The 72,089-nt window shown below is 48.1% G+C and overlaps 1 protein-coding gene and 2 long non-coding RNA genes across 3 annotated transcripts; all 3 read left to right on the forward strand.

The window, feature by feature from the left end:
* Positions 1-33,669: 33,669 nt before the first annotated feature.
* LOC141022357 (uncharacterized) lies at positions 33,670-37,426 on the forward strand. Its single transcript, XR_012183645.1, has 3 exons — positions 33,670-33,987; positions 35,477-35,545; positions 37,160-37,426. It is a non-coding gene; the product is annotated as an uncharacterized lncRNA (long non-coding RNA).
* A 3,947-nt stretch (positions 37,427-41,373) lies between these two features.
* LOC141022358 (uncharacterized) lies at positions 41,374-45,036 on the forward strand. Its single transcript, XR_012183646.1, has 3 exons — positions 41,374-41,658; positions 43,108-43,176; positions 44,778-45,036. It is a non-coding gene; the product is annotated as an uncharacterized lncRNA (long non-coding RNA).
* Positions 45,037-61,582: 16,546 nt separating this feature from the next.
* On the forward strand, positions 61,583-64,899 carry LOC109758888 (protein STRICTOSIDINE SYNTHASE-LIKE 10). The gene is made up of 3 exons (XM_020317747.4): positions 61,583-62,257; positions 63,453-63,719; positions 63,978-64,899. Exons 1-3 carry the CDS (start codon positions 61,833-61,835, stop codon positions 64,552-64,554), a joined length of 1,269 nt encoding a protein of 422 aa, XP_020173336.2. The 5' UTR covers positions 61,583-61,832; the 3' UTR covers positions 64,555-64,899.
* The last annotated feature ends 7,190 nt before the right edge of the window (positions 64,900-72,089 follow it).

A 72,089-nucleotide genomic window follows, 5' to 3' on the forward strand; every position in this document is an offset into this window, starting at 1 on the left:
CTGAATGTTACAGACCCGTTGACTAAAACCTCTTTCACAAACATAACATGATCAAACCCCAGAACTCATTGAGTGTTAATCACATGGTGATGTGAACTAGATTATTAACTCTAGTAAACTCTTTGGGTGTTAGTCACATGGCGATGTGAACTATGAGTGTTAATCACATGGCGATGTGAACTAGATTATTGACTCTAGTGCAAGTGGGAGACTGTTGGAAATATGCCCTAGAGTCAATAATAAATTGGTTATTATCATATTTCCCTGTTCATAATGATCATTTAGTATCCATGCTATAATTGTATTGATTGGAAACTCAAATACATGTGTGGGTACATAGACAACAACATGTCCCTAGTGAGCCTCTACCGGACTAGCTCGTTGATCAAAGATGGCTATGGTTTCCTAGTCATAGACATGAGGGTTCATTTGCTGACGGGATCACATCATTAGGAGAATGATGTGATGGACAAGACCCAAACTATGAACATAGCATATGATCGTGTCAAGTTTATTGCTATCGTTTTCTGCATGTCAAGTATATATTCCTATGACCATGAGATCATGCAACTCACTGACACCGGAGGAGTACCTTGTGTGTACCAAACATCGCAACGTAACTGGGTGACTATAAAGGTTCTCTACAGGTATCTCCGAGGGTGTCTGTTAAGTTGGCATGGATCAAGACTGGGATTTGTCACTCCGTATGACGGAGAGGTATCTCAGGGCCCACTCGGTAATACAGTATCACAATGAGCTTGCAAGCAATGTGACTAATGAGTTAGCCACCGGATCTTGTATTACGAAACGAGTAAAGAGACTTGCCGGTAATAAGATTGAACTAGGTATGGAGATAACGATGATCGAATCTCGGGCAAGTAACATATCGATAGACAAAGGGAACTGCATACGGGATTAGCTAAATCCTTGACATCGAGGTTCGACCGATAAGATCTTCGTACAATATGTAGGAACCAATATGGGCATCCAGGTCCCGCTATTGGTTATTTACCGTAGAGGTGTCTCAGTCATGTCTGCATAGTTCTCGAACCCGCAGGGTCTACACACTTAACGTTTGGTGACGATATATGTATAGTTGAGTCATTATGGTGGTTACCGAAGGTTGTTCGGAGTCCCGGATGAGATCCCGGAAGTGACGAGGAACTCCAGAATGGTACGGAGGTGAAGATCGATATATTAGACGAAGGGTATTGGAGTCCAGAATTGTTCTGGGGGAACCGGGTGATGACCAACGTCACCGAAAGGGGTTTCGGGGGGCCCGGCAAGTGTTTGGGGGCCCCATGGGCCAAGGGGAGGGGGCAAACCAGCCCACTAAGTGGTTGGGTGCTCCCCTCACCCCATCTCATGTAACCAGGAGGGTTGGGGCCATTCCCCTAGGGCTTCCCACCTCCCGGCTTGGGGGGCAAGTCACCCTAGGGGAGATCCCATCTGCCCTAGCCGCTGCCCCCTAGGGGTAACCCTAGGGGCGCCACTCCCTCCTCCCTTCCCCTATATATAGAGAGATAGAGAGAGGTCAATCGCATCTTCTTCCAATATTTTTCATTAATTCCAAAATAATTCTCCGTAAAATTTTATGTCATTTGGATCTCTGGAGAATATCTATCTCTGATGTAGCCTTTTCGGGTCCAAAATTCCAGCTGTCGGTAATCTCCCTCTTCATGTGAAACTTGCAAAAGAAGAGAGGAAATGCATTAGAATTGCTTTATAAAGTGAAATAATGACCAAAAACATTGTTAATAACAATAGGAAAACATGATGCAAAATGGACGTATCAGCCGCAGCGCAAAGCCCTCACGGCGTGGCCGGCGGCAGGGCGGCCTCCCTTCCTGCACTACAAAAAAATACACTTCCATGATGATACGTGTTTGTCACAGTAGGTCACGTTTTCTGTCATGCATGTACATCCATGATGATTTTATGACAGAATCAAGATAGTCATACATGTGCTGTCGTAGAAGTGTTCCATGACATTACCAAAACTATCATCACGGAAGTGTACACTTCCATGACGATAAATCGCGCGTCATAGAAGTGCTTTCGTCAAGGGTGACTGACACATGGCATCCACCGTAACGGGTCGCCGTTAAGCTATCGGGTCTGATTTTGGATCCGATAACCCGCTAACAGCCACGACCAATGCCGATTTTCCACGTGTAAAATTCTCATTGGCCGACGGAACCACGTGTCAGCTCCGCGTTGGCACAGGTGTCACTCATCCAATGGGCGAGATGCGCCTATGATATGTTGACACGTGGCCCAGCCCAAAAGTGGCCCATAAAGATTAAATGGGCCAGCCCAACTAAAGGCCCACAAGATTTTTGCGGACCATAATGGGCCCGCCCAGCTAAAGGCCCACGAGATTTCGCCGACCATAATGGGCCGGCCTAGCTAAAGGCCCACAATATTTTGAGGACACTAGTGGGCCGGCTCGTTAACATGCTGCCATGTTTTGGGCCAAATGTCGGCTCATATTTGATCCGGTCCATTAACAACCTGCCACGTTCCGGGCCTAATAAAGGCCCATATGAGATCCGCCCCGTTAAAAGCCTACCACATTTTGGGCCAAATTATGGCCCAAATCAGATCCGGCCCTTTAAGAGGCTTTCGGCTAAATTATGGCCCATATCAGATTTGGCCCGTCAACTGGACGCTATGCTTTTGGGCCCACTTGCTAAAGGCCCATTTAGTAATTAGACCTGATATTAGTTTTGGCCTGTTAAAGGCTCGTTTAACATTTCGGCCCTATATTTATTTCAGCCTGTTAAAAGCCCGTCATATAGTTGGGCCTAACTACGACCCGGTTTGCATCCAGCCTGCTCATAGTCGGTAATCTGATTGGGCCAAACAAGGACCGAGACAATTTTGGCCTGTTAACGGCTCATGATGTGATTGGCACAATCATGGGCCGGGGTCTATTTCGGCCTGCTGCCGGCCCGTGAGCTGTTCGGCATGTTTCAGGCCTAACCTACTTTTTAGCCTCCTAAAAGCCCATTGAGTTTTCTTGCGAAAATAGGGCTGGCGGTTTACTCGGCCTATTAAAGGCCCGAATCTACTAGTGGGCCAGTTTACATTTAGGCCTGTTAACAAACCAAGATGACTGCGCCCATGATGCGGATCATACATAGTGCTTTGCATGACGGCCCGGTTATGTACCGTAATTTTACGGTTTGGCCGGTTTACTACGAAGACAGGATATATATATATATACAGTAAAATAACTGCAGCATCGTGAATAAGAAAAAACCTAGACTATACAATAAAGAAATTACGGCATATTACATCCACTAGGCATCAAAGTTCGCCACTATGATAATAAAGCACAAGCAGACAGCAGATTACATACACTTGGCATCAAAGATCACCACCAGTGCAAATAAACACGCCGACAAAATAATATACAAAACCGACAGCACTTCAATAGAGTTCAAGAAAGGTTAGCCCTGCTCGGGAGCAGCTGAGCAAGCTGATGAGACTGTGCTTGTTTGACACTTATATCCTCCTCACTCTGAAAGATAAACAAGCAGACAGATGACAGGTTTTGCACATATAAGTATGAGTGCTGACAATTCATCACATTTCTTACTGATGACTAAAGTGACACAGTTTAAAATAGCATTAACACAATATGGTATTGTTCAGGTTAAGACATGGCAGGAAATGACATTGTGAAGGAGTTGGCAGCTTCACGACACCACTGGATTACAGATCAAGAACTCATAAGTATCAATGGTTAGTGTGCTGTCAATTTATCCCATTTCAGATTGGCGAATAAGAGATGGTTTAAATAATAGTAGAATGATATGACATTGTTCATAGTTGAGACATTGCAGAATATGACATTGTGCTGTAGTGGGTAGGTTCACCACACCACTGGATTACGGATCAAGAACAGAAGCATACATGCAGTGCAAAAGAAGATCACTTGCTCTGTATAGTTTAATTTACATGGTATGAGGAAGGAACTTGGTTGTACAACTAAAAACTTAAATTGAGAAGGACAAACTTTTGTTTGTGAACTGCAGAATGAACTTTAAACATGCAATTTGATGCAAACACCAAAAATAAACAGCTCTTGCAGTCATGCCTAACCAAATATACACAACAAAGTTTGAAGGCTTGATAAGGACAAACTTACATTATTGGTGAAGACACGCTCTATAAAGCCCTTGTCCATGCTGATGGGGGGGCAATTCAAGAAGTTTACCACAGAATCTTCTTCATAAGCATTGCCTTTATTCTACATTTTGTTAAGAGTAAATATAGATGTGATAATATAAGAAAAAATGGAGAATATTTAAGATAAGATGAAGAGTGATGCTACATAACCAAGTAGATATAAATGTAAGTACAACGATACAGGCAAAAGGTACAGCCAAGAGCAATGCAGAGCTAAACTTCTTCAGTACCATTGGTGTTATCCAACCTTATGGTAAGAGTAAATATAGATCTGATGTGTAGAAAATGGAGGGCAAAGGAAAATAATCTGCAGAGTGATGGTACATGAACAACTACCTGTCAATATAAGTACACTGATAAAGGACATCAGGTACTTACAAGAACAATGCAGAGCTAAAAAAATTCATTGGCATTGGATATAATCTACACTAATGTAACCATTCATATAGATCAGATAATTTGGAGCAAACAATTAATAAGCAAGCTATCATGCATACTGTTGTCACATAATGAACCATGTATGAATGCAAGTACAGTGATACAGGACAACAGGTACTAACAAGAGCAAAGCAGCGGGCAGCATATTTGCGATATCCTGTCATTCTTTTCAAACCAGAATTCTTCTTTGAGCAGATTTCCTGCAAAACAGATCTGTAAGGCACATGCGGAAAAGTAGAAGTTCAAATTGTCATGCAATATCATAGACAGTACCTCATCCTGGGAACAAGACCAGTGCATAACAAGGTTTTTCCATTCAATGTCTTCTAACTTTGGCACAGGAGACTTCACCGGAAATTCGTTTATAGACTTGCCATCAAAGTGTGATTTCCTCAGGTAACACCGATAATGCTGCAATGCTTCCTTGAAAAGCGCAAGCAAGCTTTGCTCTTCATGACTATCCAGATTGACCCTCACCTACTTACAACAATGTAATGTAAATCATTGATGTGTTCAATCAGCAGAAAACAGGAAAATACTCACCATGAATAATAGCACTTACACGTAAGTGGGACAGGAAGATGTGAAAATGGTGTTTGTCTTCACTATAATCTTCCCATGATGGGCATATATGCACGTAGTCCCTAACAACATTGAAAGCATTGTCTTTTAAACTGGGAATAACTGGAATGGGGTTCCAATCTGCAGGAATTGGCCGTCTCTGCAGTTGGGATAGGTCTTCGGCCGGTGGACTTGCTGTACTTTTTGCTGGAGTGGGATTTTTCTGTGGTACGGCTGGTGCTATGGCAACTGAAATCGGCATACCTTTTGCTGGAGTGCAGGTCCTGTGTGGTGGGGCTAGTGGTGTGCCTAGTGAAGGATGGGTACAGTCTACTGGAGTCGGTCCTACGTTTTGTGTCACTGGTTGTACATCCAATATAAGTGGGGTGCTGTCTGATTTCTCCGGCACCACCACATTTTTCAAGGACTTTGCTGGTGCTCCTTCAGGTTCGGCAATCACCCTCTTCCTTTTTGATGTCTGATGCACAAGAACAACATTTGAGTGGAAAAACATGGTATGATGACAGATGGAATATGTCTTGATAATGGATGGGCATGGCACCTTGACATATATGATAAGTAAACTAAGCAGGTGGCAGTGCAACAAAGTAGAAGAAATGCAAGACAACATATGCAAGATACGCGCAATCAATAAAACCTTGCCAAATTAGAACAGGCACCTTGATGGGTGAACAGGAAAGGCCATCTGCCTTTGACTCCTCGAGGTCAGAATAGTCATTAGGATCATATTCTGAACAAGAATCTATAGGTGGGGAGCATATGAGTTTCATTGCATCCAGAATGGCACTCAATGCCTTGGTGCCAATTTTGTAAGTCGTTGAAGTGTTCCACAATATTTTTCTAATGCGCGGATTCTGATAGTCACTGTAATTACGTATAATATCTGAGAACCATGAAAACATAAATAGTAGTGATATTATCTTTGTAATGCAGAGGATATTCTAATATAGGGGCGCCCCTTAAAGCCTTGTGTGCTATCACTGGATTCTAATGAGAGAGCTCATGTGTGCTGTAATATGGTGTGTGCATTAATATAATCTGGCACAAGTACACAAAAAATAGGCTCCAGAAGTAAGGATAGTTGGCAGATGATAGGTTCATAATGTACTGTATAGAGAGTTTATTGCCAAACCATGATAACAAGAGCACACAACAACTAGGCAGATTGTAGTGTACATAGAAGGGGTACACCATAACCACGATATATAAATCGGGAAAGTGGAACTGGCTGGAAAATACGGTGTTGTATTGCCGCTACTAATTGAAAGCATATCGATCATGTATAGGCCAGCTTTATCAGCTGTTGACTGCAGATGTCCCTGCTCCCCTTCCTGACAAGGAACATACTGTACGTACTAAATACAGAATAACAAAAGAGGAACATGTTAAAGAACAGAAGAGGAAGCATATTCTTGAGGTTCCGCTTCATTGCATACAATGTTGGTTGCCCCCTCATGATGAATCACAGCGCCCAAAGAAATGCAATTCCATGTTGTCTCTCTATATGTGGCCACATGCATTTGGAAAATCAAGTGGGAGCATTACCTGACCAATTAAATGTGTGCCTATTAACTAATATCAGTATCATATCACAATTTGTATTTGAAGAAGTAAGCTTTGGACTTATGATTGGTGTGTTGTTTAGCTTCAAGAGTGGACTGTTGCTAGTGCGACACAAAGCAGCTACACAAATCTTAGTGTAGATATAACGGGAAAACCGTAAGCATCAGGAGTAAAATCAGCAAATTGGAACTTGCTGGAATATATGTGCTAGAATTGCCGGTACGGCTAGAAAGGCTTCGGATACCAGCTCTCTTCAAATTAAGGTGCGGTACTGTTAATATCAGTGTAACTCTGAAAGGTGACACAGCTCCCCGCATTTCCTTGCTAATCTTAGAGGATTCAAGTGGGCAGGCCACTACAATTCCTATTCCTATGTTTACAAAATCCTACGAATCAAAGAGGCCCGAAGAGTTCAAAGTGTCCATCACAACCGACCGTATAGACCTCTACACTGCAAATGTCCCTGCTCATCTTCACTACAAGGAACATACTGTACTACTTTCATACTCCCTCCATTCCAAAATATAAGTCTTTGAAGAGATTTCCACTATGGATCACATACAGATGTATACAGATACATTTTAGAGTGTAGATTCACTCATTTTGCTCCATATGTAGTCCATGGTGGAATCGATACAAAGACTTGTATTTAGGAACGGAGAGAGTACTTATTAAACAAGAACGGAAGAGGAACATGCTAAAGAAGAGCAAGCAGATTTTGGATAATAAAATGTTCATTGCAAAGTGCCCACACATGATGAACCAGAGCGCATTAAGAATGCAACTCCCTGCTGTCTCTCTATATGTGGTGCACGTGCTTTTTGAAAGTAAAGTAGGAACATTAGTTGACCAATTAAACGTTATCTGTTTAGTAATATCAGCATCATATCAGATTCGTATTTGAGCAACAAGTTTGGAATTATGAGTGGCACGTTGTTTAGCTTGATGGATTCAGGAGCAGTACTAAGCAGCTACGATGATGGTACTTTGAATATAAAGGCATGTCTGCATGCAAGTCGCCTGACTTTTGTCATTTGGGTCAGTCAACCATTTCGGGCGGTTGGATGAAGATCCTACGTCTCCTTACCCTTCTTCTTCCTTGTCTCTGATTCTTCCCATACAGAACACCGCACGGGCCGCTGGCCGAACCACCGGCCCCGACCCCCCCCCTCCCCTGAACCACCCCCACCACCTGTGTTCCTCCGCCACCCCCACCCCCACCCCTGCCCCCACCCACGTTGAGTTTTCTTCATTTGGCGAGGCCCCACCACCGCCCCCCACAACCACCATCCCCACCCGAGCCCCTTCCTTCGCACCGGCGAACTCCGGCGAGCTCTCAAAAATCAACTGACCCAATTTTGAAATTTAGTCTACTGTCATTTAACTAGTGTGGAATATAAAAGGGGAAAACCATAAGCATTGCGAGTATAGTGTTGAGCGTGCCATGGCGGATCTGAAGGTGCAAAATGGACAAAGGCAACTTTGCTACCAATGTTTGCTTTCAACTAACGAGTAAGTGATGGACAAGAAATCAGAGTAAAGCAGTGGCAATCTATTTTCTTGCTGCGATAAATAAGTTGAGCAGATACGAAGGAGTACCATCTCTGGTGCGGCGCCGTGTATGCATCTGTTGAGAATTTGACGGTGCTACGGTAGTGATGGCTGTCGGCGGCGTGGAAGCAGATCTAGGAGGGTAGACGGTGGCGGCGGGGCGTGGTGGACGAGACGGTCGTAGGAACGGCGCCGGCAAGGTGGACGACGGTGGGGAAGAAGCAAGAGGACGGGATGCAAGGATCCCGGTCCGAAGCCGTGGATGAGAGAGGTCGATCTCTTGTAATGGACGACGGTGTCGGGGTATCAGCTCCAGCATGGTGGAGGAGGACAGCGGTGGATGCGGTGGCGGACGGAGGAGGCTGGGGTGGAGAGGGTGTTTTGGCGCCCAAGGAGTGTGAATGGGGAAATGGAGGGAGAGAGGAAGGGGGGAACCATGTCTTCAGGACGCGCTTGTCTCAAATGCGAGGAAATTTACAAACTTAGCCCCCGTTTAAAATTTCCTACATCACAGCAATATTAGTCGGTTGGCGATATGACGGTAATCTCGCATACACCGAATATTTGCCGACAAGAGTTTGTTTTTGGCACCCACCGTGTATGAATCAGGGAGGGAGTCGATTTCGGCCGAGGAGACACTGTATTTTGGCTCCCACCATGTATGAATCCAGGTGAGAGGCGGTTATGTCACGTTTGAGTGAAATTACAAACCTACCCCTATCGGAACCAATAGAAATCGAGCCGATAGGCTTTGCGTGTCAGGGATAGGCAGTAATTTCCATCTCGCAGATTTTGGTTCGGGCGGTTACTGCGACTTTCCCCACTTCGTTCAAATTTTTGCAGAGCAATAGTGCACGTTTACCGTGCCAACTCAATTCTAATCCAGTTTGTATTCTATTTTTGTTCGGGCAGGATCCATTTTCGATTGGAATAAAATCCTATATACATCATTTTTTTATATATACTTTCAAAAGCACAACAAAGAATTCTGCTCCTTTATATGTATAATATGATTTACAAATACAATGTTCTCAAAATCATAAGGTAGAATTCAAAAAATTTAAACCAAATTATGTTCTACTAAAATGTATGGATCAGTAATATCTACATATTAAATGACATAGATGCGCGTGAATTCACATGAGTATGCATGTTTGATAGATCAATTTTGGTTCGAGTATGAATTACATGTATCATCCCTTTTATGTTGACTCCTTTCACGCCCATCTCTCTCGCATGCTCCTTCATGTAGCTATCACTCTCTTTTCTTCAGCTCACCCGCACGCTCACTTCATGTTTCTCCTATCTCCGCAAACATGGTCTCTCGACGTCTCCCTTGAGAAGTGTCACAGTCTCCCTATCATTATACATTACACGGTTTTCATTATCTCTCACGTCTCTACCGTTCTCTGGTATCACTAGGTACCTAAGCTTTCTTTTTCACCGCCACACACACAGTCTCACTCGTCTTTCACTTTGTCTTTCTCTCTATGGGGTTCTCTCACACACCCTATATGTCTCTAGATATGACTCATACCACTAAAATTACTCTCTCCCGCAGACATAACATTTGTTGCGGTCTCCTTTCCGTCTCCATCCCAGTTATAAAACTGACATTATTCATTTGTTTACCAATCAGAGAAAATCCCCCCCCTCTCTCTCACACACACAACTCCTGCTTCCACTCCCCTTCCCGACTACCGTCTCTCTCTCACACACACAAAATTCTCGCTTTTGCACCCCCGACTCGTATTTCTCTCACAAACATTGATCGACTAGCCTCCAGATAGGTTTATACACCCGCACACTCGTGCTTCCACTATCGCGTACATGTCTCTCTCGCGCTCCTTGTATCTATGTAGATTTTTCGTCCCTTCTTGAGACACGCCCTCTCGATCGTGCACACACACTATCGCCTCATTTTAAGCTGATACCTCTTGCACACACACTCTTTGTGTCCTTATCACACATGCACTCCGTCCTCCTCCTCTCTCCCTCTCTCTCTCACACACACAACACACACACACACACACACATGGGCTTTTTGCAACAACTAGCAAGATGCCCATGCGTTGCACGGAACATCAAGATGCATTTGTATGAGTAGTTTATCTTGTGGGAGAAAAGGATGAACAAGGGAAGGCCTTATTTGCAAATGTGGAGAGGGGTGTGGGTATCTTTTTGCAAAATTGCCATAGTTTCCTTCCTATCCGTCAGATATAAATCGGACGGCCTATATTGCAGGATGGCAGGCACACCATCATCACCAACTCTGTTTTTTATCTCTACTCTTATAAAAAGCATAGTCGGTGATGATGGTGTGCCTGCCATCCTGCAATATAGGTTGCCCGATCTATATATAACGGATAGGAAGGAAACTATGGCAATTTACCCGCACTCCTCTCCACATTTGCAGATATGGCCTTCCCTCGTTCATCCCTTTCTCCCACAAGATCTTGATGTTCCGTGCAATGCACGGGCATCTTGCTAGTAAGAGTAGAAATTAGAGATATACCACTTCTCGAATCTTGAAACCAACAACATTCCTCCCTTACCTCATGAAAACCGCCAAAGGAATATATTTTGAGTGAAACATAACATATTTTTAGTGATATACGTATTTCAAAACTAGACTCTTTTTCCTATCAAATCGGTGAATATGTATTAATCTACTTTGATCGTGTGGCAACGCATTGGCACATTGCTAGTAGTTATTACTACTGTATAATTTTTTGGACACCAGACAAATGGTGGAGTACATATACAGAGAGAAGAGGCGCACGCACGCAGTCGATCTCTCGCTGTCTCGCACACGTGAGAGTTACATAAAGGCACCATTATCAAATAAACCCTAAAACCCTAGGTGCATGATTGCTGCATGCGCGGGTACCGGGTACGTGGTGGAGCGCACCTTTGTAGGAATAGTCAGCTCGCGTGATAATTTGATTCGTAGGAGTTGATGGTCGGGACCATAGGTGAATGACCTGGAGGCGGTGGCTCGCTAGTTGCCACGGATCGAGTAGCCACGTTTAAAATATCAATTTTTTTAGCGGGGGTAAGAGTTCCGATTTTCAATGGCGTGTTATAAGTACTTAAGTAGTTTTTAGAACGATTGGTATGGAGCGAAAATGGAATTCATAACTACTACCTCCTTGGCATATGGTTGTATGGGTTTATGTTGCGAGATGTTCAACCTAGTAGTTCTAGGGCAAATACTATGGTCTAGATGTTGGTTTTCAGTAATGAAAATCGGAAGGGGGAAACCCTTCTTTGATCAAAAAAACTACTACCTCCATCCTGGTTTACTAGTCCCCATCGCATTTTGGGTCAAAGTTTGTCCACGAATTTTACTTGTAAAATGTGAATGGAAAACGAGTTTTTGTTATACCCAAACAAAAAAGGACTGGAGGGAGTGATTGCTCTGACACGGACGCGCCCTCTCATAGTGCAGGCATTGAACCGGCGTGCCGGCCAAGAGGGCCCCACTCGCTGCAGGCCCGGCTGAACACGCCTCCTCGCCGCATGCAACCGGCTTCAGACTACCCCGCCTGCCTCCATTGAATCCGTGCGTGTGCCAGCAACACGTCCTTCCGCGAGCCGGCCAGCATTTTAGAACACAAAAAATGACCAAAATATAATTAATTACGCATGGTCTTGACTTGTTGTGCTCGCAGTGGTAGCAGGAACTTGAGGTTTTTCTTAATTTATAACTCTCCTCACATTTTTTTGGATTTGAAGTGAATCATGGTTGTGGACATTATCTATCAATGTGCAGATATCTGTGAACATGAGTTTGATGTGGAAGTTGAACTTGGAATGTTGGGCTTGCGCGTGAACTATACCATATCCAATGCTTCATTTGTTATCGTTTGGAAAGTAATTGCTATTATTACATGACCCTAAAAAAATTATTTTGTGACACATCAGTAGATGCACGGACATCACAATAGGCATGCTGACTGGATAAACAATTGAACCTAGCTATTATGAAGGAAAATTTGTATTGACAACAGTTTTAGATAGCAGGAGACGCCTAGCCTGCTCTGCCTCTGCTAGCTTCTTTCTGGCTTCTTCCATCTCTTCTTTGGCTTGGGTGAAGAGAGCATCTGATTTCTCTTTTCGCTTCTTCAGGAACTCAGCTACATTCTCAAGGGCTGCTGCATGCTTTCTTTCAGCCTTTACTAGAGCCACGAGGACATGAACAGTTGCCGACTCCACCTGGCTTCTATGTAATCCAACATCATCTGGGAATTTGCACCTTGTGTCTAATCCAACATCATTAGGGAACTGGCACCTTGTGTGTAATCTAGCCTCATTTTGGAAACATGATCTTGAGGTTGACCATACTTCCCTCCTCGCAGGAACTACATCCTGACATGAAGTTACTTCTTTTTTAGATCAATACTCAGAGCAACCCAGATCCATTTAGTAGAAGCCAGATAAACATGACTCGGAGAAGTGAATCCAAAAGGAAAAATATAAAAATAGACTACAAGGTGAGAACACCCACTTCCTACATCAAGCTAAAAACAAAAGCATTAGGACGATTAAGACTCTTCTTATTACACATCGAAGAACATGAGGCTAAGAGAAATAGAAACTACAACATATACACATCGAAGAACACGAGGCGAAACGGAAGTAATTGAAAGGGTGTTACTTACCAAAGCTCGTTTTATAGGTTCGGTGCAGCTCCTCTTTAACTTGCCATGCTCCTTGAAGATGTCCCCAATATCTCGTGTTTGGTATTCATTGCTCCTCTGCATGTTCGCACTCGTGGTTTTAAAAACTCAACATGGCAAGAAAAATATACTACGTAGTAATACTCACGCATCTTGTGGGCAACATTAAAGCACTCGTCTGCCATGTTAGAGCATCTCCAACAGAACCGCAACGCGCGGCGCTTTAAAAAGCGTTTACAACGCCGGAATAGCCAGTTTTTGCGGGCTCGAAGTGCTGAGATCGAGAAGTAGAGATAGAGAGTAGAGACTAGAGAGTAGAGAAATAGATAGTTCTCAGCATAGATAGATAAAAAATAGATAGTTCAACTACTCCTCGTCGTCCGACTCCTCCTCGGTGTTCCTCATCTGACGTCTCAATGTAGGCGTGAAGATACCGATCATCGTCGGATTCCCAGGGCAACGTTGCTCCTAGCCTCATGTTGAATTGAGCGTCCGCTTTTTGCATACGCTTGTCCTCGCGATAGGCGGCTCGCTCCGCCCTCCTCTTCTCCCTCTCCGCCCTCCTTTGCGCGTAGAACTCGCGCTAGTTGATGATGTCCTGCGAGAAGCGTTGGCGCCATAGCGCCATGGCTTCCTCGTCCATCTTGGCGATGCCGAGACGGTGCTCCCGCCTTCGGTTGTCGCGATGATCCTCGTCAGTGATAAGCCGCGGCAGAGGCGTGAGCTCCTGCGCCCGCTCCCGCGTCGGCACGTTGGGGAAGTTCAATGTTCTATGAGGCCACCAGAGGCACCACGCCACCGCGTCGCACGCGCGGGCGGCCTCGTTGGCGGTGTCGAAATTGCCGAGGCCTAGGCGCATCCCGCGGAACCGGATCTCGGCGTAGAAGCCGCCGGAGGGGCACGCGCGGACACCGCGGTATCCCCAAGTTTCCCGGCGACGCGGCGGCATGGTGGCGCGGTGGCAGCGACGCGAGAAAGAGCGGGGAGAGAGCGGTGGCGAGGCGCAAAGCGGGGAGAGAGCGGTGGTGAGGCACAGAGCGGGGAAAGAGCGGTGGCAAGGTACAGAGCGGTGGGAGGGCGTTGGATTTTATAAAGCCCGCCGGATGCCGCGCGCCAAAACTAGCGCGCGCCCGACCGCTTTTTCCCGCATGCGCGCGATCCTTGTCCCTGCTATCTCTACTCTCTTCTCTACTGTTATATTTATTTTATATTTAATATTTATCTCTACTTCTCTACTTTTTTTCGTTTAAAAAACTAGAGTTGGTGATGATGGTGTGCCTGCCATCCTGCAATATAGGCCGTTCGATTTATATCTGACGGATAGGAAGGAAACTATGGCAATTTTGCATAAAGATACCCAGATTTGCAAATAAGGCCTTCCCTTGTTCATCCTTTTCTCCCACAAGATAAACTACTCATAAAAATGCATCTTGATGTTCCGTGCAACGCATGGGCATCTTGCTAGTTCTAAAAAACATTCCATCATTTGCCACACTACTGGTTGCAGAGAAGAACCTACCCAAGCACAGTGCGATACAGGAGCGACGCACAATTACAAGCTGATATTATGTTGGACAATGGAGGCTATAACCAATTACTTTTACGGGAACAATAGCAACCAGGAAATTTGAAGGGTAGGTATGAACAAAATTGGAACTACACATGTAGTGCTAAGTGATTCAATACACACATTACCAATCGAGGAGGAGAACGATGGTCGCAGCGGCCTCTGTGCATCATGGCCGGCAACAAAGTTAGTTCATTGTCCATGATGGTGGTGCTTCTGCGCTTGGCGTCGGCTTTCGGGAAGCATATCCGAGACCGTGGAAGACGGTGCCGCGGAAGAGGCTCCGTGTACGACGACGACGGTGGACCGGCTCCAGTGCGGCATACGAGGTCGTCAATGAGGCAGATGCGCTACGGTGGACGAGTGCGCCGATGTAGAAGGGGAGGAGCACGAAGGCTGCGGTGCCGTGGAGAAGTCTATTTTGCGGTGGGGATAAAAAATGGGGAGTATTCAGGTGTACTACTTTGGGTGTCGGGGTGGGGTTGGCTGGGTAGGGTGAACCTGAAGTTATGAAAACAGCCCCCTACCAACCGTCATCTATAGGCCTATTCCGAAGGCTATGATGGTAACTTCGCTCTGCTCGAATCAGGGTCGCGGAAGATTTTCCCGCCGACCTCAAAATTTTGTGACACTGAACTTCCCGTGTGGCATGTTGGGTGATTGGGTAAGCAACTAGCAAGTAGTACTAGTAGTTAGTAGTACTAGTAACTACTAGTACTCCCTCCGTTTTTATTAACTCTGCATATTAGGTTTGACCGAAGTCAAACTTCCTAAAGTTTGACCAAGTTTATAGAAAAATGCAAACATTTACCATAACAAATATGTATGATGTGAAAGTACATTCAATAATGAATCTAATGTTATTTATTTGTTATTGTATATGTTAATATTTTTTGTTATAAACTTTCTGAGAGTTTACAAAACTTGACTTTGACCAATGCTAATACGCGGACTTCAACAAAAACGGAGGGAGTACACATTTGTTTTCTTAGTTTGTAGTGAATTAATCATTTGTTATAATTGTGAAATAAATATATTAGGCTACTAACTTCGAATGCAATGGTCTATACAACTCAATAGTTACAATCATTGTTGAATTCCAAGATGTATACGAGATCTATAGTACTTCACAATATGCTCAAACTCACATAATCCCAGTCAAATGAGAATCTAAATGCATTTCATAGTTATTACTTTGTAGGATGGAACAAAACCAACCATAACTCTACATCATCCATTATAAAAGCAACATTTTGAACACATCCCAATGTGTGAATGAAACGTGTAGAGAGAGCTTGTGAAGATGGAGCAGATAGGGCAGGAAAGATTGTATGTATGTGGACGAGAGAGTAGGAGACAAACCTAACGAGAGAGAGAGAGATAGAGAGAGATAGAAAGAGAGAGAAAGAAGTTAGGTCTATGAGAAACATGGAGACATGTGATATACATGAGATGCGTGTGCATTCGGATTCTTTACACATGGAAGGAGAAGAGACAACAGGTTTGATGAGAGAGATGGAAAAACATGGACGGGAGGGGAAGGATCTCGTGGGTTGAGGGATTGATAATTTTGTGCGGGAGAGAGAGGGATTGGTAATTTTGTGCGGGAGAGAGAGGGGGAGGAGTCAGTCAGCCGTCGTCACATCATCCTGCTTCCAAATGGTCCTGCATTCTCTAGTGCAGTCTAGTCGCCATCTTCGATCTCCTCGATGCCTTCTTTGAAGATTGAGGTGTTGTGCATGCTGGGGTGCAGAGAAGCACAAGCGAGAGTGGTCGCCATATAACCTTGGATGGGGATGAATTGTGTGCTCGGGGGAGGGGGAGTGTGCGTGCGGTGTGTGTGTGTGTGTGTGTGTGTGTGTGTGTGTGTGTGTCAGATATTGAGAGAAATCAAACCTATGGAGAGAAATGTGTGTGTATGTGACGGAAAGCTACATGCTAAATAGGGTTTTCACAAAGAGATTGTGTCTGCGAGATAGAGAGCGATGTGCGGGCCTTGAGGTGGGCAGGGGTCGGGTGAGGGTGTCAAAATGTGTGCGTTGATGCATGTGTTACATGCGATCGTGCGAGGGATGGACGAATCGAGAGAGATGGTTGTTGTGTTACGGATGCTCCTCTCTCTCTCTCTCTCACACACACACACACACACAAGTACAAATAGAAGACTGATCTCTCATGTATACACAACGTATCGGCATCTGTCTATGTCGCACTCATGCATGATCATTTGCACATTCACACCTCTCTACGTCTCTATCACATGCACACCGTCTCCACATTGCCCTTCCGCCACAACACACATATGGACACATACACACGTCCTCTCTCAGTCACACACACAAAATCAGTATTAAAAAAAACTAGGGCGCACCTAAAACGTCCAAATCCAAATAAACACGAACTGGAGCTAAATTCAAATATATGGAAACATTGTAGCGTCAAGAACTTTTCCAGGAAAAAAAGTTGAGTAATATTCGGGGATTGTTTTCACACAGACAAAAAGGTTCGGTGGATGTCCTTCGAGCGCGACACGGTGACGCACCGTTCGATCGACCGCGCGGCCGCTGTTCACGCGCTTGCACAGAATTCCGTATCGTGGATGTGGTAACTAATATAAGCGCTACCTCAGTCTAATGTTTACGTGTACTAGTAAGTTTTTCCTTTAAGTTTGACCAACCCTATATAAAACTAAACTAAGCTCCCATACGCACACTCATCAATATGCTGCCGCCGTCGTTGCGCATGCCGGTGCCCGCCTGCTCTGGCCAACCATTTCTCGCCCATCACCGCCGTGTCGCCACCATCACTGTGCTATGAAGCCGAAGGCTCGCCCGCTCACGTCGTCTGCAGTCCCTCCTCGCGATGCCGTCGTGCTGCCAAGCATGCGAGCAGCTGGTGGAGCCGCGTCTATGCACGCAGCGTACAAAGAGGAGGACGAGCGTGTGCTCCAGCACGCCCTCGAGGAGGAACTAGCATGTCATTGTTGTCTCCGCCCGCGCGGAGGAGGCGCGCATGGTGGCTGTCGCGTCGGAAGCCGGTCGCGCCTGCGCCGAGCCCGCAAACCGGGTGCAGACGCGGAATCTACCTTCGTGACCTTGAATGCCATGTGGATCCTGCAATCTGAAGGAGCAATTTGGGTCAGTCGACTCTTATGAGCCGTTGGACGCAACATGGATGGCCAGAAGGGCTTCTTCAACCTCCGAAATTGATGCACTGTTCATCTTCTCTCTCAGGCATCGAGCCGCCAGCCTGCCACACGCCTCACCGCCTGCCGCCACCACCCCGCCCTCCTCTGAATCGCGTGCCACCGCCATGCTCCACCACACCCGCCCCCACCCCCGCCATCCGTTTAACCCCGGGCATGATCCATTTTTTTCTGGCGAACTGCATTCCACACCCAACACTCATAAGATAGATCATGGGCACCCTGCCGCCCTAATATAGATACTGGGGTAGCTTCTCTGCCGTCTTCTTCCTTCGCTCCGTCGAACTTCTTTCACAAATCGAGTGGCCCAAATTATACTACTAGTACCAACGTACTATTAAGTACAGTAGGAACACGAAGATACGAGCAGTAGTACCAACTGCAAGAAGAACAGTAGTAAGACATAGTGCTAGTACTATTGTACGTATTAAAGAGTTTAAATAACGAGAAAGAACATAAAGTTCAAATAACGAGAAAGAACATAAACATAGTTCTACTGGGGGCTCAGCACAACACACCCCTGAAATAAAACTAAGCAACTAGTCCGCTTGACACTGCAGTAGAACCAGCATGAGCGATGGCACTACCAGCTTACTCGGAGTCCGAGTCCACGTCCTCGACTTCGTCCTCGTCCCTCTTCCTCTTCCTCTTCGCCGACGCTTCTTTGCTTGAACCGGACACTGGGCTCTGCTTCTTCTTCCAACCCTTGTAGATATTTAAACAAAGGTAGGCATCCATTGTTGCGTACAGGATGTGATCTTCATCTATTGTCTTCGACTCCCATGCATGATGAAACTCGTGGTGAGGTTTCTTCAGTTTAGCGTACGAAGGATCAATCATGGCTGCTGCCAGGGTCAGCATTGAAGGCTGAGAGGAGGACACCAGGCTTGCCTTCTAGAGATCGAAGGGCTGGCCTACAACGAGGCCTATCCGACCCAGGACATCCCTGTTGTTCCTAAAGTCTATAGTAATGAATTTCACTCCTTCGTCCTTGAGGAAGTTCTTAAAATCCTGGCACTCAACGTCGGCATGGCATATGTGGTAGACCAAGCACACGTTATGTACACAAACCTGGATCACGGCGGGCTTCTTCTTCTCTGCCTCCTTTAGAATCTTCTCGCTTTCCAGGACTGTAGTGTACTCAACATCTAGCCCAGCGACCCACTCATCCTTTGAACTGTTGAACATGCGTAGGAAGCGAGCAAGGCATGCTTTCACCGTCGCGGATCCACGGGTGTAGATGATGATGAACTCATCGCCGGTGATGGCTCTAACCAGGTACTCAGCGGCGACCATGGAGATTTGGGAGGCCATGGATTTTGGAGGAGGGTTAGGAGAAGTTGAACTGGTGTAATGTGAAAGGACGGGACGACTGGGAGCGAACTATTGTAAGGTACAAGACGGGGACGAGTAGGGCGTGCGAACGGCGTGGGGTTGTTGGCTTGCCCGGTGGATAAATGGCTGCAAGCCCCCAAAGAGTTCTCGGGTACTATGCGGGACACACTAGATGTCATGTCTACGCGACCCATATCGTAGGCCTGACGGTATAGCTTCTTCCTGTTCGCATGCCATGACGGCACGTGGATGTAACTTCACTTAATTCTGTCAGCCGTCGCGCCTCCCACGACCTTTGCCTCCCTCGCGTGGTCGCGCCCTTTGAGACTTCGACCGGCTATAAATGAGCAATTTTTTGCCTACTCCACATGCATGATACTCCCTCTGGTCCTTTTTACTTCTGGCAACCGTTTGCAAAGTTTTTGACCAAATTTATACTAAAAATATCAATATCTACAATATTGATTATAATGAGTATAAAAACTACGTTTTATAATGAGTATAAAAATATTTATTTGACATTGTGAGTGTTGATGTACATTTTTCTATAAGTTTGGTCAAAGTAGAGGTACATTGACTTCAGACAAAACTTAAATGCACAATGCAAACTAGTTCCTCCGTCCAGGTGCATGCCATGTCCTATCTAGTCACCACAACAAGGTTAGCTATTAGAGTACTAGTACCTCCCTTCTAGTTTAAAGGGCTCGACTCAAAAATTTCACCTACTCTTACCAAGATAGAGGCGGTGGAATAGTTTTTGTAGTGGTTTCTAGAGTCTGGACTCCATCTTCAGGAACCTTCGCCGCCGCCGGCAAGAATGCAAGGAGATGAACCAGAAAGCAAATGAGGCTGGAATGAGTAGTTCCATATTTTATACAGCAGCAGAGGTGGGTAAATATCTGCTATACCTCCGGTGGCAAGGCCATGTCTCTATGCACACACATCTCAGCCGTTGGTTCCAAGTAGATCGAACGGCTCACGTTGTCCAGAGGCAAACATACCATCACCACCAACTGAGATTTTTATAGGAGTGGTCATGCATGCATGTGGTGTAATTAATGCATCGGTTTACACAATTTTTTGATTAAAACGAGAGTACTAATTAAGTGCTTTTGCAAACTACAGAATTAATTCCACCATTCATCATCTACCTTGGTTGAAGAGATTTTCAAATTAAGCCCTATAAATCGGAAAGGAGGGAGTACCACATTACCACCACTATGGCCAGCCTTAATCATCACATGCAATAATTTAGTGCACCTTGAAATCTGAACGCCTGCTTGACTCTCCTTCTCCCTCCAGTAGTCCCACCACTCCACCCCGTATGGAAAAAATTTGCATGCATGACTCTCCTCCCCCGCGCTCGTCCAATCCGTTGTGACCAGCAATATTTCCACCCCTTCCCTCACCCGTAATTTACTCCAACAAATATGCCCACGCAGCTGCTTCAGTTACTTAACTGCAGGTGCATTGGGTCACTGACATGTGGGCCCAACAGGCATTTGGCCCACATGTCAGTGACGCAACTGGACCTGCAGTTAAGTCAGTGAAGCTCAGTCCATATATTACGTAGGTGTGCCATTGCTCGCTATAAATACTGCGCCTCCCACGGCATTTGGAAGAACACTCACGTTCATCGCTATCTCCTCCCCCTCCCTCTCACGTCGACCACCATGGCATCGCCCCTCCCTAGCCCTAGGCGCCCCTCGCTGCACCGCGTGGATGGTCATGCGTCGCCGTTCCGTTCCTCACCGCCACTAGTCGAGGAGGATGCGTCGCCGTTCCGTTCCTCGCCTCCACTAATCGAGGAGGACGCGTTGCCGTTCCACTCCTCGCCGCAATGCGTTGAGGAGGACACGTCGCCGTTCCACTCCTCGCCGCAATGCGTTGAGGAGGACGCGTCGGCATTCCGCTCCTCGCCGCGACGCGTCGAGGTGGACGCGTCGGCATTCCCAATCGCGCTAGCACGCGCGTCGGGGGACGCATCGGCTCCTCGCTACGAGGAGAACGCCGCGCCGCCTGCTGAGCCCCCCAGCCTTGAGGAGCTTTGGAAAGAAACGGATGTCGCCTTGTGGGAGGCTTTGCCTCCGGCAGAGCGCGCCAAAATAGTGGTGGAGAAGAAGGCCGAGGAAGAGAAGCGCGCCGCGGGGCAAGCTGCCTGGCAGGCCTATGTCGTGTCTGAGAGAGTCAGGCAATTGGCTCTTTGGCTCGTGCGAGGGCCATGAGGGTGGCAGAGGACGCCCGTGCCAAAGCCTTGAGTGCAGTCGGGCCCAAGTGCCTCATCTACGCTTGGCGGTACGTGGACCGGATGCACGCTTCCAGCGAGGGGGAGTACCTGTTGGCGCCGGATCACCACACCGGTGAGACCGCGCTCGCCCACCGGCAAGCTGCCAATCAGCACCTCATGAGTTGCGAGGCTAAGGAAGAGGTGTTGTGTCGGCGCGCTAAGAAACGGCCGCGCACTAGGGCACTCGTGGCATGCCGCAAGCACTCCTGCGAGCGCTGTGGATTTTATTAGGAATATAATTTAGTTTCGTAAGGCGATCTCATTAGTTTTGGGACGCAAATGATAAATCCTGACGTTCGGGAATTATTAGCGTCCTTAGTTAAGTATGTAAAACGAAAATTTTGGAAACCTTGTGTATCCATACGCATTTTGTAAGTACGTGCATATAGCACAAACTTTACTATATACTATCGCACTAAACGTCTCTCTCTATATATGCTTGCAGACTGTGCTACTCCCTCCGTCCAGGTGAATAAGTCAGCTTTGGTTATGCACCGTGAGCAAGAAGGAGGGAGGACTTATACACCTAGACGGAGGGAGTACTACTATTACTTGTGCACCGTGATCGCCGGACGCCTGCGTGAGGTGATGCACGAGGTCCACCGGCGAGCCCCAAAACGGCATCGGGCACTCATAGCAGTAGACGAAGGGCTCCTTGGAGGCATCGACCAGGCCGTCCATGAAACGATAGTGGTTGTAGGGGACGTTGCGCCAATTGAATATATGAGCAAGTTACTACGAGATTTAGTCCCAATAAGCACAAAATAAATCATGACGGCTATAACAGAGATTAAACTAATCATGTGGACTAGCATAGTAGATGAACAGATCGAATCTAGGACACGGACTAGAAACATGAATTCTACCACGATTTCGAACAGGAAGGACAGAAACACATACGGTGCAACAGGAGCAGCACCGTTGGCGATGAGGTTGTCGCCCATGTCGTTGAGGAAGAGGTTGCCGAGGTCGGGGAAGAATTGGTCGTCGGTGAAGTCGTCGTTGCAGCAGTCGCGAGAGTGCGCTCCTCAAATTTCAACAGCGCCCGCCGAATGGAGCGCAGGAGGGAGTGGTTGTAGGGGACGTTGCGGCTGCCGAATGGAGCGCATGAGTAGCACACGAAGCAGTAGATGGTGCTCCTCCCTAGTCTCTATCTCTACTCTTATCTCTATCTCTACTACTCTTCTTTCTTTTTTATAATATACTAGTAGCTGTCAAATAGAATAGTACTACGTCGCCCGCTGCACGCCCGGCTGAACACGCCTCCTCGCCCCCATCAAACGCCTCCGTTAAACCCGCATGCAAACCGAGAAACCTACTCCGGCCCGCGGGAGGAAATTTGCCGGTTGCCATTGGAGAATAATAGAGTCACGTCCAATCCATTTGAGTTAATTGCGTGTATGATTCTCCCTCTATAAAAAGTTAATTGCATCCTTAATCTTGTATTCTAAGTACTCTATGGGTTCCACTGTCAGTATAGTGTACATGACTTGCAGGCTGGCTACAGATTCGTACAGAAAGTTAAAAAGAAACAAATCCATCCTTAATCTTGTATTCTAAGTACTCTGTGGGTTCCACTCCCAGTACAGTAGCGAAAGAAGTATATATTAAAAAAGTATAAAAAGCTACAGTTTAGGACAGAATTCAAACTCAGGTCATCGCGCTGCAAGCATCCGGCCCGGACCAGTACACCAGGTGTTCGTTGCGGATGATGCAAGAGATAAACCTTTATAGAATGAGCCCGTCCGTTGCAACGGATCCAAAGTAGAATAGGGCATAGTATTAGGTACTGTAGGGAGTACCAGTACTATGATCACTCAAGCAAGTTGTCTGGCATGGATATGACCCAATGTTGCTGGTATCTGTCTCGTAAGTCAAGCGGCGTGCTGTAGTCATCATCACCTGTCCACTTCCCACAGCACATATTCGCTTCTCCATCTTTGTCCGCACATAATCGTCCAATCTTCCATCCTCGCTAAGGCGCCTCCCCCCTCTTCTAAAACCCAAGCACTAACAATGGTAGAACCGAGCAGCGTTCACCGAAAGAGTGGCTGGAATTCGCTCCCCACAGAGGTAATCAAGCTCATTGTTTCGCGTGTGGACAATATCAGTACCATGCCGCTCGCTGCGTGTTCGTCGGGGCTGTACCGTTTACTCAAAGCCCTCAGGCTGGAGCTTTTTAAGCTAGCTCCTTGCTTGCTGATGCTGCCTGATCTTCAGAAACGGCGTGTCACGCAGCATAACGATCATAGGGTGGCGAGCATCAACCCCCTTGACTGCGATCCGATCCGCGTCACCCTCAACTACATTAACGGTATGTACTGGGTCGGCATGAACACATCTTGGATGGTGATCGTGGACGGTCGCGGTAGCTGGATGCTCATGGAGGTCTACACCCGGCGATTGATCCCCCTTCCTTCGATTAACACTGCAGTGCTTTGGCACCGCGGCCCAGAATACTCAGAATCTTACAGTAGCCAACATGATACCAAGTTTGATTTGCTCAAGGTTGTAATCTTCCAAGTGCCCACAAGATCTGCGAATTATAAAGACTTCAAGCTAATTGCGTTCTTCAACCGCGGTCTCGCCTATCCGACAGGTCACTGCAGTAAGTGGATAAATCTGCACGTCCATCGCGGGATCATACATCCTCCATGGTTCTCTGATGCCATTGAACACATGGGCTTCATTTACGCTGTCGACTCCTTCTATGGCTGGACGTATTGCTGGCCTACTCCAGTCATTGCTACAAACGGCTGTTACAGCAGTATGTTACTTTCCTATGATATCATGATGGCTTGCTTATATTACTGTCAACATTTACTGAAAAAATATTCATGCTCATAACATGCTATTCTTAAGATTGACTGCATTAAGAGACCTTTTTTATTTGACTCCGACTTGATATGATGTTGTTGGCCGCCTGGTGTCCCTACCCTTCCTAGTCCCAGAATCTTTCAAAGAAAAGCGGCATGGCAGTTGCAGGTGGTTCCTGGCTCGATCAGAGGATCAATCGTTCGCACGTACCAGACGTGTTGTTTCGCAGAATACAATCACAGTCACTGCAAGGTCTTTGAGCAGGATCCCAGCTTCTCTGGGCCTTCAGGAATTTTTGACTGGAGGCTGGTAAGTAGCCTTGGTACACGCTCTCTGTTTCTCGGACTGAATTATCCGATTAACCAGGAGATAACCAACGACAAGGATCATGATGGCAGCACGGTTTCGTTCATCAGGAAAAACTGTGTGTACACAGCGTACCATGCGTCTCTACATACACCATACCCTGATATGTGCCGCCACGCTCTGCAGCCGAAAGTAGGAGAGAGGGTCGCAAGTATCAGACTTCAACCTCCTGGCTGGAGTTTCCCCCGTCAGGCACCCATCTGGTTCAAGCCGTCAGCCAATCTCCACAGCTTAATAAATAGTAACGTCTAACTGAGCCAGTTAGTTAGATGCGTACACTTGGTGTACTAGGATCTTTATTTAGTTTGATGCATACACTTGTTCTCTTTTGGTAGCCCTTTTGTAATGATTGCTGATGTTTGGTTTGGAAGAGAGAGCTGCGTCTTTACTCTTTTGTCCTGCTTACTGCTTTTGTTGCACCCCCAGCCCTGGTTGCTGCTGCTGCTATTTTCAATGTAGAATCAGTAGTATATTCCGTCTGTTGGTTGAATAAATGTGTTGTTAGGACGACAAACACAGTGTTTTGGAAGTCGTTGCACGGTCCAATCCTTTAGTGCCCCGTACCGTACGTAGCGCATACTATTTTTGGTACGGAACACATTTTCCACTTGATAACATGCAACCCACTGATGAAGGCCCAATAGAGGAGCCCATAATTAACTGGAAGGGAGGCTCTCACATGAATCCGGCCCAGGTACATGCTCATGGTCCCCTAAACATAAATAACTAAATAAATAAATAAAGCTAAATGCTCATGCACCAGTTCTTTAAATTCACGATTTAACAGGAGGATATTATTTCCTATGATAGTGTCGTTACATTCAGTCGATATTATTCTAAGGCAAAGATAGCGACCAGTCTTCTTTCTCCCGCCATTTTCTTCCTGCAACCAGCGGACCCATGCAAATTGTAGTCAACGTCGTAAATAGTTCTGGTCCATTTTTATTTTTCAATAAGAATGTCCAACCCAGCCCAGCACATTGGCGACAGCACTTTATCCTCCGCCTTGGTGCGCTCGCCGTAGCGCCGCCATCCGGCCCTGTCAACATAGTGAATCGGGAGAGGACTGTAGTTGTGAGTATGACAGTACGGACCCAACATAGTGAATCGCAAGAGCATCATTTACTACTCAGATGCACCCCTCTTTTTTTATCTAACCCACCCTGCTCATATCTGGGACCCATATCATTTTCAATGTATAGTCAATTAACGATAGAATTGCATAACTTTTTTTTGAGGATTTTTTCGGAGGAGCAGGATATAAACTGGGTTGTGCGGTCTCTGTGGCCCGTCTAACAACATGACCAGCCCAGCAGTTTTTTCTTTGGGAAAACAGGTAGCCCACTATTTCTTTTTGAAGAATACCCAAGCTAGGCCTATTTGTTTTCTCCGACTTACTGGGCAGCAAATCTTTCAAGACAAGGAGGGATGCATTCCGGCCTGGCCAAAGAATATGGTCAGTATCTGTTAAAAGTAATATCAAAGGGGTTGAAAATTCCAAAAAAATTATAGCAAATGGGAAATTAGTTTCTTTTTTTGTTTGTGTTCTTCACTGATATTTTATATTTCATTAGATTTTAACATGACATATTACTAATTTATTTTTAAATTTGTTTTAGTACGGCTACTAATTTTTGGATTAAGAATATTTTGTTCCCCAGCAAAAATTTGTGAATTTTCAAAATTTCGCACATTTTTAGTTCAATTTTTTAACCCTGTTACTGACCAGAAAATGGGCGGCAATTCTAAAAATGGAAAATGGGCTGCAATAAATTCCATATGAATTAGAAAATGAGTAAAAATTATAAAAATAATAGCAAATGGGTGGTACACGCCACAGATTTCGAGGCTGACTTGTTTACGCAAGGCTTTGTGAGTCAACACACGATTCTAGCAGCAGTGACTGTTGGATGTCCATCCAACGGCCGACGTGCTTCTTCAATCTCTAATCTTCCTGCTCCAGCCGCCTAAACCTGCGCTGCCGGGACTGCCTGCTCCCTCCTCTTGTGGCCCGCTGTGATGCCGCGCAGGCTTCACAGGCCCACCCTACTCCCTCCGCTGGCCTAGCCGCACGCAATCAACTGCCTCCTTATTACGCAAAAAAAATGATTCCTACCACTGACATCTGGGGCGCACCGGTTCGGAGGCTGACATGTGGACCTACTAAGTTGACGCGTACGCAGGGCTTTGTCAACTTAGTCAACAAATGATTCTAGCAGCACTGACCATTGGATTTGAATTGAACGGTCATGTTGTTTCTTCAATCGCTGCTCTTCTTGCACCAGCCGCCCAAACCAGTGCCGGCGAGACCGCCTACTCCTGCCTCAAGTGGCCGGCTGTGCTACCGTTGAGGCCTCACCGCCCCCTACTACTCCCACCGCTGGACAGGCCCTGCGGCGATGGCAGCCTCACACCGCAGTCGAACCAGTGAACCCTCGTACTCCTCTCCATGTGGGCTTCCACTGCCGCATCTTCCCCGGCTCCACGTCGTCCCCTTCTTAGGCCTCACCTTCGTCCACCGCCCTAGTGCTCTCGGCGAGGCATGGTCAACGTGGTCAAGGAACGACTTCCATCGCAAGAGTACTGTACATGGAGAGGCTGACAGCTGGGTCCACGACCGCAGCAAGGAAGTGCCTCCTTATTACGCCGAAAATAATGATTCCTCCACCTGACAGCAGGGACCCACCAGACGGGCCACCGTATTTCACGAAAAAATGATTCGCCCCCTGACTGCTGGGCCCCACCAGCTACATCTTCGCACGCAAGGAAGTGCGTCCATATTACGTGCCAAAAAATGATTCGCCCCCTGACTGCTGGGACCCACCAGCTACATCTTCGCACGCAAGGAAGTGCCTCACAGTCAGGACCCACCTGGTCAAAGCATACGTAGTGTTGTCATTCTGGTCGCGAACGTGTGCGTACATACGATCGGTTTGTCTGTATGCTGCAGCGATGAACCGTGGCCGTGTAAGGAAGGGCACATGTCGTAGTATAGGCGCGTACGTGTCGTAGTAGAGGTGCGCACGTAGCATGTACACATACGTACAGCCAGGGTGCAAGAAAGTAAATATGGTCACGTACGTACATACGGGCGGGGTCTTGAACGCCTACTCGCGCATATGTACGGCCAGGGCTCGTGTACATGGATGGGTCAGAACGGAGAAACTGTGTCATCGTGTTCATGGGGAGGCAACGGAATGCGTCGTGTTCATCAGGAGGCAACGGAATACGTCGTGTTCATCGGGAGCCAACCAGCTTGGACGGAACAGCTGATCGAAACGAGGCTTGGCGTACCGCAGAACGGAGGAAACGGCCTTGTGTTCGACCGGCCACGGTCGAAACGGGATCCTGTTCATCGGGAGGGGTCTGGCGTACCGCAAAACGGAGGAAATGGACTTCTCTTGGACCTCCTACGGTCGGAACGGGGTCCTGTTGATCAGGAGGGTTGTGGCGTACCGCAAAACGGAGGAAACGGACTTGTGTTGGAGCGCTACGGTCAAAACAAGGGTCCTGTTCATTGGGAGGGGTGTGGCGTACCGCAAAACGGGACTCCACGGGATATTGTTCATCTCCACCATCGACCTCCTCCAGCCTCCATGGGCTACTGTTCATCCACCATCGACCTCCTCCAGCCTCCACCTGCGACTGTCCATCCACGGGCTCCTGTTCATCCAGCCTCCACCGCTCCTCCACCGGCTACTGTTCAACCAGCCCTCTCCACGGGGTCCTATTCAACCACCCCTCCATGGGCTACTATTTATCCAGCCCTACCGGCTATTGTTCAACCAGCCCTCCACGGGGTCCTGTTCATCCACCCCCAACTGGCTCGATCAGGGTTATGTTCATCCAGCGGCAACGGCCTCTACTACCACGGGGTCTTGTTCATCCAACCCCCCACCGGGAACTGTTCATCCAACCCCCCCCCCCCACAACGCTCACTGTTCATCCAGAGGCAGCATCGATTGGCTTCAGTTAGCAGCAGTAGCGAAGGAATCACTCGGATTCAGTTAACAACAAGGGAACGATCGGGATTCAGTAATGTAGCTAGTGCAATCGCTCGGGTTCAGTTAGAGCCCAACGCCTCGCTCGAGTTCAGTTAGCGCGCAATGCCTCGCACACACGCGTGTACGTGACGAGAAAAACGCACATCGCTCGGCCCCCAACGACCCACTGTAACCGGGAACTCCCCGATATTTTCCTCGCCCTCGTTTCTACCACGGTTTTTTCCGTCATGGACGGCCCAAAGAATGTCATGCAGCTGCGTCTCCGGCCCACCCAGGAGGAAAAGCCCATTTTCTGTCATGATTTTTTATCATAGAAGTAGGAGCCCACCACATCTATGATGATACCGGGATTTGTCACAATTATCGTCAGAGAAGTGTCATAAGCATGACAGAAAAAAAATTGTTCGGCCCAAAATGTCACGGGCGTGTCTTTTTTTGTAGTGCTGGCAGATGCGGGGCAGCGCGGGGCTTGTGAGCAGTGCGGGGCGGCATTCGAGTCCCAGCTTCGGCTCCCTCCCTCGGGCGTTGTGGTGGCCCGTCCGGCGAGGCCGTGCCCCAGTTGTGAGGCAGCTCACTGTTGTCCACCCGGGCACGGGCTGGGGTCGAGCTGGCGGCAGATCTGGCATCACTTGCCCAGATCCGATCGATGGTAGTGGTAGCTGGCATCGGTGTTGAAGGAAATATGCCCTAGAGGCAATAATAAAGTTCTTATTTTATATTTCCTTATATCATGATAAATGTTTATTATTCATGCTAGAATTGTATTAACCGGAAACTTGATACATGTGTGGATACATAGACAAAACACCGTGTCCCTAGTAAGCCTCTACTAGACTAGCTCATTAACCAAAGATGGTTAAGTTTCCTAACCATAGACATGTGTTGTCATTTGATGAACGGGATCACATTATTAGGAGAATGATGTGATGGATAAGACCCATTCGTTAGCTTACCATGTTGATCGTTCAGTTTTATTGCTATTGCTTTCTTCATGTCATATACATATTCCTTTGACTGTGAGATTATGCAACTCCTGTATACCGAAGGAATACCTTGTGCGCTATCAAACGTCACAACATAACTGGGTGATTATAAATATGCTCTACAGGTGTCTCTGAAGGCATTTGTTGGGTTGGCACAGATCAAGATTAGGATTTGTCACTCCCAGTATCGGAGAGGTATCTCTGGGCCCTCTCCGTAATGAACATCATGATAAGCCTTGCAAGAAATGTGACTAATGAGTTAGTTGCGGGATGATGCATTACGGAACGAATAAAGAGATTCGCTGGCAATGAGATTGAACTAGTTATGAAGATACCGACGATCGAATCTCGGGCAAGTAACATACGGATGACAAAGGGAATAACGTATGTTGTCATTACGATTTGACCGATAAAGATCTTCATAGAATATGCAGGAACCAATATGAGCATCTAGGTTCTGCTATTGGTTATTGACCGGAGAGGTGTCTCGGTCATGTCTACATAGTTCTCCAACCCATAGGGTCCGCACGCTTAACGTTCGATGACGATTTTCTATTATATGAGTTATGTGATTTGGTGACCAAATGTTATTCGGAGTCCCGGATGAGATCACGAACATGATGAGGAGTCTCGAAATGGTCGAGAGGTAAAGATTCATATATAGGATGATAGTATTCGGACAACGGAAGTGTTCTGGGGGTACCGGGTACGCATCGGGTCACCGGAAGGGGTTCCGGGCAACCCCCGGCAAGCTATATGGGCCTAATTGGCCGAGAGGGGAAACACACCAGCCACAAAGGGGCTGGTGCCCCCCCCCCATATGGGCTGGCCAAATTGGAGAAGGAAAGGAAAGAAGGGAATAGGATTCCCCCTTCCCCCTCTTCCCTTCCTACTCCGAATAGGAATAGGAAAGGGGGGAGGCCGAATTGGGAGGACCCCAAGTAGGTTTCCTACTACTTGGGCGCCCCCTTGGCTGCCTCCCCTCCAACCTATATATATGAGGGGGGCACCGCTAGAACACACAACAAACATTGTTAGCCGTGTGCGGCGCCCCCCTCCACAGTTTATGCCTCCGGTCATATTCACATAGTGCTTAGGCGAAGCCCTGCGCAGATCACTTCACCATCATCGTCACCACACCTTCGTGCTGACGGAAATCTCCCTCGACACTTTGCTGGATCAAGAGTTCGAGGGACGTCATCGAGCTGAACGTGTGCAGAACTCGGAGGTGTCGTACGTTCGGTGCTTGATTGGTCGAAACGAGAAGAAGTTCGACTACATCAACCGCGTTGTCAAACGCTTCTGCTTTCGGTATACGAGGGTGAGGGAGTCCTGGACTAAGGGGTCCTCGGGCGTCCGGACTGTATGACGTGGGCCGGACTGATGGGCTATGAAGATGCGAGACCGAATGCTCTCTCCCGTGTCCGGATAGGACTCTCCTTGCGTGGAAGGCAAGCTTGGCGTCTGGATATGAAGATTCCTTTCTCTGTAACCGACTTTGTACAACCCTAGTCCCCTCTGGTGTCTATGTAAACCGGAGGGCTTAGTCCATAGACAGACAATCATAATCATACAGGCTAGACTTTTAGGGTTTTAGCCATTACGATCTCGTGGTAGATCAGCTCTTGTAATACTCATATTCATCAAGATCAATCAAGCAGGAAGTAGGGTATTACCTCCATAGAGAGGGCCTGAACCTGGGTAAACATCGTGTCCCCTGTCTCCTGTTACCATCGACCTTAGACGCACAGTACAGGACCCCCTACCCGAGATGCGCCGGTTTTGACACCGACATTGGTGCTTTCATTGAGAGTTCCGCTGCGTCGTCTCTAAAAGGTTCGATGGCTCCGTCAACCATCTACAACAATGTTGTCCAGGGGGGAGTCTTCCTTCCCGGACAAATCTTCGTATTCGGCGGCTTCGCACTGCAGGCCAACTCGCTTGGCCATCTAGAGCAGATCGACAGCTACGCCCCTGGCCATCGAGTCAGATTTGGAGGCTTGAACTACGGCGCTGATATCCGCGGAGACTTGATCTTCGATGGATTCACGCCCACGGTAGCCGCTCCCTGCCACCGCGATGAACACGACTTAAATCTGTCATCGGACCACACCCAAGAGATAGTGCCTGTAACCGCTCTGGCCCTAGATCCAGAGCAGATCACGCCATCCGAGGGCGGGAAGATCAATCCCGCAACGGAAGCCGCAGACTCAGCGGCGTTGGAGCCGCACACAGACCCAACCTCGGGTAGAATCTGCGCCATCGGAACCTCGGACTTGTTTCCGGCTACAGGTTCCGAACCACGTGCGATCGCATACATCGAGCTTGATCAGGCATCAATCATCGAATTCAGCTCCGTGGACATCTTTCGACACTCACCTTTAGGCGATGTGCTAAACTCATTAAAAACCCTCTCCTTAGCAGGGGACTAACAGCTGAATTATATCCGGTTTGAGCCGAGGGCTGGTGACAGGGAATTTTGCTTCCCACCCACCTCCCACTTAATAGCCGCTGTCGAAGACTTAACCAACATGCTTGATTACGGCTCCGAAGACATCGACGGTATGGATGACGATGCTGGAGAGGAGCGGGCCGAAAACCCGCCGTTTACCGGACGTTGGACGGCCACCTCCTCCTACGACGTATACATGGTGGATGCACCCAAAGAGAATAGCGACGATGACAAGGAAGATCCAGTTGAGGATGAACCTCCTGAGACACAACCAAAGCACCGACATTAGCGGCGCCGCTCTAAATCACGCTGCAGAAAAGACAGCAACACCGGCATAGGAGACGATAACACTCCAGACGGTGCCCAAGACAAAGAAGACCCCGACGAGCAAACTGCCAAACAGGACGATTGGGAAGATGGGCAAGTTAGCCCTGATGAACAGGCCATACACGAAGACTCGGAGGACAGTAATTATCTTTTGCTCTCTGAGGATCAGGTGAGCCTTGGCAACGAGGATTTTATTGTGCCTGAGGAACCTCTCGAGCAGGAGCGCTTTAAGCGTCGACTAATAGCCATTGCAAGGAGCCTAAAAAAGAAGCAGCAGCAGCTTCAAGCTGATCAAGATCTGCTCAACAATAGATGGACTGATGTCCTGGCAGCTAAGGAATACGGCCTCAAGCGCCCAGCCAAAAGTTACTCGAAGTGCAAATTGCTACCTCAGTTCGATGACGAGGCGCTGGAGCCCATACCATCATCATGCAATGCGGCTGACCGACCACCACGTGGTCGGGACAAAGCGGCAACTCAAGCCGAACACCAGCCCGCCCTACCTCATCGTAAGGGCAGAGATAAAACAGCTCGGGGACATACATATGACCTGCGGCAGGACTTGGACAGTAGAGCAGGTCAGAACAGATCGATCTATGGATCACGGGGACGTGCCCCGACACGCGACAATGGCTACCTAGCTAGACGCAACAATCATACTCACGCCCGGGCCGAGAACCGCAGATGGACTCCATCCGAGCTACGTCGCGATGTGGCCCGCCGCACACCCCCTTTGCTTCACTGATGAGGTAATGGAGCGCGAATTCCCAGAAGGGTTTAAACCCGTAAACATCGAATCATATGATGGGACAACAGACCCAGCGATATGGATCAAGGATTTTCTTCTTCACATTCATATGGCCCGCGGCGACAATCTCCATGCCATCAAATACCTCCCGCTAAAACTCAAAGGACCAGCCCAGCACTGGTTGAACAGTCTGCCCGAAAACTCCATTGGCAGCTGGGAGGACTTGGAAGAGGCCTTCCTTGACAACTTCCAAGGTACATATGTTCGACCTCCGGATGCCGACGACTTAAGTCACATAATTCAACAGCCCGGAGAGTCAGCCAGGAAATTCTGGACTAGGTTCCTAACCAAAAAGAACCAGATCGTCGACTGTCCGGATGCCGAAGCCCTGGCGGCCTTTAAACACAGCATCCGGGATGAATGGCCGCCCGACACCTCAGCCAAGAAAAGCCAAAGTCCAAGGCATCCCTTACGGCACTTATGACCCACTTTTGCGTGGGAGAAGACAGCTGGCTAGCCCGTAGTAATAACAATGCAAGCGAACCTGGCACTACGGAAGCCAGAAATAGCAACGGCCCCCTCTCGGCCTCGTCAGCCCCACTTCCCCCCTGTGCGTAGATATTTCCCCCTCGCCCACTTCCCCGCATCTCGCAACCGAAGCACCGTTGCCATGGCTGACCTCGTCCATGCGCCCACCCTCGTCCCCGACGCCTGAACACTTGTTCAAGAGCTTCACCGGCCTCTGCTACGTCGTCTACGACCACGGGATCGAGCTCAACGCCCCTACGTCGCGCGGATCGAGCCGTTCCCCTTCACTGCCCCGCCGACGCCATCGCCGGATCCGCACCACCCCGACGCCTCCGAGCCATCCCTGTGCTCCGATGTGAGCTTCCCTCTGTTCCCCTTCCTTCGTTTGCTCGTTTCCGTCGCCGTCCGCACGGGCCCGTGCACCACCGTGGCCATGGCACCACTGCCGAGCACGTTGTCGTTGATGGGGTCCGTCCCGAAGAAAAACCAAGGTCGGTGCCGTGCATCTAGTGCTCCCAGGAGGCGCGCGTGTCGTATGTGTAGCCGAATCCATGCCCGCCCGCTCGAATCGAACTAACACGCAGCCACCGCCGCCGTCCGCCTTGGCCGGCCATGCCTGCTCCTGTCGCGCTCCAACCGCGTGCTGGTCGTCCCAGGGCACTCCCTGGTCGCGCCCTCGCGCGGCCCCGTGCCAGCTTCCAGCCCGCTTGGCGCTGCCGCCACTGCCTGCTGCGCTGCTGCTGCTCCGCAACGCGTGCTCGCCCGCCCGAGTCCGCCGTTTCCCTTCCCGCGTGCTGCTGCCCCGCGCTCCGGCCATGTCCGGCGTGCGCGCGCGCCCCACCGTCGAGTACGGCACACCCACACCTCCACCCGCCGTTGCTGCTCGCGCCTGCTGCCCTGCAACCGCCCGTGCATGCCCCTTCGCCTGCTCTTTGCTGCTGCTACTGCCCATGCTACCGCCACCGCTGCACTTGCCTCCGCGTCGCCGCGCCGGCACCACGCGCCGCTGCACGCACGCGCACGACCCGCGTCGCATCTGCCCAAGCGAGGCCGTGCCCTCCTGGCCCCTCCCGCGCCAAGCGCCTGGCCATGGCCGCCGCACGCGAGCGTGCGTGCCCAGCCATGGTGGCTGGCTATGCCTTGGCCGGCCCTGTGTGTATTCGTGTGCGCGTGTGTGTTAGATTAGATATAATGGCCCACTGCCATGTGGCCCCCTACTAATTAGGTTAGTTAGATTAATTACTAACAATTAGTTTAGCCACCGTCACTTACCACTAGGCCCCACCGGCTGATTAAGTTAAAATAATAATAAAATCAATCTGGTACTAACTGGGTCAATGACAGGTGGACCCGGGTCAGCCCTTTGACTAGTCAAAGTTGACCAGTCAACTGCTGAGTCAGCAGTTGACCAGACCCACCAGTCAGCCTCTCGGTGGGTGTACTTCTAGGAACACTTAGCAATTTCAGTGGTATTTTCGAATTTAAAATAAAACCAGAAGTTCCAGGAAATTGTTTAAACTTTGGAAATTCGCAGAAATTCAACCGTAACTCGGATGAAAATGTTTTCTACATGAAAGTTGCTCAGAACGACGAGACAAATCCGAATGCGTGGTCCGTTTACCTGTTAGATGTTTCTAACTAGCTGAACATGGAACATTCCCCCTCCGGTCATCTGTCTGATACAGGTCCGGAACCGGGAAAACATTCCCGGTTGAGTTCCCTCTTCACCTATAACGTGTAGTCATACGCTAGGTCACACCCGGCACAACATATTGCCATGTTATGCTTTGTGATGCTATGTTTGCTTTATATTTACTGTTTCTTCCCCCTCTTCTCTCCGGTAGACCCCGAGACCGATGCTGCCCCTATGATCGACTACGTCGACGACGACCCCTCCTTGCCACAGCAACAAGGCAAGCCCCCCTTTGATCATCCCGATATTGCCCATTCCTTTCTCTCATGCTTGCATTAGATTTTGCTACTGTTATTGTTTGCTCCTACTCTGATGCACAACCTGCTTTTGTAACTTGCTCATTTTACCTTACCTGCTTATCCTAAACTACTTAGTATAGGTTGGTTAGTGATCCATTAGTGACCCCCACCTTGTCCTTGTTGCCCCTGCTTCATCATCGAAGACCCATTCAACAGGATCAAAGACCAGGCCCCGACACCGCACATCACTTTCCCCTTAGTTGCTCGACACTACTGGGTTACTATCGAGTGCCAGGGGTGAGACCTCATCAGCACTTCTGATGTTACCCTGTAGTGTAGCTATTCGGTTGTGGTCATCGAGGGTGATTCCGCCTTAACCACTTCCGATACGACTCTGTCGTGCAACCCCTCAAGTGTGAACTTCGAGGGTGGTTCCTCTTACGTTCACCTTGATGATTACATCGAGTGGAATCCGTCAAGGGTGATTCCTCAGGTTTTCCCCTTGGTGTTAGACACACAGTTACTATGGTTACTATGACTTACACTGAACCCTGTTACTGAAGACGGGTCGGCCCTGAGGGGTACCCGCGCGAGCATATTTGCAAGTGATGAGGAGTCGGGTTGACCTGGAGGGTGCCCGTGAGATAATTACGAGGCGTGGCCGGGCATTCCTAGCCCTTGCTGCAAGTCCTCGAGACGGGGCAACGGGGTCACATCTTTCGTGAGTCTCTGCTTGTTACCGCGCGTTCCTAATCCACTATGATTTGGATATTTGATCCGAGGGGCCTCTGGCCTGATAGCACTAACCATCACGTGGGCATAGTATGGGCGTTCTGCATCGTATACATCAGCCGAAGCTTAATAGACGTCAGCGGCTGAGCGGCGTGCGCCGGGTTGGACTGCGTAAGCACCTGCCTTGTTGAAGGAGGTAGCTAGGTCTGCTCACCGGCCGCGTTCGCAACGTGCAAGAGTTCCCGGGGAGATGGCCCATGACCCTTGGGGGCATAGGTTTAGTCCGGCGTGATGACCTCTCTATTAAGCCTAGGTTGGGTTGCGGCGTATTGTTTGGCCGAGGCCGGGCATGACCCAGGAAAGTGTGTCCGTCCAGAGTTAATCGAGCGTGGTGGGTAAGTTGGTGCACCCCTGCAGGGAAGAAAACATCTATCGATAGCCTGTCCTACAGTAACGGACACTTCGAGTTGTATCCCGATCGATACAACTAGAACTGGATACTTGTGATGAGAATTGGATTGTGATGAGAAATGGATAGTATGGCTCTGGGATTGCTTTCTCACAGGGAGTCGAGAAAGGATCTCTGGCCAAGGTTGATAACACTTCTACTACTTTATTTTATGCTACTCTACTCCCTCCTGCTGTTGCAAGATGGTGGTTTCCAGAAGATGCTAGTCTTCGATAGGACTAGGCTCTCCCCTCTATTCTGGCATTTCTGCAGCCCAGTCCACATATACAACCTTCCTTTGATAATGTTGCATATGTAGTGTAGATCCTTGCTTGCGAGTACTTTGGATGAGTACTCACGGTTGCTTTGCTCCCCCTTTTCCCCCTTTCTTCTTCTTTCCGGTTGACGCAACCAGATGTCGGAGCCCAGGAGCTAGATGCGACCGTCGATGCCTACTACTACGTGGAGACCGCTGACGACCAGGAGTAGTTAGGAGGCTCCCAGGCAGGAGGCCTTGCCTTTTCGATCGTAGATGCTTTTGTGCTTGCCTTCTTAAGGCAAACTTGTTTAACTCATGTCTGTACTCAGATATTGTTGCTTCCGCTGACTCTTGTGTATTCAAGCTTATGTATTTGAACCCTCGAGGCCCCTGGCTTGTAATATAAAGCTTGTATTATTTTCATTTGTGTCTAGAGTTCTGTTGTGATATCTTCCCGTGAGTCCTTGATCTTGATCACACACATTTGCGTGTATGATTACTGTACGATTGAATCAAGGGCGTCACAAGTTGGTATCAGAGCCAACTGCCTGTAGGTAGCCCCCTTTCCAACTCCTTGGCCGAAGTTGAGTTTAGTCATCCAAAACTGTTTTACTAACTTGGATGCGTTGCTTACGGGCCCACGTCACCAATTGGGTGGTATTAGGATCTTTTATTCCTCGACTATACTCTGGGACTCTAATCTCTCTTCTATTCGGGTTAAAATGGATTTACTAACGCCGACACTTAGGTTCTCGGACCCACTTCCTCCCGGAGAGCCCCGACATTACCGATGACCGCTTGCTGCACTAGAAGATTCTGCAGTTACTCTGCGATGTTTTCCCGAGACCACCGTGCCCACCGCTTTGCAGTTCCTGACCACCGATAAGTCCCCATGGATAACATCCTTGCTGTTTGTACCTTCATCCCCAGTTGCTCTTGTTGTTACAAGTTATCCCTAGCACTCTCCATTGTTCCGAGAATCCTTTGTGCCTTCTGCTTTGCAGCTTCTTTTTGCACTGCGGATAATTCACTTAACCAGGGTCCACTCATCCCTAGTTGTTCATATGCTTTTCAAAATACTTGTAAATACTATCCGATCTTCCGAGAATCCTCTTCAAACTATTGATCTGCAAATACTTGTCTGCTTGCATTATGGATGCTTTCCATATGTGTAGCAATATTCATTAGTATCCTTTGACACCATCATTTTGATCCTATCGATTCAACATGTGTGTGAAAGCACGCAATCATCAGTTGATCCTTCTAAATTATCTTTCCGTCTCAGACGTCATTTTGAACATGAGCTGGTTCTCGACCAATCTATTTGTCATCGATTGTGCCCCTAGGTCTATTCTACTTATCCATCCTTGATCAGAGCGTCTGCTTCTGATCCTTCGTTTTGGAATCATAATTCCTTTGTTATCTAAGCATCGAATTATTCAGATGTTCTATAATCTGATGCCTTTACATTCTTTCTTCCTCTAATTGAGTCGATACTCACATCAGCTCCATTTTGGACCGGCAGGCCCATTGCTGGGTTATTATCCGATAGTATCCTTCACATTCAAAATTCTTGTGAGTTATTCCCATGATACATAATGTCTTTGACAATTTATATCCTCTGCTTTTGTCAACCATGCTCTACCTTCCGAGCTTGTGTTATTTACTCTTGGAGTTTGTGGTATATGTTCCTAAGATGCCCCTATGGGTTGAACCTATGCCATCCCTAATCCATGTGAACCCGAGAGTTTTCACGAGTCATACTCTTCTGGTGTTTTGCCAAATATAAATTCCTACACTACAACTCCATCGAAAGCGAGAAGTGAATGAAAGGTTACGCATTGAAGAAGTGGGAGTCGACCTTGAACCTTTGTGTTCATACCCATGGACCCGATGTAGAACTTATCATGGAAGCTGCTTGTAAAAATAATTACCCCTTGTTATAAGTTCATCTGGTATCGGTGAATTGATCCTTCGCAACCGTGGTTCCGACCATGATCGTTCTTCTTTGGTCCCATTTCTTGGACAAGTTAAATCATTTGTCTTCTGTAGGTCAATACGCCTGCCCAACCTCTATTATGATCTACCTTCGAGTATTACCCCTGGTATCTTGAGGATACCATGCCATTGTACTACCTCTTATGAACTTTTGATGGAGTACTACTTTACCCTGTCTTTGTCACTTCATGCGTTCTGGGTTTTGTCAACCGAGAACACCGATAAGTGAATCGATTCTGCACTCCAATTCAATAACTCTAAGTAATTTTCGTTGCTTACGAGTTTAATAATCCTTCAAGTCATTCCTAGCTTGATCGGTTGTATCATTATCGTGCCAAATTTTAACTATGCTACCCGGTTCTTCTTCCCGGAGCACAATTTTCGACAATGAGCTAAACTTACGTCGATCTTCCTTGTCATATCATTTTGCCTTGAACAACAAGCTTGATTTCAAGTTTGTGTCGTATCTGTGGTTCCAATAGCCTTTCGCTTCATCCTTCCTGTTGCTTGATGCCGTTGCTCCTCGATGGCATCTTCGTAGAGCCTCTCGACAAATATGTCGTGATCATCGTCAATATTCTGAGCTCTTCTAGGTTATCTATCGAATTCATGATGAGAAATATCATCCTTGCCCCTCGATGAATTGTTACTGAGCCCGTGGGCCCTATCCTCATCATTTTTCTTGCTAAAATGGTACAACTTAATTTATAAGTTGTTTCCGATGGATCCTTTGTGAATCCAAAGTCTGTCCTTTACCTGATGACCATGTCGATGCTATCCCGAAGCATGACTGTGGTACTCCGATCATCAACAAGAGCATTCAAAGCACAATGCTAAATGTTTCATGATCGTTTATCCAAACACCATTGTATGGGTAACGTCATGAATTTCCTCGCCCCTTTAATATAGTGGTTAACTGCATGCTGTCCTATCTTGTATATCCTGCTACGCTTGTTCTTGTGGAGGGTATGCTCCTAATACTTGTGTTCAAACACATTTTTCCTTTCCAATGTTCTGATTAATCTAATGATCACCTTTTCTTTTCCATTGTTTTGTTTAACCTTTCTTGTGGTTTATGAGACCTAAGCAGTAATAGTTCCTTGCTTATTATGTAAACACCTCGGTGTACAATTTATTAGTAAGACCTTGTTATTATTGCTGTTGACATTCCGGTAACCACCGATGGACGAGAACTTTGCCTATCGGTCCTCCTCGTTCAACGAGCAGGAAAATAGTTCTCTTCGTCCCTCGCCCTTGGTACCAACGTTGTTTGCAACATAACTGACAGTCTAGCATCTGACATGCCTTGCTATTGGCCCCCTTTCTACTTTTAACCCACATGGTGGGCCCATCACCCACAGTTCCACTGGATCGAAACCTGACTCTCCTGTATATCCTTTATTCTGAAGTATCATTTGCTCTTGTCTTTGTGTGTTGTCACAAGCCACCCTCCGAGAGATAATCTATTCCCGATGCTCTAAACCCCCCCTTCTCACACTCTGTTCAGGTATCGATCGTTTGTCCATTCGCTTGATACTTCCTATTGTACCTTCATATTTTGCTCTCGATGGTTTCTTAAGTTTCAACTCGAGAGATACTTCTACCACATTCCCTGAATTGTTCACCAGATAATTAACCCTATAAGGGTCAGTTCTTCCGAAGTTACTCTTTACTTCCTCACTTAAATCTCGGGACGAGATTTCTTGCAGTGGAGGAGATTTGTAACACCCCCAGTGTCATGCTACAGTAACCCTCTGTGATTAATCTAATCATTTTCCTAAACAGTGCTTAATCACCTTTGTTCAATATCCCATTTGAAATTCCAGTCAATTCAAATTCAAGTGAAGTTTGAAGTTGATCAAAAGTTGCTGGCAAAATGTTCATCATTTGTCAAAAATTCCATAACATTTAATTGTTAGGGAAAACAACATCACCTCCAAGCCAAGATGGACTATAGCAATTTAAAACAGTGCCAAATCAGCAAATTAATAGCTTTTCCATTTATGCAAAATTCCAACAGCTGCAATTAGATTCCAAACTTTTTGGGGCAGTGCACAATATTTCTTTGAATTTGTTTTGGCTAGTGGCATATTTTTGCAAAGTCATTTGTGGCTAAAGGAAAATGCAATAGCTACTGAAAAAAGAAAAGCAGTAAAAGAAAAGGCAAAAGGGAAAAAAGAGAAAGGCCCCCTATACCATGGGCCTAATTCACCCGAGCCGGCCCATCCAGCCCACTCCCTGCACTGGACACCTCCCCTTCCCTGTTCCTCTGTCCTGGGTCGTTACAGGCGCCGTCCCCGCCGGACCCGCCTCGCCGGCGACGCCCCGAAAAGGATAAGGACGCCACAACCCCCTCTCGGCCTCGTCAGCCCCACTTCCCCCCTCTGCGTAGATATTTCCCCCTCGCCCTCTTCCCCGCATCTCGCAACCGAAGCACTGTCGCCATGGCCGACCTCGTCCACGCGCCCACCCTTGTCCCCGATGCCTGAACACTTGTTCAAGAGCTTCACCGGCCTCTGCTACATCGTCTACGACCACGGGATCAAGCTCAACGCCCCTACGCCGCGCGGATCGAGCCGTTCCCCTTCACTGCCCTGCCGACGCCATCGCCGGATCCGCACCACCCCGACGCCTTCGAGCCATCCCTGTGCTCCGATGTGAGCTCCCCTTTGTTTCCCCTTCCTTCGTTTGCTCGTTTCCGTCGCCGTCCGCACGGGCCTGTGCACCACCGTGGCCATGGCAACACTGCCGAGCACGTTGTCGTTGATGGGGTCCGTCCCGAAGAAAAACCAAGGTCGCTGCCATGCATCTAGTGCTCCCAGGAGGCGCGTGTGTCGTATGTGTAGCCGAATCCATGCCCGCCCGCTCGAATCGAACTAACATGCAGCCACCGCCGTCGTCCGCCTTGGCCGGCGATGCCTGCTCCTGTCGCGCTCCAGCCGCGTGCTGGTCGTCCCAGGGCACTCCCTGGTCGCGCCCTCGCGCGGCCCCGTGCCCGCCTCCAGCCCGCTCGGCGCTGCCGCCACTGCCTGCTGCGCTGCTGCTGCTCCGCAACGCGCGCTCGCCCGCCCGAGTCCACCATTTCCCTTCCCGCGTGCTGCTGCCCCGCGCTCCGGCCATGTCTGGCGTGCGCGCGCACCCCATCGTCGAGTACGGCTCACCCACACCTCCACCCGCCGTCGCTGCTCGCCTTGCTGCCCTGCAACCGCCCGTGCATGCCCCTGCGCCTGCTCTTTGCTGCTGCTACTGCCCATGCTACCGCCGCCGCTGCACGCACGCGCACGGCCCGCGCGTCGCATCTGCCCAAGTGAGGCCGCGCCCTCCTGGCCCCTCCCACACCAAGCGCCTGGCCATGGCCGCCGCACGCGAGCGTGCGTGCCCAGCCATGGTGGCTGGCTATGCCTTGGCCGGCCCTGTGTGTATTCGTGTGTGCGTGTGTGTTAGATTAGATATAATGGCCCACTGCCATGTGGCCCCCTACTAATTAGGTTAGTTAGATTAATTACTAACATTAGTTTAGCCACCGTCACTTACCACGGGGCCCCACCAGCTGATTAAGTTAAAATAATAATAAAATCAATCTGGTACTAACTGGGTCAATGACAGGTGGACCCGGGTCAGCCCTTTGACTAGTCAAAGTTGACCAGTCAACTGCTGAGTCAGCAGTTGACCAGACCCACCAGTCAGCCTCTCGGTGGGTGTACTTCTGGGTACACTTAGCAATTTCAGTGGTATTTTCGAATTTAAAATAAAACCAGAAGTTCCAGGAAATTGTTTAAACTTTGGAAATTCGCAGAAATTCAACCGTAACTTGGATGAAAATGTTTTCTACATCAAAGTTGCTTAGAACGACGAGATGAATCCGAATACGCGGTCTGTTTACCTGTTAGATGTTTCTAACTAACTGAACATGGAACATTCCCCCTCCGGTCATCTGTCTGATACAGGTCCGGAACCGGGAAAACATTCCCGGTTGAGTTCCCTCTTCACCTATAAGGTGTAGTCATACGCTAGGTCACACCCGGCACAACATATTGCCATGTTATGCTTTGTGATGCTATGTTTGCTTTATATTTACTGTTTCTTCCCCCTCTTCTCTCCGGTAGACCCCGAGACCGATGCTGCCCCTGTGATCGACTACGTCGACGACGACCCCTCCTTGCCAGAGCAACCAGGCAAGCCCCCCCCCCTTTGATCATCCTGATATTGCCCATTCCTTTCTCTCATGCTTGCATTAGATTTTGCTACTGTTATTGTTTGCTCCTATTCTGATGCATAGCCTGCTTTTGTAACCTGCTCATTGTACCTTACCTGCTTATCCTAAACTGCTTAGTATAGGTTGGTTAGTGATCCATCAGTGACCCCCACCTTGTACGTGTTGCCCCTGCTTCATCATCGAAGACCCGATCAATGGGATCGAAGACCAGGCCCCGACACCGCGCATCACTTTCCCCTTAGTTGCTCGACACTACTGGGTTACTATCGAGTGCCGGGGGTGAGACCTCATCAGCACTTCTGATGTTACCCTGTAGTGTAGCTATTCGGTCATGGTCATCGAGGGTGATTCCGCCTTAACCACTTCTGATACGACTCTCTCATGCAACCCCTCAAGTGTGAACTTCGTGGATGGTTCCTCTTACGTTCACCTTGATGATTACATCAAGTGGAATCCGTCAAGGGTGATTCCTCAGATTTTCCCCTTGGTGTTAGACACACAGTTACTATGGTTACTATGACTTACACTGAACCCTGTTACTGAAGACGGGTCGGCCCTGAGGGGTACCCGCGCGAGCATATTTGCGAGTGATGAGGAGTCGGGTTGACCTGGAGGGTGCCCGCGAGATAATTACGAGGCGTGGCCGGGCATTCCTAGCCCTTGCCGCAAGTCCTCGAGACGGGGCAACGGGGTCACATCTTTCGTGAGTCTCTGCTTGTTACCGCGCGTTACTAATCCACTATGATTTGGATATTTGATCCGAGGGGCCTCTGGCCTGATAGCACTAACCATCACGTGGGCATAGTATGGGCGTTCTGCGTCGTATACATCAGTCGAAGCTTAATAGACGTCAGCGACTGAGCGGCGCGCGCCGGGTTGGACTGCGCAAGCACCTGGCTTGTTGAAGGAGGTAGCTAGGTCTGCTCACCAGCCGCATTCGCAACGTGCAAGAGTTCCCGGGGAGATGGCCCATGACCCCTGGGGACATAGGTTTAGTCCGGCGTGCTGACCTCTCTATTAAGCCTAGGTCGGGTTGCGGCGTATTGTTTGGCCGAGGCCGGGCATGACCCAGGAAGGTGTGTCCGGCCGGAGTTAATCGAGCGTGGTGGGTAAGTTTGTGCACCCCTGTAGGGAAGAAAACATCTATCGATAGCCTGTCCTACGGTAACGGACACTTGGAGTTGTATCCCGATCGATACAACTAGAACTGGATACTTGTGATGAGAAATGCATAGTATGGCTCTGGGATTGCTTTCTCGCACGGAATCGAGAAAGGATCTCTGGCCGAGGTTGATAACACTTCTACTACTTTATTTTATGCTACTCTACTCCCTCCTGTTGCTGCAAGATGGGGGTTTCCAGAAGATGCTAGTCTTCGATAGGACTAGGCTCTCCCCTCTATTCTGGCATTTCTGCAGCCCAGTCCACATATACAACCTTCCTTTGATAATGTTGCATATGTAGTGTAGATCCTTGCTTGCGAGTACTTTGGATGAGTACTCACTGTTGCTTTGCTCCCCCTTTTCCCCCTTTCTTCTTCTTTCCGGTTGATGCAACCAGATGTCGGAGCCCAGGAGCCAGATGCCACCGTCGATGCCTACTACTACGTGGAGACCGCTGACGACCAGGAGTAGTTAGGAGGCTCCCAGGCAGGAGGCCTTGCCTTTTCGATCGTAGATGATTTTGTGCTAGCCTTCTTAAGGCAAACTTGTTTAACTCATGTCTGTATTCGGATATTGTTGCTTCCGCTGACTCTTGTGTATTCGAGCCCTCGAGGCCCCTGGCTTGTAATATAAAGCTTGTATTATTTTAATTTGTGTCTAGAGTTGTGTTGTGATATCTTCCCGTGAGTCCTTGATCTTGATCGTACACATTTGCGTGTATGATTAGTGTATGATTGAATCAAGGGCGTCACAGGCAAGCCCCGACGCAACAGACACAAGCGTCGAAACAACGGTGATAATACCAACGACACGGCGGTCAACGCCGGATTCAGTGGCTCCAAGTCCGGCCAGCGAAAGAAGCCCTTCGAAAGGAACAATTCGGGCTCATCCAGCTTGGACCGCATACTCGCTCGCCCGTGCCAGAGACACGTCACCCCCGACAAACCAGCCAATCATACCAACAGAGACTGTTGGGTTTTTAAACAGGCCGGCAAGTTAAAAGCCAAGAACAAGGAGAAGGGGTCACAAAGCAAGGACGATGACGAGGAGCCCCGGCCACCGAACATAGGGGGACAGAAGAAGTTTCCCCCTCAGGTCAAAACGGTGAACATGATATACGCTACCCACATCCCCAAGAGGGAGCGCAAGCGCGCGCTCAGGGACGTCTATGCGATAGAGCCAGTCGCCCCAAAATTTAATCCATGGTCGTCATGCCCGATCACCTTCGATCGCAGGTATCATCCGACCAGTATCCGTGATGGCGGTTCAGCCGCACTGGTCCTCGACCCAATAATTGATGGATTCCACCTGACGCGAGTCCTCATGGACGGGGGCAGCAGCCTCAATCTGCTCTATCAGGATACAGTGAGCCAAATGGGCATTAATCCATCACGGATCGAGCCCACAAAGACTACCTTTAAAGGAGTCATACCAGGTGTGGAGTCCCGCTGCACGGGCTCAATCACACTAGAGATTGTCTTCGGATCTCCGGACAACTTCCGAAGCGAAGAATTGATCTTCGATATCGTCCCCTTTCACGGTGGCTATCACGCACTGCTTGGACGAACCGCATTTGCTCGATTCAACGTGGTGCCACACTACGCCTATCTCAAGCACAAGATGCCCGGACCACGCGGTGTCATAGCAGTCAATGGAAACACGGAACGCTCCCTCCGTACCGAGGAGAACACCGCGGCTTTAGCAGCAAAAGTACAGAGCGGCCTTTTCAAGCAGAACCTTAATTCGGCGGCCGAGCTCCCAGACACTATCAAGCGAGTCTGGACTACTCTGCAGTAGGACAGCCCAGCTCGTCAAGAGCTCAACTAGCAATTCGGCCTCCGTCCCAGTCCCGACCAAGCGCCGGCGTTCGTACCGCGCGTACATAACTACGCACTCAAAATACCATGGGCATAGACGGAGGCATAACTAGATTGTGATCCATAATACGGCTCGACCTCCCCCGGACACACATACTTTCACTTCTTCTTTTCTTTTTTCCCTTTTCAGGTTTCTTCCACACAGGCTTTTTCTGACGGCCTGATCACCGGTCCTTTTGAAGGATAGATACACCAAGACGGCAAGAAGCACGGATGCATAGGGGAATTTCTAGGTGGTCTCTTTAAATGATCACCCTACCTGTTTTCAGGACCCGCACGCAGCTCTCCCTTGGCCGTGGCATATTAATAGCCGCACTACTTATTGCACTACTTGTACAAATACGCTTTGACGTATTAACTAAACTATAATGGAAACGATTTGCGGCCCAACGTCTGCGGCACTAGCTTGCTAATCTTCCTTTTTTGATAATCTTATTGCACCCGTACACTCTGGTATGCATTAATCCGCTAGGGGCTTCATTGCGCCCCATAATGCGGCAATAAAGTCCGAACACTTTTTTACAGTATATTTCGGCACCCCGAATTTAACATTATATGCATTGGCTCCGAATCATGTCTTTGGTCAATAGTTGGGTTGCCCGGCTCCTGTGTTTACTACCTTACGTTCCGCTATATCGGTTAGGGTAGTAAAGGGAGAACTACTGCGATTGTGTCCTGGTTTATCCGGATGAGCACCTCAGTAGAGAAAGCCGAAAACTGACTGTCATGATGCGGCGAGAGCCGGTCAGCTCTTCAGAGGTTTAAAATCTTTAGCGATTTTTTCCGCACTATGCGATGGATCGGTTCTTACCCGATCAAGTGTTTTACAGCACCCCAGTTCGGATACTAGGGGCTGCGCCTAAATTTTTATTGTCAAACTCCTATGGCTAAGTGAGAGTAATAAAGCCACATAGTCCGATTGCCTGGTTCATTGCGCTAAACACCTCCTTCAAGGACCAAACAACTGGATCAAGAGTGTTTATATTCCATCCCGAACGCCCCTGCACTAACTACGTGGGGGCTGAAGCCGACGACTGGCCAACTCTCAGATTTCATAAAAACAGCCGCGCAGGAGGTAAAATTTTAACGAGCATTATATTACATAATCAACTTTGTTTCATAATACAGGGCGAGATAACATGAATGTATTCATTCAAAGATTACATCTTTCGCACATTGCTCCGCTACAATGCGGGATCCCTCCAGGACATCGCTAAAATATCGCTCGGGCGTGCGGTGCTCCTTGCCCTCGGGCGGTCCCTCGGTCGCGAGCTTGAAGACATTCATCTTCGCCCATTGCACCTTGACACGGGCGAAGGCCATCTGCGCACCTTCAATACAGAACGATCGCTTGATGGCGTCAAGCCGGGGGCAGGCATTGACCAGCCGCTTCACGAGACCGAAATAGCTGCTGGGTATGGCTTCGGCAGGCCACAGCCGGATTATTAAGTCCTTCATGGCCAGTTCGGCCACCCTATGCAGTTCGACCAGCTGTTTCAGCTGATCGCTAAAGGGCACTGGATGTTCTGGCACAAGGTATTGCGACCAGAACAACTTCTCCGTCGAGCTCCCCTCTTCGGCTCGGAAGAACTCCGCAGCATCAGAAACACTGCGCGGCAGATCCGCAAACGCCCCTAGAGAACTCCAAATCCGGGTTAGTAAGAGATACCTCTTCTTCACATACTTGCTTTGCATAATAAAGGCCTTACCCGCCGGGATTTTCTTGGCCTCCTGGATTTCCTGGAGGGCGCCCTAGGCTTCAACCCGGGCCTCTTGCGTGCTCTGGCGAGCCTTTGCGAGCTCGGTCTCTTGATCCGCAATGTCGTGCTCCAAGGACTCGCATTTCTTGACGGCGTCCTGGAGCTCCTGCTGGACCTCACAAACCCTGGGCTTGTGCTTTTCACGGGCGGTTTGCTCCTTTGCCGCTTTCTTTTTGGCCTCGGCCAGCGCTTTCTTGAGGGTTTCCACCTCAACAGCCGCTCCTACACATATCATGGCGCCATGATCAGCACAAGTCATTCATCCTTTCCGGATATACATAAGGTTATCACATACCTTGCTTGTCCTCCAGCTGCTTTTTCACACGGTCGAGCTCTTCCTCGGCCCGCTCCAGTCTCTGCTTTAGTCCGGAGACCTCAGCAGCATGAGAGGTTGCGGCCAGCAACGATGCCTGCTTATTCACATAAGACATATTTAGTTAGTTTCCTGCGAAAATAACTTGATCCTTTGTCCGGATTTTCCTTTTGAACATCGGACAATGTCTCAAGGGCTACTGTCTATACTGTGACTTTCTTTTTGCGTCGCTTACCTCAAAGCCTGTCAGCAGGCTGGTGCAGGCTTCGGTCAGTCCGCTCTTAACAGACTGAACCCTCTCAACCACCGTACCCATAAGGATATGGGGATACGGTGTTCCTCCACAATGGAAGTGCCTCGTAGCACTTCCAGCAGATTATCCGGTGCCTTTGGGTGGACAGAGGTCACCGGCAGAATAGGCACACCTCCTTCTTTCGAAGGAGGTTGCTCGCCGGATTCCGGAGCTGTATAGGTCTCCGGGACCGTATTCGGCTGGGGGCCGAACTGAATATGGCCCCCATCGCCAGTCTCCATGGGGATTTGCTCCCCCATGTGTCCGACGGCCAAGGTTTTACCCTCCGGCGCCACCCTGACGGCCTCCCGAACCTCTCCCTGGCCTGGGAAGGTCCTTCGGGACAGCACCTCGGCGTCGCCCTTGGCCTTGGGAGAGTAAGCGGCCGGTGGTGACTCGCTGGCCATCGCCTTTGAATCCAGCGAACCTCCTGATGAGGATTGTAGGGAGCTGTCGTGGGCCGGACTGCAATTGCATAATTTAACATGTTAAGACTATGAAGTGGAGAGGCCGGGTATATGGACGCATCCGGGCTTTTTAGTACTCACGATCTGGCCAGGGGCTTGTCTAGGGGGCACGGTTCTTGGCTGCCGTCGACGTCCCACGCGGAGTTATCCGCAAGGGAGCCCTTCCCCCTCTTGGACGCCTCTGCCTCCAGATTTGTGGAGGCCGCCCTCTTCTTCCTTCCCCCCTCAGGGGAGAGTTGCTTTCTTCCTCCTCCTCGTCATCGTCTTCGGCGGCAGAGGAGTGAGTCTCGTTGTCTTCGGACGTCACGTCCGAAGCACCCTTACGGCGGAGGCCACTTCTGGCCCCCTTGGCCTTCTTCTCCGGTGCCTTGTAAGGCACCGGGACCAGCATCTTTGTCAGAAGAGGAATTGCTGGCTCCTCGGACAGCGGAGCCGGACATCGAATCCACTCCGCCTTCTTTGTCCAGCCCTGAAAAAATAATAAATGGTGAGACTTAGATATCTTCCCTGAACAAGCAAGTAAAGGATACACCTTGAAACGTGAAAGACTTACCGCACTAGCGGGATGTGCCGGGGCATGCCCACGGTCTTCTTTCATCTCCGGTGGCGTCTCGTTGCCCTTGAAGAGCACCTTCCAGATATCTTCGTGCGTGGTTCCGTAGAACTATTGCAAGGTCTGGTGCTCGACCGGATCGAACTCCCATAAGTGGCAAGTCCGGCTCTGGCATGGAAGGATCCGGCGAACTAGCATCACCTGGATCACATTGACGAGCTTGATGTTCTTGTCCACCATGCTCTGGATGCGCGTTTGCAGCACCGTCAGCTCGTCCAACGAAGACCAATTCAGGCCCTTCTCTAGCTAGGAGGTGAGCCGCATTGCGGCTCCGGACTGGAATTCGGGAGCCGCGGCCCAGGTGGCGTCGCGGGGCTCTATGACATAGGACCACAGTTGCTGCCACCCTTTCACGGTCTCCACAAAGGTACCTTTGGGCCATGTGACGTTGGGCATCTTGCTCACCATGGCACCTCCGCACTCCGCGTATTGACCATCCACCACCTTCGGCTTCACGTTGAAGATCTTAAGCCACAGTCCGAAGTGGGGTGGAATGCGAAGGAAGGCCTCGCACACGACAATAAATGCCGAGATGTTGAGGAAAGAGTTTGGGGCTAGATCATGGAAATCTAGGCGGTAATAGAACATGAGTCCGCTGACGAAACGGTGGAGAGGAAACCCTAACCCGCGGATGAAGTGGGGGATGACCACCACCCTCTCATTGGGCTTCGGAGTAGGGACGATCTGCCCCTCGGCTGGAAGCCGGTGGGCAATTTCTTTGGCCAGATACCCGGCCTCCCGAAGCTTAGTGATGTCCTTCTCCTTGATAGAGGAGGCCATCCACTTGCCTTGCGCTCCAGATCCGGACATGGTCGAGTGCTTTCTTGAGGTGGAAAAGATGAGGACTTGGGCACTGGAGCTCGAGAATGGGAGGGCAGAGAGAGCGTGGGTGAAAGGGGAGAATCCTTATCTCCTTATAAAGGCAGCAAATACCAAGCGCCTCCCCACTCGCCTTAAAACTCGCCTGTTCCCAAGGGCTGTGCAGACGACACGGTTGGATTACCCACGCCCGTATTGATGAGAATCCCGTAATAAGGGGACACGACCTCTGTTGCGACAAGACGTGCCAATAGAAACCGCATCTTGAAATGTGAAGCGGCAGGCCGAAAAACGGTTCGAAATAATAATCAGGCAGGGACGTGATGTCACGCTACAAAAAGTTGTCGGCAGATTGGACTCGTGAAGTATTGTACTCTCTACAGTTGTGTGTGGTACTTGTTTTGCAGAGCCGGACACGTTCGTTGTGTTTGAAGACCGTGTTGGAATATTCAGGAGAAGGAACCCGCCTTGCAATTCCAAAGACAATTTGCGTGTCGAACTCATCGTCATTGAAGCCTGGTTCAGGGGCTACTGAGGGAGTCCTGGATTAAGGGGTCCTCGGGCGTCCAGACTGTATGACGTGGGCCGGACTGATGGGCCGTGAAGATGCGAGACCGAAGGTTCTCTCCCGTGTCCGGATAGGACTCTCCTTGGCGTGGAAGGCAAGCTTGGTGTCTGGATATGAAGATTCCTTTCTCTGTAACCGACTTTGTACAACCCTAGTCCCCTCCGGTGTCTAGATAAACCGGAGGGCTTAGTCCATAGACAGACAATCATAATCATACAGGCTAGACTTTTAGGGTTTTAGCCATTACGATCTCGTGGTATATCAGCTCTTGTAATACTCATATTCATCAAGATCAATCAAGCAGGAAGTAGGGTATTACCTCCATAGAGAGGGACCGAACCTGTGTAAACATCGTGTCCCCTGTCTCCTGTTACCATCGACCTTAGACGCACAGTTCGGGACCCCCTACCCGAGATCCGCCGGTTTTGACACCGACAGAGGGTACGTGAACACACGCTCTCCCTCTCGTTGCTATGCATCTCCTAGATAGATCTTGCATGAACGTAGGAATTTTTTCGAAATTGCATGCTACGTTCCCATCAGTGGCATCCGAGCCAGGTCTATGCGTAGATGATATGCATGAGTAGAACACAAAGAGTTATGGGCGGTGATAGTCATACTGCTTACCACCAACATCTTATTTTGATTCGGCAGTATTGTTGGATGAAGCGGCCCAGACCAACCTTACATGACCACGTTCATGAGACCAGTTCCACCGACAGACATGCAACTAGTTTTGCATAAAGGTGGCTGGCGGGTGTCTGTTTCTCCAACTTTAGTTGAATCGAATTTGACTTCGGCCGGTCCTTGTTGAAGGTTAAAACAGCAAACTTGAAAAATCACCGTTGTGGTTTTGATGCGTAGGTAAGAACGGTTCTTGCTAGAAGCCCGTTGCAGCCACGTAAAACTTGCAACAACAAAGTAGAGAATGTCTAACTTGTTTTTGCAGGGCATGTTGTGATGTGATATGGTCAAGAAATGATGTGATGTACATTGTTGTATGAGATGATCATGTTTTGTAAAAGTTATCGGCAACTGGCAGGAGCCTTATGGTTGTCGCTTTATTATATGAAATGCAAATGCCATGTAATTGCTTTACTTTATCACTATGCGTTAGCGATAGTTGTAGAAGCAATAGTTGGCGAGACGACCACGACACTACGATGGAGATCAAGGTGTCAAGCCGGTGACGATGGAGATCATGATGGTGCTTTGAAGAAGGAGATCAAAGGCACAAGATGATGATGTCCATATCATGTCACATATTTTGATTGCATGTGATGTTTATCTTTTATGCATCTTATTTTGCTTAGTACGGCGGTAGCATTATAAGATGATCCCTTACTAAAATTTCAAGGTATAAGTGTTCTCCCTGAGTATGCACCGTTGCGACAGTTCATCATGCCGAGACACCACATGATGATCGGGTGTGATAAGCTCTACGTTCACATACAACGGATGCAAGACAGCTTTGCACATGCGGAATACTCGGGTTAAACTTCACGAGCCTAGCATGTACAGACATGCTGACATCCCCTCAGAACACTGGATACCGAAAGGTCAAACGTGAATCATATAGTAGATATGATCAACATAGAGATGTTCACCATTGAAGACTACTCCATCTCACGTGATGATCGGACATGGTTTAGTTGATATGGATCACGTGATCATTTAGATGACTTGAGGGATGTCTATCTAAGTGGGAGTTCTTAAGTAATATGATTAATTGAACTTAATTTATCATGAACTTAGTCCTGATAGTATTTGCATATCTACGTTATAGATCAATAGCTCGCGTATAGCTCCCCTGTTTTATTTTTGATATGTTCCTAGAGAAAACTAAGTTGAAATATGATTGTAGCAATGATGCGGACTGGATCCATGATTTGAGGATTATCCTCGTTGCTGCATAGAAGAATTATGTCCTTGATGCACCGCTAGATGACAGACCTATTGCAGGAGCAGATGCAGACGTCATGAACGTTTGACAAGCTCGGTATGATGACTACTTGATAGTTTAGCGCACCATGCTTTACGGCTTAGAACCGGGACTTCAAAAACGTTTTGAACGCCACAGAGCATATGAGATGTTCCAAGAGCTTAAATTGGTATTTCAGACTCATGCCCGTGTTGAGAGGTATGAGACCTCTGACAAGTACTTTGCCTACAAGATGGAGGAGAATAGCTCAGCTAGTGAGCATGTGCTCAGAATGTCTGGTTACTACAATCGCTTGAATCAAGTGGGAGTTAATCTTCCAGATAATATAGTGATTGACAGAGTTCTCTAGTCACTATCACCAAGTTACTAGAACTTTGTGATGAACTATAATATGCAAGGGATGACGAAAACGATTCCCAAGCTCTTCGCGGTGCTGAAATCAATGAAGGTAGAAATCAAGAAAGAGCATCAAGTGTTGATGGTTAACAAGACCACTAGTTTCAAGAAAAGAGGGCAAGGGAAAGATAGGGAACTTCAAGAAGAATGGCAAGCAAGTTGCCACTCCCATGAAGAAGCCCAAAGCTGGACCTAAGCCTGAAACTGAGTGCTTCTACTGCAAAGGGAATGGTCACTGGAAACGGAACTGCCCCAAATGCTTTGCGGATAAGAAGGATGGCAAAGTGAACAAAGGTATATTTGATATACATGTTATTGATGTGTACTTTACTAGTGTTCATAGTAGCCCCTGGGTATTTGATACCGGTTCAGTTGCTAAGATAGTAACTCGAAACAGGAGTTACAAAATGAACAAAGACTAGTGGAAGGTGAAGTGATGATGTGTGTTGGAAGTGATTCCAAGATTGATAAGATCACCATCGCACACTCCCTCTACCTTCGGGATTAGTGTTGGACCTAGATAAATGTTATTTGGTATTTGCGTTGAGCATGAATATGATTGGATCATGTGTTGAGGAACGCAGTATTTCAAAAAATTTACCTACGATCATGCAAGATCCATCTAGTAGATGCATAGCAACGAGCGGGGAGAGTGTGTCCACGTACCCTCGTAGACCGAAAGCGGAAGCGTTTAGTAACGCGGTTGATGTAGTCGAACGTCTTCACGGTCCAACCGATCCAAGTACCGAACGTACGGCACCTCCGCGATCAGCACACGTTCAGCTCGATGACGTCTCTCGAACTCTTGATCCAGTTGAGGCCGAGGGAGAGTTCCGTCAGCACGACGTCGTGGCGATGGTGATGATGAAGTTACCGGCGCAGGGCTTCGCCTAAGCACTACGACGATATGACCGAGGTGTGTAACTGTGGAGGGGGGCACCGCACACGGTTAAGAGAAACTTGTGTGTTATAGGGTGCCCCCTGCCCCTGTATATAAAGGAGGGGAGGGGAAGGCCGGCCGGCCCCTGTAGGGCGCGTCAGGAGAGGGGAATCCTACTAGGACTCCAAGTCCTAGTAGGTTTCCACCTGGAGGAAGGGGAGGAAGGAAGGGAGAGGGAGAAGGGAAGGAAAGGGGGGCGTCGCCCCCTTTCCCCCAGTCCAATTCGGACCCAAGGGGGGGGGCGCGGCCAGCCCCCTTGCGGCCCTTCTCTCTCCCCACTAAGGCCCATGAAGGCCCATTAGTTCCCCCGGGGGTTCCGATAACCCTCCGGCACTCCGATAGTTATCTGGTACCTCTCAGAACTCATCCGGTGTCCGAATAACATCGTCCAATATATCAATCTTTAGGTCTCGACCATTTCGAGTCTCCTCGTCATGTCCATGATCTCATCCGGGACTCCGAACAAACTTGGGTCATCAAATCACATAACTCATAATACAAACCGTCATCGAACGTTAAGCGTGCGGACCCTACGGGTTCGAGAACTATGTAGACATGACCGAGACATATCTCTGGTCAATAACCAATAGCGGAACCTGGATGCTCATATTGGCTCCTACATATTCTACGAAGATCTTTATCAGTCAAACCGCATAACAACATACGTTGTTCCCTTTGTCATCGGTATGTTACTTGCCCGAGATTCGATCGTCGGTATCATCATACCTAGTTCAATCTCGTTACCGGCAAGTCTCTTTACTCGTTCCGTAATGCATCATCCCGTGACTAACTCATTAGTCACATTGCTTGCAAGGCTTATAGTGATGTGCATTACCGAGAGGGCCCAGAGATACCTCTCCAATACACGGAGTGACAAATCCTAATCTCGATCTATGCCAACCCAACAAACACCTTCGGAGACATCTGTAGAGCATCTTTATAATCACCCACTTACATTGTGATGTTTGATAGCACACAAGGTGTTCCTCCGGTATTTGGGAGTTGCATAATCTCATAGTCAGAGGGAAATATAAATAACAACTTTATTATTGCCTCTAGGGCATATTTCCTTCATCATGTTTATTGCAATACGGTTATTCATTTAAGTCAAAGAATAATTGTTATTCTATTTACATGAATAAAACCTTCTATGGTCATACACTCAATATAAATGGTTTATTGAATCTCGATCGTAGTGACACACATATTCATAATATTGATGCCAAAAGATACAAAGTTGATAATGATAGTGCAACATACTTGTGGCACTGCCGTTTAGGTCATATTGGTGTAAAGCGCATGAAGAAACTCCATGCAGATGGACTTTTGGAATCACTTGATTATGAATCATTTGATACTTGCGAACCATGCCTCATGGGCAAGATGACTGAAACTCCGTTCTCCGAAACAATGGAGCGAGCCACTGACTTATTGGAAATAATACATACCGATGTATGCGGTCCGATGAGTGTTAAGGCTCACGGCGGATATCGTTATTTTCTGACCTTCATAGATGATTTGAGCAGATATGGGTATATCTACTTCATGAAACACAAGTCTGAAACATTTGAAAAGTTCAAAGAATTTCAAAGTGAAGTGGAGAATCATCGTAACAAGAAAATAAAGTTTCTACGATCTGATCATGGAGGCGAATATTTGAGTTACGTGTTTGGCCTTCATTTAAAACAATGTGGAATAGTTTCACAACTCACGCCACCTGGAACACCACAGCATAATGGTGTGTCCGAACGTCGTAACCGTACTTTATTAGATATGGTGCGATCTATGATGTCTCTTACCGATTTACCACTATCATTTTGGGGTTATGCATTAGAGACGGCTGCATTCACGTTAAATAGGGCACCGTCTAAATCCGTTGAGATGACACTGTATGAACTGCGTTTAGCAAGAAACCTAAGTTGTCTTTCTTAAAGTTTGGGGTTGCGATGCTTATGTGAAAAAGCTTCAGCCTGATAAGCTCGAACCCAAATCGGAGAAGTGCGTCTTCATAGGATACCCAAAAGAAACTATTGGGTACACCTCTATCATAGATCCGAAGGCAAGATCTTTGTTGCTAAGAATGGATCCTTTCTAGAGAAGGAGTTTCTCTCAAAAGAAGTGAGTGGGAGGAAAGTAGAACTTGATGAGGTAATTGTACCTTCTCTCGAATTGGAAAGTAGCTCATCACAGAAAACCGTTCCCGTGATGCCTGCACCAACTAGTGAGGAAGCTAATGATAATGATCATGAAACTTCGGATCAAGTTACTACCGAACCTCATAGGTCAACCCGAGCACGTTCTGCACCAGAGTGGTAAGGTAATCATATTCTGGAAGTCATGTTACTAGACCATGACGGACCTACGAACTATGAGGAAGCGATGATAAGCCAAGATTCCGATAAATGGCTTGAGGCCATGAAATCTGAGATAGGATCCATGTATGAGAACAAAGTATGGACTTTGATTGACTTGCCCGATGATCGACGAGCCATTGAGAATAAATGGATCGTCAAGAGGAAGACGGACGCTGATAGTAGTGTTGCTATCTACATAGCTTGAATTGTCGCAAAAGGTTTTCGACAAGTTCAAGGTGTTGACTATGATGAGATTTTCTCACTCGTATCGATGCTTAAAGTCTGTCCGAATCATGTTAGCAATTGTCGCATTTTATAAAATCTGGCAAATGGATGTCAAAACTGCATTCCTTAATGGATTTATTAAAGAAGAGTTGTATATGATGCAACCAGAAGGTTTTCTCAATCCTAAAGGTCCTAACAAAGTGTGCAGGCTCCAGCAATCCATCTATGGACTGGTGCAAGCATCTCGGAGTTGGAATATACGCTTTGATGAGTTGATCAAAGCATATTGTTTTATACAGACTTGCGGTGAAACATGTATTTACAAGAAAGTGAGTGGGAGCACTACAGCCTTTCTGATAAGTATATGTGAATGACATATTGTTGATCGGAAATGATGTACTCCCTCTGTTCCAAAATAGATGACTCAAATTTTTACTGACTTTAGTACAAAGTTGGGTCATCTATTTTGGAACGGAGGGAGTAGAATTTTCTGGAAAGCATAAATGAGTGTTTAAAGGGATTTTTTCAAAGAAAGACCTCAGTGAAGCTACTTACATATTGGGCATCAAGATCTATAAAGATAGATAAAAATGCTTGATAAGACTTTCGATGAGTACATACCTTGATAAGATTTTGAAGGAGTTCAAAATGGATCAGTTAAAGAAGCAGTTCTTGCTTGAGTTGTAAGGTATGAAGCCGAGTAAGACTCAAAACCCGACCATGACAGAAGATAGAGAGAGAATGGAAGTCATTCCCTATGCCTCAGCCATAGGTTCTATAAAGTATGGCATGCTGTATACCAGACCTATTGTGTACCTTGCCATGAGTTTGGCAAAGGGGTACAATAGTGATCCAGGAGTAGATCACTGGACAGCGGTCAAAATTATCCTTAGAGGACAAACGAAATATTTCTCGGTTATGGAGGTGATAAAGAGTTCATCGTAAAGAGTTACATCGATGCAAGCTTTAACACCGATCTGGATGACTCTGAGTCTCAATCTGGATACATATTGAAAGTGGGAGCAATTAGCTAGAGTAGCTCCATGCAGAGCATTGTAGACATAGAAATTTGCAAAATACATACGGATCTGAATGTGGCAGACCCGTTGACTAAACTTCTCTCACAAGCAAAACATGATCACACCTTAGTACTCTTTGGGTGTTAATCACATGGTGATGTGAACTAGATTATTGACTCTAGTAAACCCTTTGGGTGTTGGTCACATGGCGATGTGAACTATGGGTGTTAATCACATGGTGATGTGAACTATTGGTGTTAAATCACATGGCGATGTGAACTAGATTATTGACTCTAGTACAAGTGGGAGACTGAAGGAAATATGCCCTAGAGGCAATAATAAAGATGTTATTTTATATTTCCTTATATCATGATAAATGTTTATTATTCATGCTAGAATTGTATTAACCGGAAACTTGATACATGTGTGGATACATAGACAAAATACCATGTCCCTAGTAAGCCTCTACTAGACTAGCTCGTTAATCAAAGATGGTTAAGTTTCCTAACCATAGACATGTGTTGTCATTTGATGAACGGGATCACATCATTAGGAGAATGATGTGATGGACAAGACCCATCCGTTAGCTTAGCATGTTGATCGTTCAGTTTTATTGCTATTGCTTTCTTCATGTCATACATATTCTTTTGACTATGAGATTATGCAACTCCCGGATACCGGAGGAATACCTTGTGTGCTATGAAACGTCTCAATGTAACTGGGTGATTATAAAGATGCTCTACAGGTATCTCCGAAGGTGTTGGTTGGGTTGGCATAGATCGAGATTAGGATTTGTCACTCCGAGTATCGGAGATGTATCTCTGGGCCCTCTCGGTAATGCACATCATGATAAGCCTTGCAAGAAATGTGACTAATGAGTTAGTTGTGGGATGATGCATTATGGAACGAGTAAAGAGACTTGCCGGTAACGAGATTGAACTAGGTATGAAGATACCGACGATCGAATCTCGGGCAAGTAACATACCGATGACAAAGGGAATAACGTATGTTGTCATTACGGTTTGACCGATAAAGATCTTCGTAGAATATGTAGGAACCAATATGATCATCCAGGTTCTGTTATTGGTTATTGACCGGAGAGGTGTCTCGGCCATGTCTACATAGTTCTCGAACCCGTAGGGTCCGCACGCTTAACGTTCGATGACGAATTTGTATTATATGAGTTATGTGATTTGGTGACCGAATGTTATTCGGAGTCCCGGATGAGATCACGGACATGATGAGGGATCTCGAAATGGTCGAGAGATAAAGATTCATATATAGGACGATAGTATTCGGACACCAGAAGTGTTCTGGGGGTACCGGGTACGTATCGGGTCACCGGAAGGGGTTCCGGGCAACCTTCGGCAAGCTACATTGGCCTAATGGGCCGAGAGGTGAAACACACCGGCCACAAAGGGGCTGGTGCACCCCCCATATGGGCTGGCCAAATTGGAGAAGGAAAGGGGAAGAAGGAAAGGAAAAAAGGGAATAGGATTCCCCCTTCCCTCTCTTCCCTTCCTACTCCGAATTGGAATAGGAAAGGGGGAGGCCGAATTGGGAGGACCCCAAGTAGGATTCCTCCTACTTGGGGCGTCCCCTTTGCTGCCTCTCCTCCCCTCCAACCTATATATATGAGGGGGGCACCGCTAGAACACACAACAAACATTGTTAGCCGTGTGCGGCGCCCTCCCCCCCTCCACAGTTTACGCCTCCGGTCATATTCACGTAGTGCTTAGGCGAAGCCCTGCGCAGATCACTTCACCATCACCGTCACCATGCCGTCGTGCTGACGGAACTCTCCCTCGACACTTTGCTGGATCAAGAGTTCGAGGGACGTCATCGAGATGAACGTGTGCAGAACTCCGAGGTGTCGTACGTTCCGTGCTTGATCGGTCGGAACGAGAAGAAGTTCGACTACATCAACCGCGTTGTCAAATGCTACCGCTTTCGGTCTACGAGGGTACGTGAACACACTCTCCCCCTCTCGTTGCTATGCATCTCCTAGATAGATCTTGCATGAGCATAGGAATTTTTTTGAAATTGAATGCTACGTTCCCATCAGGTGTTCCATTCGGCGGCCTTGGAGGGTGGTGATGGTGTGACGTGTTGCCTTGGCAGTGGTAGGGAGGGCTGGTGCGGGTGCTCCCGTCCGTGGTGGCGACTCTTGGTTGGGACTCTGCCTAGCTCGGGGTCGGCCGGATCCATGGTGGTGTCACAAGGTGGAGCAGGGCTATGTAGGAGCTGACAACGCTAATGGTGCACCAGCACGCGGCACCATGGTTTGGCAGGCAGCGCTGGGTGGTGCTGGCGGCCACCTTCTCCGGGGTTTGTATCAACGGTGCGCGGGGTTGGGCGGGTGCCGGTGGTGCCGGCCGCACGCGCAATTGGGAAAGTCCAGATCTTGGGTTTGTGCTCGGGCGGGTCAGATAGGGGGTCGGGGCGGATCGGAGCTTGTGCTTCGGGTAGGTGAGATCAGGCTTGACCTGGGTTTTGCTCGCGGGTGGTGCTCGTGCTCTCCTCATGGGTAAGGTGGTCGATGGTGGCGGTCGTGGTATCATTGCGTCGGTCCGTGCATTGATGCCGGTGACCACAGACAAGGCGGCGTGCGAGCTCGCTTGGGCCAAGGGCTTGGGGCTTGCTTATCGACGGTCGTCGGCAGTCATGGAGTTGTGTCCTCCCCCGGTCCACCGGGATTGGCTGGAGATGCAGGCGTGGGTGCCTCCTACGGTGGAGGTGCCTACCCAGACTCGGTGACTGATGTCGGGCTAGGAGTAGATGGTGTGCCTCTGCTCTTCCTACTGTGGTTGAGTGCATTATGAAATGAGCGGCGTATGGTGTATGGCGACAGGGATGCCGGGACGGTGGCCTCGGATGGCGGTCCGCATGGTTGCTCTCCGGCAGGCATCATGGCGGCGGTGGTGGCTCTCCTTCCAGTTTGTGTGGGCGGCGAGAGGTGTTGCGGCGGGTGGCTCGCGCGTGCTCTCTGCCCTCAGGTGACGCCCTGATCCGGATCTTGGGATCTGACCTGGTCACTTTCGTCCTGGCGGCCTCGTTGTGGAACGGGTGACTTGCCGAGCGAAAGACTATGAGTGTCACACTCTTCTTGAAGACGTCGTCGCGGTTCTTCTCTTCGTGTCAGGGCTATAGGTGAAGACCTTTGTCAACTGTGGACTCGGCAGTGGTCTCTTGGGGCGTTGTCATGGATCTTAGATGTGCTAGGTCATCGCGTGGGCTGTGTTCAAATCTTTGTGTGTTCTTTGTTGGTAGCATAGTCGTGTGAGTTCTACATGATCTGATTATCATGGGACCGGCTTTGTAAAAGGACTACCTCATCATCTTGCATCGTTCGCCTTTATACTTTGATGGTTGTTGCTTTTATATAAAGCGGGACGAAAGCCTATTTCAAGAAAGATTTGAAGGTGAGGATTCATTGCGGTGAGCTTTCCAACCTCAGGATTTAAATCAGACTTTACTCAATTGCACGAAAGTGACATGGCTTTGGGTGTGTGTCATGCGTGTGTGCTCCCCGCGTCTCCGGGGATAAGTGACGTGCGCGCCACCGAAGTCTCGTCGTCTCCTCTAGGAGTCTGGGCACCGTGACCACCGTCCGTCCCACCTGCCATTGGAGTGCCATACACGAAAGACGACGAGACGAGAGCAGAGCACCAGATATTCTATACTGCAGCGTGTACGAGTACGACGCGTAGGGCTCCAGGTCTCATCCCTTCCCTTTAAATCCGGAGAACTGCTACACCTACGACTAATTTCGTACGATGTACGTACGACAATGGTCAGCAGCCGGTCGATCAGTTGGATGGACGAGCGAGATCATGTCGTACGAAAATTGTACGCACTGTTCATCGTATGCACAGAATTTCGTTAAATCCGTTCAAACTAGCGTGGGCGTCGCCGTGTCAGGCGGCCATATATAGCCCCTGTCGCCCGGCGTCATCTATATTCCCCTGCGTTCCATCGATCGTGGTATCGCCGCGTACGTGGCTCGCGACCATGATGACCATCAGCTGCAGGCTCGTGGCGGTCGCCGTGGCGCTGGCGCTGGCGGCGGCGCTCCTGTCGTCATCGCCACTGCGCGGCGACGTGCGGGCGGTGGTGGAGATACGCGACGTGGAGCTGATCCCCGTGGACGGCGGCGCCGCGGGGCCGGAGAGCGTGGCGTTCGGCGTGGGCGGCGAGGGCCCCTACGCGGGCGTGTCGGACGGGAGGGTCATCCGGTGGCTCCCGGAGGAGGGCCGCTGGGTCGAGCACTCCTCCGCCGCCGCGCCAGAGCTGTAAGCCTTCGCACCACCGTGTCTCCTTGCTTCTCCGATTCCATACTGCATCTGCATGGGGATCCTCCTCAAAGTAGACGAATTAGCAGTTCAGTGATGGTGCTTTGCGCGATCGATCAGTAGAGCAGTTAGTTCATTCCTTCGACTATAATTAACTCTCTGATTGATGGACGGCACGCCGCTCGCTCGGAAACCGACGTTGTACTACGTACTACTACGGCGACTGTGATTAATTAGAACCGCTGGTTAGCTAAATCGTTTGGTAATGGTGTCACGTCACAGTATGGCTGCTCCTGCTTTGCCGCGCTACCCGCCGGAGACAGAATTGTCGATGGCTCCACGCGCGGACAAGCGACCAAATGCTGCACTGTTGTTATCTTCTTCACCACAAGGCAAAAAGGCAATCACCGTCTGACGTAGCTACCCTCCCTGTCCTGTCTCTGACACCCGTGGCAAACTACCAATTGGATCCAGATTTTTCCCGGGGGGACTGACTGACTACTGACAGGACAGATAGATACTCCTACTATATCGTGGATCATATGCGAATTTTCTTTCAAAAATGGTGGTCAGAGGTGATTAAAGTAGATACACAGAGAATTGTACCTGCTGTGAATCCATTTCTAACAAGAAAACAAAAACAAACGATCACATCCCTTGAAAATAGACACTTCTCCTGAATTGGGAAATATCTTCTGATAACAATAAAACAAAACCATATACACTGCTTTTAAGCAACATCTTGATCCGATCATGTCAGAAATTCAGATAGCTAGCGTACCCCCATAAATCATGACTGGTAGAACAACAAAGTACTACGTACTCCTATGTACCACGTGTGTAGTACTGTAGTCTGATACGTCGCATTCTGACGAGAATGTAGGGGACGAGCAACAGCGCGACAGCCTTTAATTTGCAGGTTAGTTGCAACTTGCAACCGTCAGAGAGGAACTTTTTTTTTGGTCAGAGAGGGACTACTACACGGATTAACTTTGACATCTTAACTACGATGATCTTCTCGGGATGATCATTTTTTTCTGCTCCTAATGCAGCACTAAATTAAAGTTTATGGGCCTAGAGAAAGCGAAATAGTGCTGAGTATCAACATCATCCACATTTACCTAACATCAAGGCGAGATAGCTAACGCTAAGCATCTTTGACTTGACTAAAGCTGATCAATTGTGTGATGTGCAGATTGGATAGTTGCAGAGGATCCCAGGACCCGATGAAGGAGCACGAGTGTGGGCGCCCGCTGGGCCTCAAGTTCAACAACAAAACTGGGGAGTTGTACGTCGCAGATTCCTATTTTGGGCTGAGAGTGGTCAGCCCCGGGGATAACGTTTCAAGGCTGATTGGGCCTGGACAGCCTGGGAGACCCTATAGCTTCGCCAACGGCGTCGAGATCGACCAGGAAACTGGAGTTGTCTACTTCACCGAGACCAGCACGAGGTTCCAGAGAAGGTGACGCCATCCCCTTCAGTTCTTCTGCTTACTTTGGTGAAGTTTTAGGCATGATTTAAGTGCGTGAATATCGGCAAGAATCAGGACAAATTATCACATTCCAAACACACAAGCATCGTTATTTGTACTAGTACTAGTTACTCCCTCTGTAAACTAATATAAAAGCGTTTAGATCATTAAAGTAGTTATCTAAACACTCTTATATTAGTTTACAGAGGGAGTATAACCTAACAAGTGAGGATTGTATTTCATTTGCAGGCAGTTCTTGAACATTGTCATATCCGGTGACGCCACTGGCAGATTGCTCAAATATGACCCTAACACCAACGAGGTTCAAGTCTTGGTCGACGGCCTGGCATTCCCCAACGGCCTTCTCATGAGTGAAGGCGGATCCCACCTTCTCCTCGCCGAGACCACAACCTGCATGATCCACCGATACTGGCTCAAGACACCCAAGGCCTCAACCCTCGAGGAACTCGTGCAGCTACCGGGCTTCCCAGACAACATCAAGGCGAGCCCGAGAGGCGGCTTCTGGGTCGGCCTCCATGGCAAGCGAGGTAAGATCGCCGAGTGGTCCACCTCTTTCCCGTGGTTGAGGAGGTTGGTCATGAAGCTGCCACCCCAGCGCGTGCAGCGTGTCATGGCGTTCCTGAGCCGGTTTGGAAGTCAGGTGATTGCGTTGAGGGTCAGCGAGGAGGGGAAGGTGTTGGAAGAGGTAATCGTGCACGACGCGGCGAGGAAGATGTTTGGATCCATCAGTGAACTGGAGGAAAGGGACGGGTGCTTGTGGATTGGCTCGGTTCATTTGCCTTTTCTTGGGCATTACTGCCTATAGATAGATTGAGTGATGATATACAGAGTGCAAAGAGGGTGTGTCGTGTTGTCTCGTTTAGTCATATAGAGGAAATTAGATATTACCGTATTAGGATACATTATTGTGTAGAAAAGGTATTGCCTAGACTTTAGTTTCTTTTTCAGTTTTTTGTAGTTGTGTCCCTTGTAGCTTCGATTTATTGGGAGTGACTAGCATATAATCTGTACATGTGGTGCAAAAATAGAAAAACTATTCTAGGCCGTCAGATCAAACATTAATGGTGCGGATTATAGTGGAGGCATCTCATGCCACTAAATGTATATTTCATGGATAGTTAGATATAAGACATGAATTTTCTTGTTTTAAGTGTTTTGTCCTTAGTAAAGACTCGCATCGTCGATGCTTCATCTTGGCACATACTACCTCTGTAGTGATCTTGGCACACACTACGGAATTTGAAATTTCAAATAAAAATCAGAAAATATGAACAAAAATTTAAAACCAATTTATTTTGAATTTACGTGAACATATTTTGTGTTTGTGTAAAAAAATGAATACAGGATTATTTTCTAAATTCGAAACACATTTTGAAAGCACAAACATTATTTGAAAATGCAAAATTGTGGAAAGCACAAAAACTTGGCATGGTGGTTTGGAATGGTGATACAAGGCCCTAGAAAAAACCTGGTCCATTTAAACGATGTCGAAAAAGGTAATGTGAGACGGAACCAGCCGCCCAACCCAAACGCCCTACTCAAACTTTTTTCTGTTTAAATTCGTGAACATCTTCTTAAATTTGCAAACATTGTTCTCAAATTCATGAACTTTCTTTCATACCCAGGAACTCTTTTCAACTTTTACAAACATTTTTAAGAAGCCCGTAATTTAAAAAATAAATCATAAACATTCTTTTTCAGAATTGATGAACTTTTTTTGAATCGGCGAATGCTTGGCCCGGCCCAACAGATACACGATGGAAGCGATACAGTCGCCCGGTTGGGCAAGGCTTGAGCGCATTTTTTTTCTTTTTTTTTTGTTTTTCTTTAATTTCATTTTTATTTTTGAACTTTATTTTTTAAAAATGCACGCACACACACCCTACCATTATGAGCACCTTCAAAAGAATGAGCGGCACATCATCTTGTGATTGATGAAGTCGCCACATCACTAAAGGGTCTGAAATAAATCCAGAAAAATACGAGCATCGATCTTATGACTTCGACTCAGACGGGCCAGGGATACCACTATCCTCTTAACCATACAACCATAAGAGCGTCTCCAATGGATGGTGTAGATGTATAAATAACTACCTTTTACATCTCAGAGGCCTAAACACGCTGCTCCAACAAATGATGGATGTAAAAAAAATACATCCCCTCCCCAAGTGATTTAAAATACAACACTTGGAGATGCAACACCCAACCGCTCTTCATTTCACTTCCGCCTGCCCGCCCACCTCCGTCGGCGTGTCGCCGCGAGTGGAGCCCTCCGGCAGCCACGCGGTCGTCCAGAGGCCGTCTGCAGCCGCTGCCCACCTGCCATCTGCAGTCTGCAGCCGCCGCCCACACTCCGCCCCGCCGCCGACTGATTGCTTCCACCTCGCCTGCAACGTGTTCGAGCAAATTCCCCCAAGGTAAAAAATCATGCAAACTTGGACGTTTTTTTATCGGGCATGAAGATGTAGTTTGACGATGATTTCCGCATTGTAGGTGAGCTCGTGCGACTCCTGTTTCGTGGATGATTACTCATACGATGAGGAATTTGATTTGACCAAAGAAGAGGACATTACTATTCTAGTGGCGATGCACAAAAGGAAGAAGCCGAAGCATGGCGGTTCCGTGTTTGGCCGTGAGTTCATCCAGAGAGAACGGGTTGAGGCGCACGAGAGGTTGATGCGCAACTATTTTGGTACACCACCCCTTTTCTCAGAGAGGTTCTTTCGCCGTCGGTTCAGAATGTCCAAAGATTTGTTCATCCACATTTGCAATTCCGTTAAGCAGACCTTCCAGCAAAGAAGTAGTTGTGCCAGTTTGCTTGGACATAGCACCGAGTAGAAGGTCACTGCCGCTTTGTACAATAAAATTTGAGATTCTGATACACACGATGAACTTCAGAAAGATTTTGATGGAGGAGTACTGGAAATGGCATGGCGAAAGAACCGCCTAGTTTCATTATTTTGTAGTGTGCAAGAACTTTGTTGCATTTGTGTTACATTTAATGTTGTTGGTTTGATGAATTATGTAATAATTTGATATTATGGACAGATGAAAATTTAAGTTTTAATTTAGGATGTTTTTATTTCAAAATGTGCGGCCGTACAGTGGTTTTGCTGAGTAAATAGGCAATTTTTTTATTAATATAATCCACGAGTAAATCAGTAGCATGGAATTGACAGAAATAATCGCATACTGGTATTCAATCATGCAAGCACATACTACGCTAATTGCAGACAGATCTACGTATAACGCTAGCATGGCTAAAACATAAAACAGTAGGAGCGAGATAAACAAGTTATACCCTCCAGTAGGCCATGAAGAGGCCACGGAGGCGGTGGCAGCAACAGCGTCCTCGGCGGCCTTCTTGTAGGTCTCGAGGTTCTCAGCGGCGAGACGGTCCGCATCGGACTGAGACATGGTGATGGTGAAGGCGATGCGGACATAGAGGAAGCAGACGAACGGAGGCGAGCAGTCACGTAGTCGATTCCCAAAAACCTATTCGCCCCTCTCCCATACAGGATCCAGAGAGGCGGGGTTTCGGAGACCTGCTCTCCCATTGACCGTGTACCCGGTGGGCGGGATGGAGTCACCGACGGTAGCAGCAGCAAAGGAACGACGGTGGGCGTAGCACGTGGAGCAGATGTGATCTGTTCGTGGCGGTTAGGGTTAGGAGACACCTCACACTTATATAGGTGCAGTCATGTGGAGAGACGTGGGCTCGACCCACGTCCGAGTCCGTGACAGCCCATGATCCGACGTCTCAGATCGTGGCCCAGCTGTCAGAAAACTCTCCATTACTGACCGACAAAAATAAGCCGGTAGGTGTCACTACAAAAAAATACACTTCCGTGATGATACGTGTTTGTCACAGTAGGTCACGTTTTCTGTCATGCATGTACATCCATGACAATTTTATGACAGAATCAAGATAGTCATACCTGTGCTGTCGTAGAAGTGTTCCATGACATTACCAAAATTATCATCACGGAAGTGTCCACTTCCATGACGATAAATCGCGCGTCATAGAAGTGCTTTCGTCAAGGGTGACCGACACGTGGCATCCACCGTAACGGGACGCGGTTAAGCTATCGAGTCCGGTTTTGGATCCGATAACCCGCTAACAGCCCGGACCAATGAGGATTTTCCACGTGTAAAATTCTCATTGGCCGGAGGAAACACGTGTTGGCTCACCGTTTGGACAGATGTCATCCATTCATTGGACATGGGGCGCCTATGATACATCGACATGTGGCATGACCCAACAGAGGCCCATTCCGGTGAAAAGGCCGGCCCGTTTGACTTGGTCAAATGGTAACGGGCCGGCCCACGGAAAGCCTGTTAACGGCTTGTTCGTATATAGCCCATTTACGGCCCGCTAACTCACGGCCCAATACGTTCTACCAAAATTAAGCCCAGTAGCTTCATTTGGGCCATCCAATATGATTCCAGCCCGTTGTAACTTCTGGCCCATGTATGGCCCATGATGTCTTTCGGCCCATACGAGGCCATTTGTAACTCTTGGCCCATTAAAGGCCCATGGTGAATCTGGCCCGCAATGAACAGTGTACCGCTTTATACCCATTAACGGCCCATTATTCCATTGGGCCGTTTCCAACCCGTGTTATGTTTCGGCCTTCTCAGGGCCCATTTATTCTTGGGCTTAGTTCCAGCATTCGGTTACTTACTGCCCGTTACTGGCCTTTTTTGCTTGTGGGCCAAATTCAGCTCGTGGTTACAATCGGCCCGTTTGCGGCCCGTTAATCCGTTGGGCCGTTTTTGTAGCATCATCAAATACGGCAGATTAACGATGGCCCGTTATGGTCGGCCCATGAACGGACGATTCCAAATATAGCCCATTTACGGCCCATAATGCGGCCTGTTATTGGCCTGAAGGAAATATGCCCTAGAGGCAATAATGAAGTTATTATTTATTTCCTTATATCATGATAAATTTTTATTATTCATGCTAGAAATGTATTAACCAGAAACATAATACTTGTGTGAATACATAGACAAACAGAGTGTCACTAGTATGCCTCTACTTGACTAGCTCGTTGATCAAAGATGGTTATGTTTCCTAGCCATAGACATGAGTTGTCATTTGATTAACGGGATCACATCATTATTAGAATGATGTGATTGACTTGACCCATTCCGTTAGCTTAGCACTCGATCGTTTAGTATGTTGCTATTGCTTTCTTCATGACTTATACATGTTCCTATGACTATGAGATTATGCAACTCCCGTTTACCGGAGGAACACTTTGTGTGCTACCAAACGTCACAACGTAACTGGGTGATTATAAAGGTGCTCTACAGGTGTCTCCGAAGGTACTTGTTGGGTTGGCGTATTTCGAGATTAGGATTTGTCACTCCGATTGTCGGAGAGGTATCTCTGGGCCATCTCGGTAATGCACATCACTTAAGCCTTGCAAGCATTGCAACTAATGAGTTAGTTGTGGGATGATGTATTACGGAACGAGTAAAGAGACTTGCCGGTAACGAGATTGAACTAGGTATTGTGATACCGACGATCGAATCTCGGGCAAGTAACATACCGATGACAAAGGGAACAATGTATGTTGTTATGCGGAATGACCGATAAAGATCTTCATAGAATATGTGGGAGCCAATATGAGCATCCAGGTTCCGCTATTGGTTATTGACCGGTGACGTGTCTCGGTCATGTCTACATAGTTCTCGAACCCGTAGGGTCCGCACGCTTAACGTTTCGATGACAGTTATAGTATGAGTTTATATGTTTTGATGTACCGAAGGTTGTTCGGAGTCCCGGATGAGATCACGGACATGACGAGGAGTCTCGAAATGGTCGAGACATGAAGATTGATATATTGGAAGCCTATGTTTGGATATCGAAAGTGTTCCGGGTGAAATCGGGATTTTACCGGAGTACCGGGAGGTTACCGGAACCCCTCGGGGGTTAATGGGCCATAGTGGGCCTTAGTGGAGAAGAGGAGAGGCGGCCAGGGCAAGGGCTGCGCGCCTCTCCCCTAGTCCGAATAGGACAAGGAGAGGGGGGGGCGCCCCCCCTTTCCTTCTTCTCCTCCACCTCTTTCCCCTCCACTCCTAATCCAACTAGGAAAAGGGAGGGAGTCCTACTCCCGGTGGGAGTAGGACTCCACCTGGCGCACCCCTCCTGGCCGGCCGCACCTCCCCCCTTGCTCCTTTATATACGGGGGCAGGGGGCACCCTAGAGACACAACAATTGATCGTTTGATCCTTTAGCCGTGTGCGGTGCCCCCTCCACCATAGTCCACCTCGATAATACTGTAGCGGTGCTTAGGCGAAGCCCTGCGTTGGTAGATCATCATCATCGTCACCACGCCGTCGTGCTGATGAAACTCTCCCTCAACACTCGGCTGGATTAGAGTTCGAGGGACGTCATTGGGTTGAACGTGTGCTGAACTTAGAGGTGCCGTACGTTCGGTACTTGATCGGTCGGATCGTGAAGACGTACGACTACATCAACCGCGTTGTGCTAACGCTTTCGCTTTTGGTCTACGAGGGTACGTGGACACACTCTCCCCTCTCGTTGCTATGCATCACCATGATCTTGCGTGTGCGTAGGATTTTTTTTGAAATTACTACGTTCCCCAACAGTGGTATCAGAGCCAGGTTTTATGCGTAGATGTCATATGCACGAGTAGAACACAAGTGAGTTGTGGGTGATATAAGTCATACTGCTTACCAGCATGTCATACTTTGGTTCGGCGGTATTGTTGGATGAAGCGGCCCGGACCGACATTACGCGTACGCTTACGCGAGAGTAGTTATACCGACGTGCTTTGCACACAGGTGGCTGGCGGGTGTCAGTTTCTCCAACTTTAGTTGAACCGAGTGTGGCTACGCCCGGTCCTTGCGAAGGTTAAAACAGCACCAACTTGACAAACTATCATTGCGGTTTTGATGCGTAGGTAAGAACGGTTCTTGCTAAGCCCGTAGCAGCCACGTAAAATTTGCAACAACAAAGTAGAGGACGTCTAACTTGTTTTTGCAGGGCATGTTGTGATGTGATATGGTCAAGACATGATGCTAAATTTTATTGTATGAGATGATCATGTTTTGTAACCGAGTTATCGGCAACTGGCAGGAGCTATATGGTTGTCGCTTTATTGTATGCAATGCAATCGCCCTGTAATGCTTTACTTTATCACTAAGCGGTAGCGATAGTCGTAGAAGCATAAGATTGGCGAGACGACAACGATGCTACGATGAAGATCAAGGTGTCGCGCCGGTGACGATGGTGATCATGACGGTGCTTCGGAGATGGAGATCACAAGCACAAGATGATGATGGCCATATCATATCACTTATATTGATTGCATGTGATGTTTATCTTTTATGCATCTTATCTTGCTTTGATTGACGGTAGCATTATAAGATGATCCCTCACTAAATTATCGAAGTATAAGTGTTCTCCCTAAGTATGCACCGTTGCGAAAGTTCTTCGTGCTGAGACACCACGTGATGATCGGGTGTGATAGGCTCTACGTTCAAATACAACGGGTGCAAAACAGTTGCACACGCGGAATACTCAGGTTAAACTTGATGAGCCTAGCATATAACAGATATGGCCACGGAACACGGAGACCGAAAGGTCGAGCATGAATCATATAGTAGATATGATCAACATAGTGATGTTCACCGTTGAAACTACTCCATCTCACGTGATGATCGGACATGGTTTAGTTTATATGGATCACGTGATCACTTAGAGGATTAGAGGGATGTCTATCTAAGTGGGAGTTCTTAAGTAATATGATTAACTAAACTCAAATTTATCATGAACTTAGTACCTGATAGTATCTTGCTTGTCTATGTTGATTGTAGATAGATGGCCCGTGCTGTTGTTCCGTTGAATTTTAATGCGTTCCTTGAGAAAGAAAAGTTGAAAGATGATGGTAGCAATTACACGGACTGGGTCCGTAACTTGAGGATTATCCTCATTGCTGCATAGAAGAATTACGTTCTGGAAGCACCGCTGGGTGCCAGGCCTACTACTGATGCAACTGACGACGTTAAGAACGTCTGGCAGAGCAAAGCTGATGACTACTCGATAGTTCAATGTGCCATGCTTTACGGCTTAGAACCGGGACTTCAACGACATTTTGAACGTCATGGAGCATATGAGATGTTCCAGGAGTTGAAGTTAATATTTCAAAAGAATGCCCGGATTGAGAGATATGAAGTCTCCAATAAGTTCTACAGCTGCAAGATGGAGGAGAGTAGTTCTGTTAGTGAGCATATACTCAAAATGTCTGGGTATAATAATCACTTGATTCAACTGGGAGTTAATCTTCCGGATGATAGCGTCATTAA

The sequence above is a fragment of the Aegilops tauschii genome, chromosome 5 (genome assembly GCF_002575655.3).
Source record: "Aegilops tauschii subsp. strangulata cultivar AL8/78 chromosome 5, Aet v6.0, whole genome shotgun sequence".
NCBI lineage: Eukaryota > Viridiplantae > Streptophyta > Magnoliopsida > Poales > Poaceae > Aegilops > Aegilops tauschii.

Coding starts and splice junctions, on each gene's coding strand:
- LOC109758888 (XM_020317747.4), top strand. CDS start 61,833: ATGCACAGAATTTCGTTAAATCCGTTCAAACTAGCGTGGGCGTCGCCG. Junction 62,258..63,452: donor TCCGCCGCCGCGCCAGAGCT/GTAAGCCTTCGC, acceptor TGTGATGTGCAG/ATTGGATAGTTGCAGAGGAT. Junction 63,720..63,977: donor AGCACGAGGTTCCAGAGAAG/GTGACGCCATCC, acceptor TTTCATTTGCAG/GCAGTTCTTGAACATTGTCA.